This window comes from Vicugna pacos, unplaced genomic scaffold, assembly GCF_048564905.1.
Source record: "Vicugna pacos unplaced genomic scaffold, VicPac4 scaffold_19, whole genome shotgun sequence".
NCBI lineage: Eukaryota > Metazoa > Chordata > Mammalia > Artiodactyla > Camelidae > Vicugna > Vicugna pacos.
The window spans coordinates 20,317,327-20,389,033 of record NW_027328740.1 but is presented as its reverse complement, the minus strand read 5'-3'; positions in this window follow the sequence as shown (position 1 = coordinate 20,389,033).

Genomic DNA, 71,707 nt, shown 5'->3' with positions numbered 1-71,707 from the left:
CCCTAAAGGGAACACCTTTTCCTGCATTCATCTGGGTGCAGTGGGGCTGCACATCTCTCCCACACCTAAGAATGTGTTCTGGAATTCTGAGTGCAGGGAAGTTCATCCAACTGACAGCAGCGCCTGGGTTCTAATTAAATCCCTTTGCTTGTCTTCCCTGATGGAAAGCCTAGGCGGGAGTGCGGGGGAAAGTGTGGTTTGGGCTCCAAAACCAAGTATTTGCGATGACCTCTCTATGGTTTGTGGAGGTGTTTAAACTACATCCCTAACCTGGGAACACCTGTGCCCCCATAAAGATCCGTGGAGTCTGTTTCCACACCTCCAGCACACACACGAACACTTGCACAGGTATCCTGAGAGTGGGCAGCCTCCTCCAACTGAGAGCAGGGCCTTGGTTCTTATAAAATCGCTTAACCTGTCTACCCTGTTTGGTTGCCTGATACGGAGTGCTGGGGAAAGGGTGGGTTGGGCTCTAAATCCAAGTATTAGCGAGTGCTTCTCCATGGGATTTGGAGGTTATTAACCAAAAGCCCACAACATGGGAATACCTGTGCTCCTTGAAAAAAGCGTGGACTCTGTATCCCCACCACCAGAACACACATGAAGAAGTTTTCTGCTATCCTGAGTGTGGGCTGGCAATTTCAGGTGACAGAAGCGGCTGGGTTCTAATAGAATCCCTTAGCTTGTAATCCCTGAGTGTTTCCCTAGGACTGACTCTGAGAGAAACCTGGGGGTTGGGCTTTGAGGCCAAATAGTAGCGAGTGTCCCCGATGGACTGAGGAAGTATTTAGATGAATTCTCCATAAAGGGAAACACCTGAGCACCCATTCATCTGCGTGGAGTGGGGCTTCAAATCTCCCCAGCACACAAGGTTGGGTTCCAGTATCCTGAGGGTGGGGTAGTTCCTCCAACTGACATCAGCGTCTTGGTTTGAATAGAATCCCTTTGCTTGTCTTCCCTGATGGTTTGCCTAGGCCAGTGTGTGGTTGAAAGTGGGATTTGGGATCTAAAACTAAGTATTAGCGTGTGCCTCTCCATGGGTAGTGGAGATGTTTAAACTACAACTCACAACTTGGGAATTACTGTGACCCCTGAAAAATGCGTGTGCTATGTTTCCCCACGTCCAGCACACACAGGAAAAAGTGTTCTGGGGTTCTGAGTCTGGGGAGGTTCCTCCAACAGACAGCAGCACCTGGGTTGTAATAGAATCCCTTAGCTTGACTTCCCTAAGTGTTTTCCTAGGCCTAGCAGTAAGCGATGGTGGGGGATGGGCTCTAATGCCAAGTATTAGCGAGTGCATCTCTGTGGGTAGTGGAGGGTTTTAAACTACTTCCCCAACCTTGGAACACCTGTGCCCCATAAAGATGCGTGGAATCTGTTTCCCCACCTCCAGCACACACACGGAGACGTGCTCAGGTATCCTGATTGTGGGGAGGCTCCTCCAAATGACAGCAGCGCCTGGGTTCTAAAAGAATCCCTTAGCTTGTCTTCCCTGATGGCATGACTAGGCTGGAGAGTGGGGGAAAGTGGGGGTTGGGCTCTAAACCAAGTATAAGCGAGAGCCTATCCATGGGATGTGGGTTTTTAACCTACAACCCACAACCATGGAATAAATGTGCCCCCTGAAAGATGCTTTGACTGTTTCCCTACATCCAGCACACACACGAAGATGTGTTCTTGTATTCTGAGTGTGGGGAAGTTCCTCAAACTGACAGCAGCACCAGGATTCTATTAGTATCCCTTACCTTCTGTTCCCTGAGTGTTCTTTTAGGCCAGGCCATGAGGGAAAGCTGGGGGTTGGGCTTGGAGGCCACGTAGCAGTGAGTGCCCCCTGATCCATTGAGGAAGTACTTAGAGGACTTCCCCCTAAAGGGAACACCTTTTCCTGCATTCATCTGGGTGCAGTGGGGCTGCACATCTCTCCCACACCTAAGAATGTGTTCTGGAATTCTGAGTGCAGGGAAGTTCCTCCAACTGACAGCAGCGCCTGGGTTCTTATTGAATCCCTTTGCTTGTCTTCCCTGATGGAAAGCCTAGGCGGGAGTGCGGGGGAAAGTGTGGTTTGGGCTCCAAAACCAAGTAATTGCGATGACCTCTCTATGGTTTGTGGAGGTGTTTAAACTACATCCCTAACCTGGGAACACCTGTGCCCCCATAAAGACCCGTGGAGTCTGTTTCCACACCTCCAGCACACACACGAACACTTGCACAGTTATCCTGAGAGTGGGCAGCCTCCTCCAATTGAGAGCAGGGCCTTGGTTTTATAAAATCGCTTAACTTGTCTACCCTGTTTGGTTGCCTGATACGGAGTGCTGGGGAAAGGGTGGGTTGGGCTCTAAATCCAAGTATTAGCGAGTGCTTCTCCATGGGATTTGGAGGTTATTAACCAAAAGACCACAACATGGGAATACCTGTGCTCCTTGAAAAAATCATGGGCTCTGTATCCCCACCACCAGAACACACATGACGGGAGTTTACTGCTATCCTGAGTGTGGGCTGGCAATTTCAGGTGACAGAAGCGGCTGGGTTCTAATAGAATCCCTTAGCTTGTAATCCCTGAGTGTTTCCCTAGGACTGACTCTGAGAGAAACCTGGGGGTTGGGCTTAGAGGCCAAATAGTAGCGAGTGTCCCCGATGGACTGAGGAAGTATTTAGATGAATTCTCCATAAAGGGAAACACCTGAGCACCCATTCATCTGCGTGGAGTGGGGCTTCAAATCTCCCCACCACACAAGGTTGGGTTCCAGTATCCTGAGGGTGGGGTAGTTCCTCCAACTGACATCAGCGTCTTGGTTTGAATAGAATCCCTTTGCTTGTCTTCCCTGATGGTTTGCCTAGGCCAGTGTGTGGTTGAAAGTGGGATTTGGGATCTAAAACTAAGTATTAGCGTGTGCTTCTCCATGGGTAGTGGAGATATTTAAACTACAACCCACAACTTGGGAATTACTGTGACCCCTGAAAAATGCGTGTGCTATGTTTCCCCACGTCCAGCACACACAGGAAGAAGTGTTCTGGGATTCTGAGTGTGGGGAGGATCCTCCAACAGACAGCAGCACCTGGGTTGTAATAGAATCCCTTAGCTTGACTTCCCTAAGTGTTTTCCTAGGCCTAGCAGTAAGCGATGGTGGGGGATGGGCTCTAAAGCCAAGTATTAGCGAGTGCATCTCTGTGTGTAGTGGAGGGTTTTAAACTACTTCCCCAAACTTGGAACACCTGTGCCCCATAAAGATGCGTGGAATCTGTTTCCCCACCTCCAGCACACACACGGAGACGTGCTCAGGTATCCTGATTGTGGGGAGGCTCCTCCAAATGACAGCAGCGCCTGGGTTCTAAAAGAATCCCTTAGCTTGTCTTCCCTGATTGCATGCCTAGGCTGGAGAGTGGGGGAAAGTGGGGGTTGGGCTCTAAACCAAGTATAAGCGAGAGCCTATCCATGGGATGTGGGTTTTTAACCTACAACCCACAACCATGGAATAAATGTGCCCCCTGAAAGATGCTTTGACTGTTTCCCTACATCCAGCACACACACGAAGATGTGTTCTTGTATTCTGAGTGTGGGGAAGTTCCTCCAACTGACAGCAGCGCCTGGGATCTTATATAATCCCTATGTTTCCCATGCTTCAGTGTTTTCCTAGGCCGGGCTCTGAGCCTAGGTGGGGGTTGGGCTCTAAAGCCAAGTATTTGCGTGTGCCTCTCTATGTTCAGTGGAGGTGTTTAAACTACATCCAAACCTGGGAACTCCTGTGCCCTCATGAAGATGCGTGGACACTCTTTCACCACCTCCAGCACACACACGAAAGTGTGTTCAGGAATCCTGAGATTTTGGATGATCTCCCAAATGACAGCAGTGCCTGGGTTCCAATAAAACCCATTAGCTTGTATTTCCTGTGTGTTTCCATACACCGGACTGCGAGGGAAAGTTGGGGTTTGGGATTGGAGGCCAAGTAGCATCGAGTGTCTCCAATGGACTGAGGAAATATTTTGAGGAATTCTCCCTAATGTGGAACACCTCTGCCCCCATTCTTCTGCGTGGGGTGGGTCTCCGCACATCCCCCACACTAAAGTCTGGATTCCGGATCCTGAGTGTGGGGAAGATTCTCCAGCTGACAACACCGACTGGGTTCTAATACAATCCCTAAGTTTGCCTTCCCTTATTACTTGTCTATGCCAGAGTGCGGGGGAATGTGGGGTTCAGCCTCGACAAACAAGTACAATCGAGTGCCTCTCCACGGGATGTGGAGGTCTTTAAACTGCAATCCAACCTGTGAATACCTGTGCCCCTTGCAAGATGTGTAGATCTGTTTCCCCAACTCCAGCACACACACAAAAAACTATTCGACTATCCTAAATTTGGGGAGGCTCCTCAAACTGATGGCAGCAACTGGGATCTAATAGAATCTCTTGCATTGATATCCCTGATTGTTTCCTTTGGCCGCGATGTGAGTTAAGGTGGTGTTGGACACTAAACCAAAGTAATAGCGAGTGCCTCTCTATGAGCAGTGGAAGTGATTACCTACATCCCCAACCTGGGAACACCTGTGATCCAATAAATAAACGTGGACTTTGTTTCCCCACCTCCAGGACACACATGAAGAAATTTTCTGGTATCCTGAGTGTGGGGAGGCTCCTCCAACTGACAGCAGCACCTGAGATCTAATAGAATCACTTGGCTTGACTTCCCTGAGTGTTTCCATAGGCCGGGCTGTGAGCGAAAGTGTGGTTGGACACTAAACCAAAGTAATAACGAGTGCCTATCTATGAGCAGTGGAAGTGTTTAACTACATCCCCAACCTGGGAACACCTGTGCCCCCAGAAAGATGCGTGGACTCTGCTTCCCTCCTCCAGCACACACACGGCATTGGGTTCAGTTGTCTTGAGTGTGGGGAGGTTCTTCCCGCTAACAGCAGCGCCTGGGTTCTAATACAAGACCTTAACTTGTCTTCCATGATTGATTGAAAAGGCCGGTGTGCGGGAGAAAGTTGGGATTTGGCTCTAAACCAACTACTAGCGAGAGCCTATCCATGGGATGTGGGTGTTTGACCTACAACCCACAACCATGGAATGACTGTGCCCCCTGAAAGATGCTTTGACTGTTTCCCTACATCCAGCACACACAAGAAGACGTGTTCTTGTATTCTGAGTGTGGGGAAGTTCCTCAAACTGACAGCAGCACCTGGATTCTATTAGTATCCCTTAGCTTCTGTTCCCTGAGTGTTCTTTTAGGCCAGGCCATGAGGGAAAGCTGGGGGTTGGGCTTGGAGGCCACGTAGCAGTGAGTGCCCCCTGATCCATTGAGGAAGTACTTAGAGGACTTCTCCCTAAAGGGAACACCTTTTCCTGCATTCATCTGGGTGCAGTGGGGCTGCACATCTCTCCCACACCTAAGAATGTGTTCTGGAATTCTGAGTGCAGGGAAGTTCATCCAACTGACATCAGCGCCTGGGTTCTAATTAAATCCCTTTGCTTGTCTTCCCTGATGGAAAGCCTAGGCGGGAGTGCGGGGGAAAGTGTGGTTTGGGCTCCAAAACCAAGTATTTGCGATGACCTCTCTATGGTTTGTGGAGGTGTTTATACTACATCCCTAACCTGGGAACACCTGTGCCCCCATAAAGATCCGTGGAGTCTGTTTCCACACCTCCAGCACACACACGAACACTTGCACAGGTATCCTGAGAGTGGGCAGCCTCCTCCAACTGAGAGCAGGGCCTTGGTTCTTATAAAATCGCTTAACCTGTCTACCCTGTTTGGTTGCCTGATACGGAGTGCTGGGGAAAGGGTGGGTTGGGCTCTAAATCCAAGTATTAGCGAGTGCTTCTCCATGGGATTTGGAGGTTATTAACCAAAAGCCCACAACATGGGAATACCTGTGCTCCTTGAAAAAAGCGTGGACTCTGTATCCCCACCACCAGAACACACATGAAGAAGTTTTCTGCTATCCTGAGTGTGGGCTGGCAATTTCAGGTGACAGAAGCGGCTGGGTTCTAATAGAATCCCTTAGCTTGTAATCCCTGAGTGTTTCCCTAGGACTGACTCTGAGAGAAACCTGGGGGTTGGGCTTTGAGGCCAAATAGTAGCGAGTGTCCCCGATGGACTGAGGAAGTATTTAGATGAATTCTCCATAAAGGGAAACACCTGAGCACCCATTCATCTGCGTGGAGTGGGGCTTCAAATCTCCCCAGCACACAAGGTTGGGTTCCAGTATCCTGAGGGTGGGGTAGTTCCTCCAACTGACATCAGCGTCTTGGTTTGAATAGAATCCCTTTGCTTGTCTTCCCTGATGGTTTGCCTAGGCCAGTGTGTGGTTGAAAGTGGGATTTGGGCTCTAAAACTAAGTATTAGCGTGTGCCTCTCCATGGGTAGTGGAGATGTTTAAACTACAACTCACAACTTGGGAATTACTGTGACCCCTGAAAAATGCGTGTGCTATGTTTCCCCACGTCCAGCACACACAGGAAAAAGTGTTCTGGGGTTCTGAGTCTGGGGAGGTTCCTCCAACAGACAGCAGCACCTGGGTTGTAATAGAATCCCTTAGCTTGACTTCCCTAAGTGTTTTCCTAGGCCTAGCAGTAAGCGATGGTGGGGGATGGGCTCTAATGCCAAGTATTAGCGAGTGCATCTCTGTGGGTAGTGGAGGGTTTTAAACTACTTCCCCAACCTTGGAACACCTGTACCCCATAAAGATGCGTGGAATCTGTTTCCCCACCTCCAGCACACACACGGAGACGTGCTCAGGTATCCTGATTGTGGGGAGGCTCCTCCAAATGACAGCAGCGCCTGGGTTCTAAAAGAATCCCTTAGCTTGTCTTCCCTGATGGCATGACTAGGCTGGAGAGTGGGGGAAAGTGGGGGTTGGGCTCTAAACCAAGTATAAGCGAGAGCCTATCCATGGGATGTGGGTTTTTAACCTACAACCCACAACCATGGAATAAATGTGCCCCCTGAAAGATGCTTTGACTGTTTCCCTACATCCAGCACACACACGAAGATGTGTTCTTGTATTCTGAGTGTGGGGAAGTTCCTCAAACTGACAGCAGCACCAGGATTCTATTAGTATCCCTTACCTTCTGTTCCCTGAGTGTTCTTTTAGGCCAGGCCATGAGGGAAAGCTGGGGGTTGGGCTTGGAGGCCACGTAGCAGTGAGTGCCCCCTGATCCATTGAGGAAGTACTTAGAGGACTTCTCCCTAAAGGGAACACCTTTTCCTGCATTCATCTGGGTGCAGTGGGGCTGCACATCTCTCCCACACCTAAGAATGTGTTCTGGAATTCTGAGTGCAGGGAAGTTCCTCCAACTGACAGCAGCGCCTGGGTTCTTATTGAATCCCTTTGCTTGTCTTCCCTGATGGAAAGCCTAGGCGGGAGTGCGGGGGAAAGTGTGGTTTGGGCTCCAAAACCAAGTAATTGCGATGACCTCTCTATGGTTTGTGGAGGTGTTTAAACTACATCCCTAACCTGGGAACACCTGTGCCCCCATAAAGACCCGTGGAGTCTGTTTCCACACCTCCAGCACACACACGAACACTTGCACAGTTATCCTGAGAGTGGGCAGCCTCCTCCAATTGAGAGCAGGGCCTTGGTTTTATAAAATCGCTTAACTTGTCTACCCTGTTTGGTTGCCTGATACGGAGTGCTGGGGAAAGGGTGGGTTGGGCTCTAAATCCAAGTATTAGCGAGTGCTTCTCCATGGGATTTGGAGGTTATTAACCAAAAGACCACAACATGGGAATACCTGTGCTCCTTGAAAAAATCATGGGCTCTGTATCCCCACCACCAGAACACACATGACGGGAGTTTACTGCTATCCTGAGTGTGGGCTGGCAATTTCAGGTGACAGAAGCGGCTGGGTTCTAATAGAATCCCTTAGCTTGTAATCCCTGAGTGTTTCCCTAGGACTGACTCTGAGAGAAACCTGGGGGTTGGGCTTAGAGGCCAAATAGTAGCGAGTGTCCCCGATGGACTGAGGAAGTATTTAGATGAATTCTCCATAAAGGGAAACACCTGAGCACCCATTCATCTGCGTGGAGTGGGGCTTCAAATCTCCCCACCACACAAGGTTGGGTTCCAGTATCCTGAGGGTGGGGTAGTTCCTCCAACTGACATCAGCGTCTTGGTTTGAATAGAATCCCTTTGCTTGTCTTCCCTGATGGTTTGCCTAGGCCAGTGTGTGGTTGAAAGTGGGATTTGGGATCTAAAACTAAGTATTAGCGTGTGCTTCTCCATGGGTAGTGGAGATATTTAAACTACAACCCACAACTTGGGAATTACTGTGACCCCTGAAAAATGCGTGTGCTATGTTTCCCCACGTCCAGCACACACAGGAAGAAGTGTTCTGGGGTTCTGAGTGTGGGGAGGATCCTCCAACAGACAGCAGCACCTGGGTTGTAATAGAATCCCTTAGCTTGACTTCCCTAAGTGTTTTCCTAGGCCTAGCAGTAAGCGATGGTGGGGGATGGGCTCTAAAGCCAAGTATTAGCGAGTGCATCTCTGTGTGTAGTGGAGGGTTTTAAACTACTTCCCCAACATTGGAACACCTGTGCCCCATAAAGATTCGTGGAATCTGTTTCCCCACCTCCAGCACACACACGGAGACGTGCTCAGGTATCCTGATTGTGGGGAGGCTCCTCCAAATGACAGCAGCGCCTGGGTTCTAAAAGAATCCCTTAGCTTGTCTTCCCTGATTGCATGCCTAGGCTGGAGAGTGGGGGAAAGTGGGGGTTGGGCTCTAAACCAAGTATAAGCGAGAGCCTATCCATGGGATGTGGGTTTTTAACCTACAACCCACAACCATGGAATAAATGTGCCCCCTGAAAGATGCTTTGACTGTTTCCCTACATCCAGCACACACACGAAGATGTGTTCTTGTATTCTGAGTGTGGGGATGTTCCTCCAACTGACAGCAGCGCCTGGGATCTAATATAATCCCTATGTTTCCCATTCTTCAGTGTTTTCCTAGGCCGGGCTCTGAGCCTAGGTGGGGGTTGGGCTCTAAAGCCAAGTATTAGCGTGTGCCTCTCTATGTTCAGTGGAGGTGTTTAAACTACATCCAAACCTGGGAACTCCTGTGCCCTCATGAAGATGCGTGGACACTCTTTCACCACCTCCAGCACACACACGAAAGTGTGTTCAGGAATCCTGAGATTTTGGATGATCTCCCAAATGACAGCAGTGCCTGGGTTCCAATAAAACCCATTAGCTTGTATTTCCTGTGTGTTTCCGTACACCGGACTGCGAGGGAAAGTTGGGGTTTGGGATTGGAGGCCAAGTAGCATCGAGTGTCTCCAATGGACTGAGGAAATATTTTGAGGAATTCTCCCTAATGTGGAACACCTGTGCCCCCATTCTTCTGCGTGGGCTGGGTCTCCGCACATCCCCCACACTAAAGTCTGGATTCCGGATCCTGAGTGTGGGGAAGATTCTCCAGCTGACAACACCGACTGGGTTCTAATACAATCCCTAAGTTTGCCTTCCCTTATTACTTGTCTATGCCAGAGTGCGGGGGAATGTGGGGTTCAGCCTCGACAAACAAGTACAATCGAGTGCCTCTCCACGGGATGTGGAGGTCTTTAAACTGCAATCCAACCTGTGAATACCTGTGCCCCTTGCAAGATGTGTAGATCTGTTTCCCCAACTCCAGCACACACACAAAAAACTATTCGACTATCCTAAATTTGGGGAGGCTCCTCAAACTGATGGCAGCAACTGGGATCTAATAGAATCTCTTGCATTGATATCCCTGATTGTTTCCTTTGGCCGCGATGTGAGTTAAGGTGGTGTTGGACACTAAACCAAAGTAATAGCGAGTGCCTCTCTATGAGCAGTGGAAGTGATTACCTACATCCCCAACCTGGGAACACCTGTGATCCAATAAATAAACGTGGACTTTGTTTCCCCACCTCCAGGACACACATGAAGAAATTTTCTGGTATCCTGAGTGTGGGGAGGCTCCTCCAACTGACAGCAGCACCTGAGATCTAATAGAATCACTTGGCTTGACTTCCCTGAGTGTTTCCATAGGCCGGGCTGTGAGCGAAAGTGTGGTTGGACACTAAACCAAAGTAATAACGAGTGCCTATCTATGAGCAGTGGAAGTGTTTAACTACATCCCCAACCTGGGAACACCTGTGCCCCCAGAAAGATGCGTGGACTCTGCTTCCCTCCTCCAGCACACACACGGCATTGGGTTCAGTTGTCTTGAGTGTGGGGAGGTTCTTCCCGCTAACAGCAGCGCCTGGGTTCTAATACAAGACCTTAACTTGTCTTCCATGATTGATTGAAAAGGCCGGTGTGCGGGAGAAAGTTGGGATTTGGCTCTAAACCAACTACTAGCGAGAGCCTATCCATGGGATGTGGGTGTTTGACCTACAACCCACAACCATGGAATGACTGTGCCCCCTGAAAGATGCTTTGACTGTTTCCCTACATCCAGCACACACAAGAAGACGTGTTCTTGTATTCTGAGTGTGGGGAAGTTCCTCAAACTGACAGCAGCACCTGGATTCTATTAGTATCACATAGCTTCTGTTCCCTGAGTGTTCTTTTAGGCCAGGCCATGAGGGAAAGCTGGGGGTTGGGCTTGGAGGCCACGTAGCAGTGAGTGCCCCCTGATCCATTGAGGAAGTACGTAGAGGACTTCTCCCTAAAGGGAACACCTTTTCCTGCATTCATCTGGGTGCAGTGGGGCTGCACATCTCTCCCACACCTAAGAATGTGTTCTGGAATTCTGAGTGCAGGGAAGTTCATCCAACTGACAGCAGCGCCTGGGTTCTAATTAAATCCCTTTGCTTGTCTTCCCTGATGGAAAGCCTAGGCGGGAGTGCGGGGGAAAGTGTGGTTTGGGCTCCAAAACCAAGTATTTGCGATGACCTCTCTATGGTTTGTGGAGGTGTTTAAACTACATCCCTAACCTGGGAACACCTGTGCCCCCATAAAGATCCGTGGAGTCTGTTTCCACACCTCCAGCACACACACGAACACTTGCACAGGTATCCTGAGAGTGGGCAGCCTCCTCCAACTGAGAGCAGGGCCTTGGTTCTTATAAAATCGCTTAACCTGTCTACCCTGTTTGGTTGCCTGATACGGAGTGCTGGGGAAAGGGTGGGTTGGGCTCTAAATCCAAGTATTAGCGAGTGCTTCTCCATGGGATTTGGAGGTTATTAACCAAAAGCCCACAACATGGGAATACCTGTGCTCCTTGAAAAAAGCGTGGACTCTGTATCCCCACCACCAGAACACACATGAAGAAGTTTTCTGCTATCCTGAGTGTGGGCTGGCAATTTCAGGTGACAGAAGCGGCTGGGTTCTAATAGAATCCCTTAGCTTGTAATCCCTGAGTGTTTCCCTAGGACTGACTCTGAGAGAAACCTGGGGGTTGGGCTTTGAGGCCAAATAGTAGCGAGTGTCCCCGATGGACTGAGGAAGTATTTAGATGAATTCTCCATAAAGGGAAACACCTGAGCACCCATTCATCTGCGTGGAGTGGGGCTTCAAATGTCCCCAGCACACAAGGTTGGGTTCCAGTATCCTGAGGGTGGGGTAGTTCCTCCAACTGACATCAGCGTCTTGGTTTGAATAGAATCCCTTTGCTTGTCTTCCCTGATGGTTTGCCTAGGCCAGTGTGTGGTTGAAAGTGGAATTTGGGATCTAAAACTAAGTATTAGCGTGTGCTTCTCCATGGGTAGTGGAGATGTTTAAACTACAAACCACAACTTGGGAATTACTGTGACCCCTGAAAAATGCGTGTGCTATGTTTCCCCACGTCCAGCACACACAGGAAGAAGTGTTCTGGGGTTCTGAGTGTGGGGAGGATCCTCCAACAGACAGCAGCACCTGGGTTGTAATAGAATCCCTTAGCTTGACTTCCCTAAGTGTTTTCCTAGGCCTAGCAGTAAGCGATGGTGGGGGATGGGCTCTAAAGCCAAGTATTAGCGAGTGCATCTCTGTGTGTAGTGGAGGGTTTTAAACAACTTCCCCAACCTTGGAACACCTGTGCCCCATAAAGATGCGTGGAATCTGTTTCCCCACCTCCAGCACACACAGGGAGACGTGCTCAGGTATCCTGATTGTGGGGAGGCTCCTCCAAATGACAGCAGCGCCTGGGTTCTAAAAGAATCCCTTTGCTTGTCTTCCCTGATGGCATGCCTAGGCTGGAGAGTGGGGGATAGTGGGTGTTGGGCTCTTAACCAAGTATTAGCGAAAGCCTATCCATGGGATGTGGGTTTTTAACCTACAACCCACAACCATGGAATAAATGTGCCCCCTGAAAGATGCTTTGACTGTTTCCCTACATGCAGCACACACACGAAGATGTGTTCTGGTATTCTGAGTTTGTGGAAGTTCCTCAAAATGACAGCAGCACCTGGATTCTATTAGTATCCCTTAGCTTCTGTTCCCTGAGTGTTCTTTTCGGCCAGGCCATGAGGGAAAGCTGGGGGTTGGGCTTGGAGGCCACGTAGCAGTGAGTGCCCCCTGATCCATTGAGGAAGTACGTAGAGGACTTCTCCCTAAAGGGAACACCTTTTCCTGCATTCATCTGGGTGCAGTGGGGCTGCACATCTCTCCCACACCTAAGAATGTGTTCTGGAATTCTGAGTGCAGGGAAGTTCCTCCAACTGACAGCAGCGCCTGGGTTCTAATTAAATCCCTTTGCTTGTCTTCCCTGATGGAAAGCCTAGGCGGGAGTGCGGGGGAAAGTGTGGTTTGGGCTCCAAAACCAAGTATTTGCGATGACCTCTCTATGGTTTGTGGAGGTGTTTAAACTACATCCCTAACCTGGGAACACCTGTGCCCCCATAAAGATCCGTGGAGTCTGTTTCCACACCTCCAGCACACACACGAACACTTGCACAGGTATCCTGAGAGTGGGCAGCCTCCTCCAACTGAGAGCAGGGCCTTGGTTCTTATAAAATCGCTTAACCTGTCTACCCTGTTTGGTTGCCTGATACGGAGTGCTGGGGAAAGGGTGGGTTGGGCTCTAAATCCAAGTATTAGCGAGTGCTTCTCCATGGGATTTGGAGGTTATTAACCAAAAGCCCACAACATGGGAATACCTGTGCTCCTTGAAAAAAGCGTGGACTCTGTATCCCCACCACCAGAACACACATGAAGAAGTTTTCTGCTATCCTGAGTGTGGGCTGGCAATTTCAGGTGACAGAAGCGGCTGGGTTCTAATAGAATCCCTTAGCTTGTAATCCCTGAGTGTTTCCCTAGGACTGACTCTGAGAGAAACCTGGGGGTTGGGCTTTGAGGCCAAATAGTAGCGAGTGTCCCCGATGGACTGAGGAAGTATTTAGATGAATTCTCCATAAAGGGAAACACCTGAGCACCCATTCATCTGCGTGGAGTGGGGCTTCAAATCTCCCCACCACACAAGGTTGGGTTCCAGTATCCTGAGGGTGGGGTAGTTCCTCCAACTGACATCAGCGTCTTGGTTTGAATAGAATCCCTTTGCTTGTCTTCCCTGATGGTTTGCCTAGGCCAGTGTGTGGTTGAAAGTGGGATTTGGGATCTAAAACTAAGTATTAGCGTGTGCTTCTCCATGGGTAGTGGAGATGTTTAAACTACAAACCACAACTTGGGAATTACTGTGACCCCTGAAAAATGCGTGTGCTATGTTTCCCCACGTCCAGCACACACAGGAAGAAGTGTTCTGGGGTTCTGAGTGTGGGGAGGATCCTCCAACAGACAGCAGCACCTGGGTTGTAATAGAATCCCTTAGCTTGACTTCCCTAAGTGTTTTCCTAGGCCTAGCAGTAAGCGATGGTGGGGGATGGGCTCTAAAGCCAAGTATTAGCGAGTGCATCTCTGTGTATAGTGGAGGGTTTTAAACAACTTCCCCAACCTTGGAACACCTGTGCCCCATAAAGATGCGTGGAATCTGTTTCCCCACCTCCAGCACACACACGGAGACGTGCTCAGGTATCCTGATTGTGGGGAGGCTCCTCCAAATGACAGCAGCGCCTGGGTTCTAAAAGAATCCCTTAGCTTGACTTCCCTGATGGAATGCCTAGGCTGGAGAGTGGGGGAAAGTGGGGGTTGGGCTCTAAACCAAGTACAAGCGAGAGCCTATCCATGGGATGTGGGTTTTTAACCTACAACCCACAACCATGGAATAAATGTGCCCCCTGAAAGATGCTTTAACTGTTTCCCTACATCCAGCACACACACGAAGATGTGTTCTTGTATTCTGAGTGTGGGGAATTTCCTCAAACTGACAGCAGCACCTGGATTCTAATAGTATCCTTTAGCTTCTGTTCCCTGAGTGTTCTTCTAGGCCAGGCCATGAGGGAAAGCTGGGGGTTGGGCTTGGAGGCCACGTAGCAGTGAGTGCCCCCTGATCCATTGAGGAAGTACTTAGAGGACTTCTCCCTAAAGGGAACACCTTTTCCTGCATTCATCTGGGTGCAGTGGGGCTGCACATCTCTCCCACACCTAAGAATGTGTTCTGGAATTCTGAGTGCAGGGAAGTTCCTCCAACTGACAGCAGCGCCTGGGTTCTAATTGAATCCCTTTGCTTGTCTTCCCTGATGGAAAGCCTAGGCGGGAGTGCGGGGGAAAGTGTGGTTTGGGCTCCAAAACCAAGTATTTGCGATGACCTCTCTATGGTTTGTGGAGGTGTTTAAACTACATCCCTAACCTGGGAACACCTGTGCCCCCATAAAGATCCGTGGAGTCTGTTTCCACACCTCCAGCACACACACGAACACTTGCACAGGTATCCTGAGAGTGGGCAGCCTCCTCCAACTGAGAGCAGGGCCTTGGTTCTTATAAAATCGCTTAACCTGTCTACCCTGTTTGGTTGCCTGATACGGAGTGCTGGGGAAAGGGTGGGTTGGGCTCTAAATCCAAGTATTAGCGAGTGCTTCTCCATGGGATTTGGAGGTTATTAACCAAAAGCCCACAACATGGGAATACCTGTGCTCCTTGAAAAAAGCGTGGACTCTGTATCCCCACCACCAGAACACACATGAAGAAGTTTTCTGCTATCCTGAGTGTGGGCTGGCAATTTCAGGTGACAGAAGCGGCTGGGTTCTAATAGAATCCCTTAGCTTGTAATCCCTGAGTGTTTCCCTAGGACTGACTCTGAGAGAAACCTGGGGGTTGGGCTTTGAGGCCAAATAGTAGCGAGTGTCCCCGATGGACTGAGGAAGTATTTAGATGAATTCTCCATAAAGGGAAACACCTGAGCACCCATTCATCTGCGTGGAGTGGGGCTTCAAATCTCCCCAGCACACAAGGTTGGGTTCCAGTATCCTGAGGGTGGGGTAGTTCCTCCAACTGACATCAGCGTCTTGGTTTGAATAGAATCCCTTTGCTTGTCTTCCCTGATGGTTTGCCTAGGCCAGTGTGTGGTTGAAAGTGGGATTTGGGCTCTAAAACTAAGTATTAGCGTGTGCCTCTCCATGGGTAGTGGAGATGTTTAAACTACAACTCACAACTTGGGAATTACTGTGACCCCTGAAAAATGCGTGTGCTATGTTTCCCCACGTCCAGCACACACAGGAAAAAGTGTTCTGGGGTTCTGAGTCTGGGGAGGTTCCTCCAACAGACAGCAGCACCTGGGTTGTAATAGAATCCCTTAGCTTGACTTCCCTAAGTGTTTTCCTAGGCCTAGCAGTAAGCGATGGTGGGGGATGGGCTCTAATGCCAAGTATTAGCGAGTGCATCTCTGTGGGTAGTGGAGGGTTTTAAACTACTTCCCCAACCTTGGAACACCTGTACCCCATAAAGATGCGTGGAATCTGTTTCCCCACCTCCAGCACACACACGGAGACGTGCTCAGGTATCCTGATTGTGGGGAGGCTCCTCCAAATGACAGCAGCGCCTGGGTTCTAAAAGAATCCCTTAGCTTGTCTTCCCTGATGGCATGACTAGGCTGGAGAGTGGGGGAAAGTGGGGGTTGGGCTCTAAACCAAGTATAAGCGAGAGCCTATCCATGGGATGTGGGTTTTTAACCTACAACCCACAACCATGGAATAAATGTGCCCCCTGAAAGATGCTTTGACTGTTTCCCTACATCCAGCACACACACGAAGATGTGTTCTTGTATTCTGAGTGTGGGGAAGTTCCTCAAACTGACAGCAGCACCAGGATTCTATTAGTATCCCTTACCTTCTGTTCCCTGAGTGTTCTTTTAGGCCAGGCCATGAGGGAAAGCTGGGGGTTGGGCTTGGAGGCCACGTAGCAGTGAGTGCCCCCTGATCCATTGAGGAAGTACTTAGAGGACTTCTCCCTAAAGGGAACACCTTTTCCTGCATTCATCTGGGTGCAGTGGGGCTGCACATCTCTCCCACACCTAAGAATGTGTTCTGGAATTCTGAGTGCAGGGAAGTTCCTCCAACTGACAGCAGCGCCTGGGTTCTTATTGAATCCCTTTGCTTGTCTTCCCTGATGGAAAGCCTAGGCGGGAGTGCGGGGGAAAGTGTGGTTTGGGCTCCAAAACCAAGTAATTGCGATGACCTCTCTATGGTTTGTGGAGGTGTTTAAACTACATCCCTAACCTGGGAACACCTGTGCCCCCATAAAGACCCGTGGAGTCTGTTTCCACACCTCCAGCACACACACGAACACTTGCACAGTTATCCTGAGAGTGGGCAGCCTCCTCCAATTGAGAGCAGGGCCTTGGTTTTATAAAATCGCTTAACTTGTCTACCCTGTTTGGTTGCCTGATACGGAGTGCTGGGGAAAGGGTGGGTTGGGCTCTAAATCCAAGTATTAGCGAGTGCTTCTCCATGGGATTTGGAGGTTATTAACCAAAAGACCACAACATGGGAATACCTGTGCTCCTTGAAAAAATCATGGGCTCTGTATCCCCACCACCAGAACACACATGACGGGAGTTTACTGCTATCCTGAGTGTGGGCTGGCAATTTCAGGTGACAGAAGCGGCTGGGTTCTAATAGAATCCCTTAGCTTGTAATCCCTGAGTGTTTCCCTAGGACTGACTCTGAGAGAAACCTGGGGGTTGGGCTTAGAGGCCAAATAGTAGCGAGTGTCCCCGATGGACTGAGGAAGTATTTAGATCAATTCTCCATAAAGGGAAACACCTGAGCACCCATTCATCTGCGTGGAGTGGGGCTTCAAATCTCCCCACCACACAAGGTTGGGTTCCAGTATCCTGAGGGTGGGGTAGTTCCTCCAACTGACATCAGCGTCTTGGTTTGAATAGAATCCCTTTGCTTGTCTTCCCTGATGGTTTGCCTAGGCCAGTGTGTGGTTGAAAGTGGGATTTGGGATCTAAAACTAAGTATTAGCGTGTGCTTCTCCATGGGTAGTGGAGATATTTAAACTACAACCCACAACTTGGGAATTACTGTGACCCCTGAAAAATGCGTGTGCTATGTTTCCCCACGTCCAGCACACACAGGAAGAATTGTTCTGGGGTTCTGAGTGTGGGGAGGATCCTCCAACAGACAGCAGCACCTGGGTTGTAATAGAATCCCTTAGCTTGACTTCCCTAAGTGTTTTCCTAGGCCTAGCAGTAAGCGATGGTGGGGGATGGGCTCTAAAGCCAAGTATTAGCGAGTGCATCTCTGTGTGTAGTGGAGGGTTTTAAACTACTTCCCCAACATTGGAACACCTGTGCCCCATAAAGATGCGTGGAATCTGTTTCCCCACCTCCAGCACACACACGGAGACGTGCTCAGGTATCCTGATTGTGGGGAGGCTCCTCCAAATGACAGCAGCGCCTGGGTTCTAAAAGAATCCCTTAGCTTGTCTTCCCTGATTGCATGCCTAGGCTGGAGAGTGGGGGAAAGTGGGGGTTGGGCTCTAAACCAAGTATAAGCGAGAGCCTATCCATGGGATGTGGGTTTTTAACCTACAACCCACAACCATGGAATAAATGTGCCCCCTGAAAGATGCTTTGACTGTTTCCCTACATCCAGCACACACACGAAGATGTGTTCTTGTATTCTGAGTGTGGGGAAGTTCCTCCAACTGACAGCAGCGCCTGGGATCTAATATAATCCCTATGTTTCCCATTCTTCAGTGTTTTCCTAGGCCGGGCTCTGAGCCTAGGTGGGGGTTGGGCTCTAAAGCCAAGTATTAGCGTGTGCCTCTCTATGTTCAGTGGAGGTGTTTAAACTACATCCAAACCTGGGAACTCCTGTGCCCTCATGAAGATGCGTGGACACTCTTTCACCACCTCCAGCACACACACGAAAGTGTGTTCAGGAATCCTGAGATTTTGGATGATCTCCCAAATGACAGCAGTGCCTGGGTTCCAATAAAACCCATTAGCTTGTATTTCCTGTGTGTTTCCGTACACCGGACTGCGAGGGAAAGTTGGGGTTTGGGATTGGAGGCCAAGTAGCATCGAGTGTCTCCAATGGACTGAGGAAATATTTTGAGGAATTCTCCCTAATGTGGAACACCTGTGCCCCCATTCTTCTGCGTGGGGTGGGTCTCCGCACATCCCCCACACTAAAGTCTGGATTCCGGATCCTGAGTGTGGGGAAGATTCTCCAGCTGACAACACCGACTGGGTTCTAATACAATCCCTAAGTTTGCCTTCCCTTATTACTTGTCTATGCCAGAGTGCGGGGGAATGTGGGGTTCAGCCTCGACAAACAAGTACAATCGAGTGCCTCTCCACGGGATGTGGAGGTCTTTAAACTGCAATCCAACCTGTGAATACCTGTGCCCCTTGCAAGATGTGTAGATCTGTTTCCCCAACTCCAGCACACACACAAAAAACTATTCGACTATCCTAAATTTGGGGAGGCTCCTCAAACTGATGGCAGCAACTGGGATCTAATAGAATCTCTTGCATTGATATCCCTGATTGTTTCCTTTGGCCGCGATGTGAGTTAAGGTGGTGTTGGACACTAAACCAAAGTAATAGCGAGTGCCTCTCTATGAGCAGTGGAAGTGATTACCTACATCCCCAACCTGGGAACACCTGTGATCCAATAAATAAACGTGGACTTTGTTTCCCCACCTCCAGGACACACATGAAGAAATTTTCTGGTATCCTGAGTGTGGGGAGGCTCCTCCAACTGACAGCAGCACCTGAGATCTAATAGAATCACTTGGCTTGACTTCCCTGAGTGTTTCCATAGGCCGGGCTGTGAGCGAAAGTGTGGTTGGACACTAAACCAAAGTAATAACGAGTGCCTATCTATGAGCAGTGGAAGTGTTTAACTACATCCCCAACCTGGGAACACCTGTGCCCCCAGAAAGATGCGTGGACTCTGCTTCCCTCCTCCAGCACACACACGGCATTGGGTTCAGTTGTCTTGAGTGTGGGGAGGTTCTTCCCGCTAACAGCAGCGCCTGGGTTCTAATACAAGACCTTAACTTGTCTTCCATGATTGATTGAAAAGGCCGGTGTGCGGGAGAAAGTTGGGATTTGGCTCTAAACCAACTACTAGCGAGAGCCTATCCATGGGATGTGGGTGTTTGACCTAAAACCCACAACCATGGAATGACTGTGCCCCCTGAAAGATGCTTTGACTGTTTCCCTACATCCAGCACACACAAGAAGACGTGTTCTTGTATTCTGAGTGTGGGGAAGTTCCTCAAACTGACAGCAGCACCTGGATTCTATTAGTATCACATAGCTTCTGTTCCCTGAGTGTTCTTTTAGGCCAGGCCATGAGGGAAAGCTGGGGGTTGGGCTTGGAGGCCACGTAGCAGTGAGTGCCCCCTGATCCATTGAGGAAGTACGTAGAGGACTTCTCCCTAAAGGGAACACCTTTTCCTGCATTCATCTGGGTGCAGTGGGGCTGCACATCTCTCCCACACCTAAGAATGTGTTCTGGAATTCTGAGTGCAGGGAAGTTCATCCAACTGACAGCAGCGCCTGGGTTCTAATTAAATCCCTTTGCTTGTCTTCCCTGATGGAAAGCCTAGGCGGGAGTGCAGGGGAAAGTGTGGTTTGGGCTCCAAAACCAAGTATTTGCGATGACCTCTCTATGGTTTGTGGAGGTGTTTAAACTACATCCCTAACCTGGGAACACCTGTGCCCCCATAAAGATCCGTGGAGTCTGTTTCCACACCTCCAGCACACACACGAACACTTGCACAGGTATCCTGAGAGTGGGCAGCCTCCTCCAACTGAGAGCAGGGCCTTGGTTCTTATAAAATCGCTTAACCTGTCTACCCTGTTTGGTTGCCTGATACGGAGTGCTGGGGAAAGGGTGGGTTGGGCTCTAAATCCAAGTATTAGCGAGTGCTTCTCCATGGGATTTGGAGGTTATTAACCAAAAGCCCACAACATGGGAATACCTGTGCTCCTTGAAAAAAGCGTGGACTCTGTATCCCCACCACCAGAACACACATGAAGAAGTTTTCTGCTATCCTGAGTGTGGGCTGGCAATTTCAGGTGACAGAAGCGGCTGGGTTCTAATAGAATCCCTTAGCTTGTAATCCCTGAGTGTTTCCCTAGGACTGACTCTGAGAGAAACCTGGGGGTTGGGCTTTGAGGCCAAATAGTAGCGAGTGTCCCCGATGGACTGAGGAAGTATTTAGATGAATTCTCCATAAAGGGAAACACCTGAGCACCCATTCATCTGCGTGGAGTGGGGCTTCAAATGTCCCCAGCACACAAGGTTGGGTTCCAGTATCCTGAGGGTGGGGTAGTTCCTCCAACTGACATCAGCGTCTTGGTTTGAATAGAATCCCTTTGCTTGTCTTCCCTGATGGTTTGCCTAGGCCAGTGTGTGGTTGAAAGTGGAATTTGGGATCTAAAACTAAGTATTAGCGTGTGCTTCTCCATGGGTAGTGGAGATGTTTAAACTACAAACCACAACTTGGGAATTACTGTGACCCCTGAAAAATGCGTGTGCTATGTTTCCCCACGTCCAGCACACACAGGAAGAAGTGTTCTGGGGTTCTGAGTGTGGGGAGGATCCTCCAACAGACAGCAGCACCTGGGTTGTAATAGAATCCCTTAGCTTGACTTCCCTAAGTGTTTTCCTAGGCCTAGCAGTAAGCGATGGTGGGGGATGGGCTCTAAAGCCAAGTATTAGCGAGTGCATCTCTGTGTGTAGTGGAGGGTTTTAAACAACTTCCCCAACCTTGGAACACCTGTGCCCCATAAAGATGCGTGGAATCTGTTTCCCCACCTCCAGCACACACAGGGAGACGTGCTCAGGTATCCTGATTGTGGGGAGGCTCCTCCAAATGACAGCAGCGCCTGGGTTCTAAAAGAATCCCTTTGCTTGTCTTCCCTGATGGCATGCCTAGGCTGGAGAGTGGGGGATAGTGGGTGTTGGGCTCTTAACCAAGTATTAGCGAAAGCCTATCCATGGGATGTGGGTTTTTAACCTACAACCCACAACCATGGAATAAATGTGCCCCCTGAAAGATGCTTTGACTGTTTCCCTACATGCAGCACACACACGAAGATGTGTTCTGGTATTCTGAGTTTGTGGAAGTTCCTCAAACTGACAGCAGCACCTGGATTCTATTAGTATCCCTTAGCTTCTGTTCCCTGAGTGTTCTTTTCGGCCAGGCCATGAGGGAAAGCTGGGGGTTGGGCTTGGAGGCCACGTAGCAGTGAGTGCCCCCTGATCCATTGAGGAAGTACGTAGAGGACTTCTCCCTAAAGGGAACACCTTTTCCTGCATTCATCTGGGTGCAGTGGGGCTGCACATCTCTCCCACACCTAAGAATGTGTTCTGGAATTCTGAGTGCAGGGAAGTTCCTCCAACTGACAGCAGCGCCTGGGTTCTAATTAAATCCCTTTGCTTGTCTTCCCTGATGGAAAGCCTAGGCGGGAGTGCGGGGGAAAGTGTGGTTTGGGCTCCAAAACCAAGTATTTGCGATGACCTCTCTATGGTTTGTGGAGGTGTTTAAACTACATCCCTAACCTGGGAACACCTGTGCCCCCATAAAGATCCGTGGAGTCTGTTTCCACACCTCCAGCACACACACGAACACTTGCACAGGTATCCTGAGAGTGGGCAGCCTCCTCCAACTGAGAGCAGGGCCTTGGTTCTTATAAAATCGCTTAACCTGTCTACCCTGTTTGGTTGCCTGATACGGAGTGCTGGGGAAAGGGTGGGTTGGGCTCTAAATCCAAGTATTAGCGAGTGCTTCTCCATGGGATTTGGAGGTTATTAACCAAAAGCCCACAACATGGGAATACCTGTGCTCCTTGAAAAAAGCGTGGACTCTGTATCCCCACCACCAGAACACACATGAAGAAGTTTTCTGCTATCCTGAGTGTGGGCTGGCAATTTCAGGTGACAGAAGCGGCTGGGTTCTAATAGAATCCCTTAGCTTGTAATCCCTGAGTGTTTCCCTAGGACTGACTCTGAGAGAAACCTGGGGGTTGGGCTTTGAGGCCAAATAGTAGCGAGTGTCCCCGATGGACTGAGGAAGTATTTAGATGAATTCTCCATAAAGGGAAACACCTGAGCACCCATTCATCTGCGTGGAGTGGGGCTTCAAATGTCCCCAGCACACAAGGTTGGGTTCCAGTATCCTGAGGGTGGGGTAGTTCCTCCAACTGACATCAGCGTCTTGGTTTGAATAGAATCCCTTTGCTTGTCTTCCCTGATGGTTTGCCTAGGCCAGTGTGTGGTTGAAAGTGGGATTTGGGATCTAAAACTAAGTATTAGCGTGTGCTTCTCCATGGGTAGTGGAGATGTTTAAACTACAAACCACAACTTGGGAATTACTGTGACCCCTGAAAAATGCGTGTGCTATGTTTCCCCACGTCCAGCACACACAGGAAGAAGTGTTCTGGGGTTCTGAGTGTGGGGAGGATCCTCCAACAGACAGCAGCACCTGGGTTGTAATAGAATCCCTTAGCTTGACTTCCCTAAGTGTTTTCCTAGGCCTAGCAGTAAGCGATGGTGGGGGATGGGCTCTAAAGCCAAGTATTAGCGAGTGCATCTCTGTGTATAGTGGAGGGTTTTAAACAACTTCCCCAACCTTGGAACACCTGTGCCCCATAAAGATGCGTGGAATCTGTTTCCCCACCTCCAGCACACACACGGAGACGTGCTCAGGTATCCTGATTGTGGGGAGGCTCCTCCAAATGACAGCAGCGCCTGGGTTCTAAAAGAATCCCTTAGCTTGACTTCCCTGATGGAATGCCTAGGCTGGAGAGTGGGGGAAAGTGGGGGTTGGGCTCTAAACCAAGTACAAGCGAGAGCCTATCCATGGGATGTGGGTTTTTAACCTACAACCCACAACCATGGAATAAATGTGCCCCCTGAAAGATGCTTTAACAGTTTCCCTACATCCAGCACACACACGAAGATGTGTTCTTGTATTCTGAGTGTGGGGAATTTCCTCAAACTGACAGCAGCACCTGGATTCTAATAGTATCCTTTAGCTTCTGTTCCCTGAGTGTTCTTCTAGGCCAGGCCATGAGGGAAAGCTGGGGGTTGGGCTTGGAGGCCACGTAGCAGTGAGTGCCCCCTGATCCATTGAGGAAGTACTTAGAGGACTTCTCCCTAAAGGGAACACCTTTTCCTGCATTCATCTGGGTGCAGTGGGGCTGCACATCTCTCCCACACCTAAGAATGTGTTCTGGAATTCTGAGTGCAGGGAAGTTCCTCCAACTGACAGCAGCGCCTGGGTTCTAATTGAATCCCTTTGCTTGTCTTCCCTGATGGAAAGCCTAGGCGGGAGTGCGGGGGAAAGTGTGGTTTGGGCTCCAAAACCAAGTATTTGCGATGACCTCTCTATGGTTTGTGGAGGTGTTTAAACTACATCCCTAACCTGGGAACACCTGTGCCCCCATAAAGATCCGCGGAGTCTGTTTCCACACCTCCAGCACACACAGGAACACTTGCACAGTTATCCTGAGAGTGGGCAGCCTCCTCCAACTGAGAGCAGGGCCTTGGTTCTTATAAAATCGCTTAACTTGTCTACCCTGTTTGGTTGCCTGATACGGAGTGCTGGGGAAAGGGTGGGTTGGGCTCTAAATCCAAGTATTAGCGAGTGCTTCTCCATGGGATTTGGAGGTTATTAACCAAAAGCCCACAACATGGGAATACCTGTGCTCCTTGAAAAAAGCGTGGACTCTGTATCCCCACCACCAGAACACACATGAAGAAGTTTTCTGCTATCCTGAGTGTGGGCTGGCAATTTCAGGTGACAGAAGCGGCTGGGTTCTAATAGAATCCCTTAGCTTGTAATCCCTGAGTGTTTCCCTAGGACTGACTCTGAGAGAAACCTGGGGGTTGGGCTTTGAGGCCAAATAGTAGCGAGTGTCCCCGATGGACTGAGGAAGTATTTAGATGAATTCTCCATAAAGGGAAACACCTGAGCACCCATTCATCTGCGTGGAGTGGGGCTTCAAATCTCCCCACCACACAAGGTTGGGTTCCAGTATCCTGAGGGTGGGGTAGTTCCTCCAACTGACATCAGCGTCTTGGTTTGAATAGAATCCCTTTGCTTGTCTTCCCTGATGGTTTGCCTAGGCCAGTGTGTGGTTGAAAGTGGGATTTGGGATCTAAAACTAAGTATTAGCGTGTGCCTCTCCATGGGTAGTGGAGATGTTTAAACTACAACCCACAACTTGGGAATTACTGTGACCCCTGAAAAATGCGTGTGCTATGTTTCCCCACGTCCAGCACACACAGGAAGAAGTGTTCTGGGGTTCTGAGTGTGGGGAGGTTCCTCCAACAGACAGCAGCACCTGGGTTGTAATAGAATCCCTTAGCTTGACTTCCCTAAGTGTTTTCCTAGGCCTAGCAGTAAGCGATGGTGGGGGATGGGCTCTAAAGCCAAGTATTAGCGAGTGCATCTCTGTGGGTAGTGGAGGGTTTTAAACTACTTCCCCAACCTTGGAACACCTGTGCCCCATAAAGATGCGTGGAATCTGTTTCCCCACCTCCAGCACACACACGGAGACGTGCTCAGGTATCCTGATTGTGGGGAGGCTCCTCCAAATGACAGCAGCGCCTGGGTTCTAAAAGAATCCCTTAGCTTGTCTTCCCTGATGGCATGCCTAGGCTGGAGAGTGGGGGAAAGTGGGGGTTGGGCTCTAAACCAAGTATAAGCGAGAGCCTATCCATGGGATGTGGGTTTTTAACCTACAACCCACAACCATGGAATAAATGTGCCCCCTGAAAGATGCTTTGACTGTTTCCCTACATCCAGCACACACACGAAGATGTGTTCTGGTATTCTGAGTGTGGGGAAGTTCCTCAAACTGACAGCAGCACCTGGATTCTATTAGTATCCCTTAGCTTCTGTTCCCTGAGTGTTCTTTTAGGCCAGGCCATGAGGGAAAGCTGGGGGTTGGGCTTGGAGGCCACGTAGCAGTGAGTGCCCCCTGATCCATTGAGGAATTACTTTGAGGACTTCTCCCTAAAGGGAACACCTTTTCCTGCATTCATCTGGGTGCAGTGGGGCTGCACATCTCTCCCACACCTAAGAATGTGTTCTGGAATTCTGAGTGCAGGGAAGTTCCTCCAACTGACAGCAGCGCCTGGGTTCTAATTAAATCCCTTTGCTTGTCTTCCCTGATGGAAAGCCTAGGCGGGAGTGCGGGGGAAAGTGTGGTTTGGGCTCCAAAACCAAGTATTTGCGATGACCTCTCTATGGTTTGTGGAGGTGTTTAAACTACATCCCTAACCTGGGAACACCTGTGCCCCCATAAAGATCCGTGGAGTCTGTTTCCACACCTCCAGCACACACACGAACACTTGCACAGGTATCCTGAGAGTGGGCAGCCTCCTCCAACTGAGAGCAGGGCCTTGGTTCTTATAAAATCGCTTAACCTGTCTACCCTGTTTGGTTGCCTGATACGGAGTGCTGGGGAAAGGGTGGGTTGGGCTCTAAATCCAAGTATTAGCGAGTGCTTCTCCATGGGATTTGGAGGTTATTAACCAAAAGCCCACAACATGGGAATACCTGTGCTCCTTGAAAAAAGCGTGGACTCTGTATCCCCACCACCAGAACACACATGAAGAAGTTTTCTGCTATCCTGAGTGTGGGCTGGCAATTTCAGGTGACAGAAGCGGCTGGGTTCTAATAGAATCCCTTAGCTTGTAATCCCTGAGTGTTTCCCTAGGACTGACTCTGAGAGAAACCTGGGGGTTGGGCTTTGAGGCCAAATAGTAGCGAGTGTCCCCGATGGACTGAGGAAGTATTTAGATGAATTCTCCATAAAGGGAAACACCTGAGCACCCATTCATCTGCGTGGAGTGGGGCTTCAAATGTCCCCAGCACACAAGGTTGGGTTCCAGTATCCTGAGGGTGGGGTAGTTCCTCCAACTGACATCAGCGTCTTGGTTTGAATAGAATCCCTTTGCTTGTCTTCCCTGATGGTTTGCCTAGGCCAGTGTGTGGTTGAAAGTGGGATTTGGGATCTAAAACTAAGTATTAGCGTGTGCTTCTCCATGGGTAGTGGAGATGTTTAAACTACAAACCACAACTTGGGAATTACTGTGACCCCTGAAAAATGCGTGTGCTATGTTTCCCCACGTCCAGCACACACAGGAAGAAGTGTTCTGGGGTTCTGAGTGTGGGGAGGATCCTCCAACAGACAGCAGCACCTGGGTTGTAATAGAATCCCTTAGCTTGACTTCCCTAAGTGTTTTCCTAGGCCTAGCAGTAAGCGATGGTGGGGGATGGGCTCTAAAGCCAAGTATTAGCGAGTGCATCTCTGTGTATAGTGGAGGGTTTTAAACAACTTCCCCAACCTTGGAACACCTGTGCCCCATAAAGATGCGTGGAATCTGTTTCCCCACCTCCAGCACACACACGGAGACGTGCTCAGGTATCCTGATTGTGGGGAGGCTCCTCCAAATGACAGCAGCGCCTGGGTTCTAAAAGAATCCCTTAGCTTGACTTCCCTGATGGAATGCCTAGGCTGGAGAGTGGGGGAAAGTGGGGGTTGGGCTCTAAACCAAGTACAAGCGAGAGCCTATCCATGGGATGTGGGTTTTTAACCTACAACCCACAACCATGGAATAAATGTGCCCCCTGAAAGATGCTTTAACTGTTTCCCTACATCCAGCACACACACGAAGATGTGTTCTTGTATTCTGAGTGTGGGGAATTTCCTCAAACTGACAGCAGCACCTGGATTCTAATAGTATCCTTTAGCTTCTGTTCCCTGAGTGTTCTTCTAGGCCAGGCCATGAGGGAAAGCTGGGGGTTGGGCTTGGAGGCCACGTAGCAGTGAGTGCCCCCTGATCCATTGAGGAAGTACTTAGAGGACTTCTCCCTAAAGGGAACACCTTTTCCTGCATTCATCTGGGTGCAGTGGGGCTGCACATCTCTCCCACACCTAAGAATGTGTTCTGGAATTCTGAGTGCAGGGAAGTTCCTCCAACTGACAGCAGCGCCTGGGTTCTAATTGAATCCCTTTGCTTGTCTTCCCTGATGGAAAGCCTAGGCGGGAGTGCGGGGGAAAGTGTGGTTTGGGCTCCAAAACCAAGTATTTGCGATGACCTCTCTATGGTTTGTGGAGGTGTTTAAACTACATCCCTAACCTGGGAACACCTGTGCCCCCATAAAGATCCGCGGAGTCTGTTTCCACACCTCCAGCACACACACGAACACTTGCACAGTTATCCTGAGAGTGGGCAGCCTCCTCCAACTGAGAGCAGGGCCTTGGTTCTTATAAAATCGCTTAACTTGTCTACCCTGTTTGGTTGCCTGATACGGAGTGCTGGGGAAAGGGTGGGTTGGGCTCTAAATCCAAGTATTAGCGAGTGCTTCTCCATGGGATTTGGAGGTTATTAACCAAAAGCCCACAACATGGGAATACCTGTGCTCCTTGAAAAAAGCGTGGACTCTGTATCCCCACCACCAGAACACACATGAAGAAGTTTTCTGCTATCCTGAGTGTGGGCTGGCAATTTCAGGTGACAGAAGCGGCTGGGTTCTAATAGAATCCCTTAGCTTGTAATCCCTGAGTGTTTCCCTAGGACTGACTCTGAGAGAAACCTGGGGGTTGGGCTTTGAGGCCAAATAGTAGCGAGTGTCCCCGATGGACTGAGGAAGTATTTAGATGAATTCTCCATAAAGGGAAACACCTGAGCACCCATTCATCTGCGTGGAGTGGGGCTTCAAATCTCCCCACCACACAAGGTTGGGTTCCAGTATCCTGAGGGTGGGGTAGTTCCTCCAACTGACATCAGCGTCTTGGTTTGAATAGAATCCCTTTGCTTGTCTTCCCTGATGGTTTGCCTAGGCCAGTGTGTGGTTGAAAGTGGGATTTGGGATCTAAAACTAAGTATTAGCGTGTGCTTCTCCATGGGTAGTGGAGATGTTTAAACTACAAACCACAACTTGGGAATTACTGTGACCCCTGAAAAATGCGTGTGCTATGTTTCCCCACGTCCAGCACACACAGGAAGAAGTGTTCTGGGGTTCTGAGTGTGGGGAGGATCCTCCAACAGACAGCAGCACCTGGGTTGTAATAGAATCCCTTAGCTTGACTTCCCTAAGTGTTTTCCTAGGCCTAGCAGTAAGCGATGGTGGGGGATGGGCTCTAAAGCCAAGTATTAGCGAGTGCATCTCTGTGTATAGTGGAGGGTTTTAAACAACTTCCCCAACCTTGGAACACCTGTGCCCCATAAAGATGCGTGGAATCTGTTTCCCCACCTCCAGCACACACACGGAGACGTGCTCAGGTATCCTGATTGTGGGGAGGCTCCTCCAAATGACAGCAGCGCCTGGGTTCTAAAAGAATCCCTTAGCTTGACTTCCCTGATGGAATGCCTAGGCTGGAGAGTGGGGGAAAGTGGGGGTTGGGCTCTAAACCAAGTACAAGCGAGAGCCTATCCATGGGATGTGGGTTTTTAACCTACAACCCACAACCATGGAATAAATGTGCCCCCTGAAAGATGCTTTAACTGTTTCCCTACATCCAGCACACACACGAAGATGTGTTCTTGTATTCTGAGTGTGGGGAATTTCCTCAAACTGACAGCAGCACCTGGATTCTAATAGTATCCTTTAGCTTCTGTTCCCTGAGTGTTCTTCTAGGCCAGGCCATGAGGGAAAGCTGGGGGTTGGGCTTGGAGGCCACGTAGCAGTGAGTGCCCCCTGATCCATTGAGGAAGTACTTAGAGGACTTCTCCCTAAAGGGAACACCTTTTCCTGCATTCATCTGGGTGCAGTGGGGCTGCACATCTCTCCCACACCTAAGAATGTGTTCTGGAATTCTGAGTGCAGGGAAGTTCCTCCAACTGACAGCAGCGCCTGGGTTCTAATTGAATCCCTTTGCTTGTCTTCCCTGATGGAAAGCCTAGGCGGGAGTGCGGGGGAAAGTGTGGTTTGGGCTCCAAAACCAAGTATTTGCGATGACCTCTCTATGGTTTGTGGAGGTGTTTAAACTACATCCCTAACCTGGGAACACCTGTGCCCCCATAAAGATCCGCGGAGTCTGTTTCCACACCTCCAGCACACACACGAACACTTGCACAGTTATCCTGAGAGTGGGCAGCCTCCTCCAACTGAGAGCAGGGCCTTGGTTCTTATAAAATCGCTTAACTTGTCTACCCTGTTTGGTTGCCTGATACGGAGTGCTGGGGAAAGGGTGGGTTGGGCTCTAAATCCAAGTATTAGCGAGTGCTTCTCCATGGGATTTGGAGGTTATTAACCAAAAGCCCACAACATGGGAATACCTGTGCTCCTTGAAAAAAGCGTGGACTCTGTATCCCCACCACCAGAACACACATGAAGAAGTTTTCTGCTATCCTGAGTGTGGGCTGGCAATTTCAGGTGACAGAAGCGGCTGGGTTCTAATAGAATCCCTTAGCTTGTAATCCCTGAGTGTTTCCCTAGGACTGACTCTGAGAGAAACCTGGGGGTTGGGCTTTGAGGCCAAATAGTAGCGAGTGTCCCCGATGGACTGAGGAAGTATTTAGATGAATTCTCCATAAAGGGAAACACCTGAGCACCCATTCATCTGCGTGGAGTGGGGCTTCAAATGTCCCCAGCACACAAGGTTGGGTTCCAGTATCCTGAGGGTGGGGTAGTTCCTCCAACTGACATCAGCGTCTTGGTTTGAATAGAATCCCTTTGCTTGTCTTCCCTGATGGTTTGCCTAGGCCAGTGTGTGGTTGAAAGTGGGATTTGGGATCTAAAACTAAGTATTAGCGTGTGCCTCTCCATGGGTAGTGGAGATGTTTAAACTACAACCCACAACTTGGGAATTACTGTGACCCCTGAAAAATGCGTGTGCTATGTTTCCCCACGTCCAGCACACACAGGAAGAAGTGTTCTGGGGTTCTGAGTGTGGGGAGGTTCCTCCAACAGACAGCAGCACCTGGGTTGTAATAGAATCCCTTAGCTTGACTTCCCTAAGTGTTTTCCTAGGCCTAGCAGTAAGCGATGGTGGGGGATGGGCTCTAAAGCCAAGTATTAGCGAGTGCATCTCTGTGGGTAGTGGAGGGTTTTAAACTACTTCCCCAACCTTGGAACACCTGTGCCCCATAAAGATGCGTGGAATCTGTTTCCCCACCTCCAGCACACACACGGAGACGTGCTCAGGTATCCTGATTGTGGGGAGGCTCCTCCAAATGACAGCAGCGCCTGGGTTCTAAAAGAATCCCTTAGCTTGTCTTCCCTGATGGCATGCCTAGGCTGGAGAGTGGGGGAAAGTGGGGGTTGGGCTCTAAACCAAGTATAAGCGAGAGCCTATCCATGGGATGTGGGTTTTTAACCTACAACCCACAACCATGGAATAAATGTGCCCCCTGAAAGATGCTTTGACTGTTTCCCTACATCCAGCACACACACGAAGATGTGTTCTGGTATTCTGAGTGTGGGGAAGTTCCTCAAACTGACAGCAGCACCTGGATTCTATTAGTATCCCTTAGCTTCTGTTCCCTGAGTGTTCTTTTAGGCCAGGCCATGAGGGAAAGCTGGGGGTTGGGCTTGGAGGCCACGTAGCAGTGAGTGCCCCCTGATCCATTGAGGAATTACTTTGAGGACTTCTCCCTAAAGGGAACACCTTTTCCTGCATTCATCTGGGTGCAGTGGGGCTGCACATCTCTCCCACACCTAAGAATGTGTTCTGGAATTCTGAGTGCAGGGAAGTTCCTCCAACTGACAGCAGCGCCTGGGTTCTAATTGAATCCCTTTGCTTGTCTTCCCTGATGGAAAGCCTAGGCGGGAGTGCGGGGGAAAGTGTGGTTTGGGCTCCAAAACCAAGTATTTGCGATGACCTCTCTATGGTTTGTGGAGGTGTTTAAACTACATCCCTAACCTGGGAACACCTGTGCCCCCATAAAGATCCGTGGAGTCTGTTTCCACACCTCCAGCACACACACGAACACTTGCACAGTTATCCTGAGAGTGGGCAGCCTCCTCCAACTGAGAGCAGGGCCTTGGTTCTTATAAAATCGCTTAACTTGTCTACCCTGTTTGGTTGCCTGATACGGAGTGCTGGGGAAAGGGTGGGTTGGGCTCTAAATCCAAGTATTAGCGAGTGCTTCTCCATGGGATTTGGAGGTTATTAACCAAAAGCCCACAACATGGGAATACCTGTGCTCCTTGAAAAAAGCGTGGACTCTGTATCCCCACCACCAGAACACACATGAAGAAGTTTTCTGCTATCCTGAGTGTGGGCTGGCAATTTCAGGTGACAGAAGCGGCTGGGTTCTAATAGAATCCCTTAGCTTGTAATCCCTGAGTGTTTCCCTAGGACTGACTCTGAGAGAAACCTGGGGGTTGGGCTTTGAGGCCAAATAGTAGCGAGTGTCCCCGATGGACTGAGGAAGTATTTAGATGAATTCTCCATAAAGGGAAACACCTGAGCACCCATTCATCTGCGTGGAGTGGGGCTTCAAATCTCCCCACCACACAAGGTTGGGTTCCAGTATCCTGAGGGTGGGGTAGTTCCTCCAACTGACATCAGCGTCTTGGTTTGAATAGAATCCCTTTGCTTGTCTTCCCTGATGGTTTGCCTAGGCCAGTGTGTGGTTGAAAGTGGGATTTGGGATCTAAAACTAAGTATTAGCGTGTGCTTCTCCATGGGTAGTGGAGATGTTTAAACTACAAACCACAACTTGGGAATTACTGTGACCCCTGAAAAATGCGTGTGCTATGTTTCCCCACGTCCAGCACACACAGGAAGAAGTGTTCTGGGGTTCTGAGTGTGGGGAGGATCCTCCAACAGACAGCAGCACCTGGGTTGTAATAGAATCCCTTAGCTTGACTTCCCTAAGTGTTTTCCTAGGCCTAGCAGTAAGCGATGGTGGGGGATGGGCTCTAAAGCCAAGTATTAGCGAGTGCATCTCTGTGTATAGTGGAGGGTTTTAAACAACTTCCCCAACCTTGGAACACCTGTGCCCCATAAAGATGCGTGGAATCTGTTTCCCCACCTCCAGCACACACACGGAGACGTGCTCAGGTATCCTGATTGTGGGGAGGCTCCTCCAAATGACAGCAGCGCCTGGGTTCTAAAAGAATCCCTTAGCTTGACTTCCCTGATGGAATGCCTAGGCTGGAGAGTGGGGGAAAGTGGGGGTTGGGCTCTAAACCAAGTACAAGCGAGAGCCTATCCATGGGATGTGGGTTTTTAACCTACAACCCACAACCATGGAATAAATGTGCCCCCTGAAAGATGCTTTAACTGTTTCCCTACATCCAGCACACACACGAAGATGTGTTCTTGTATTCTGAGTGTGGGGAATTTCCTCAAACTGACAGCAGCACCTGGATTCTAATAGTATCCTTTAGCTTCTGTTCCCTGAGTGTTCTTCTAGGCCAGGCCATGAGGGAAAGCTGGGGGTTGGGCTTGGAGGCCACGTAGCAGTGAGTGCCCCCTGATCCATTGAGGAAGTACTTAGAGGACTTCTCCCTAAAGGGAACACCTTTTCCTGCATTCATCTGGGTGCAGTGGGGCTGCACATCTCTCCCACACCTAAGAATGTGTTCTGGAATTCTGAGTGCAGGGAAGTTCCTCCAACTGACAGCAGCGCCTGGGTTCTAATTGAATCCCTTTGCTTGTCTTCCCTGATGGAAAGCCTAGGCGGGAGTGCGGGGGAAAGTGTGGTTTGGGCTCCAAAACCAAGTATTTGCGATGACCTCTCTATGGTTTGTGGAGGTGTTTAAACTACATCCCTAACCTGGGAACACCTGTGCCCCCATAAAGATCCGCGGAGTCTGTTTCCACACCTCCAGCACACACACGAACACTTGCACAGTTATCCTGAGAGTGGGCAGCCTCCTCCAACTGAGAGCAGGGCCTTGGTTCTTATAAAATCGCTTAACTTGTCTACCCTGTTTGGTTGCCTGATACGGAGTGCTGGGGAAAGGGTGGGTTGGGCTCTAAATCCAAGTATTAGCGAGTGCTTCTCCATGGGATTTGGAGGTTATTAACCAAAAGCCCACAACATGGGAATACCTGTGCTCCTTGAAAAAAGCGTGGACTCTGTATCCCCACCACCAGAACACACATGAAGAAGTTTTCTGCTATCCTGAGTGTGGGCTGGCAATTTCAGGTGACAGAAGCGGCTGGGTTCTAATAGAATCCCTTAGCTTGTAATCCCTGAGTGTTTCCCTAGGACTGACTCTGAGAGAAACCTGGGGGTTGGGCTTTGAGGCCAAATAGTAGCGAGTGTCCCCGATGGACTGAGGAAGTATTTAGATGAATTCTCCATAAAGGGAAACACCTGAGCACCCATTCATCTGCGTGGAGTGGGGCTTCAAATCTCCCCACCACACAAGGTTGGGTTCCAGTATCCTGAGGGTGGGGTAGTTCCTCCAACTGACATCAGCGTCTTGGTTTGAATAGAATCCCTTTGCTTGTCTTCCCTGATGGTTTGCCTAGGCCAGTGTGTGGTTGAAAGTGGGATTTGGGATCTAAAACTAAGTATTAGCGTGTGCTTCTCCATGGGTAGTGGAGATGTTTAAACTACAAACCACAACTTGGGAATTACTGTGACCCCTGAAAAATGCGTGTGCTATGTTTCCCCACGTCCAGCACACACAGGAAGAAGTGTTCTGGGGTTCTGAGTGTGGGGAGGATCCTCCAACAGACAGCAGCACCTGGGTTGTAATAGAATCCCTTAGCTTGACTTCCCTAAGTGTTTTCCTAGGCCTAGCAGTAAGCGATGGTGGGGGATGGGCTCTAAAGCCAAGTATTAGCGAGTGCATCTCTGTGTATAGTGGAGGGTTTTAAACAACTTCCCCAACCTTGGAACACCTGTGCCCCATAAAGATGCGTGGAATCTGTTTCCCCACCTCCAGCACACACACGGAGACGTGCTCAGGTATCCTGATTGTGGGGAGGCTCCTCCAAATGACAGCAGCGCCTGGGTTCTAAAAGAATCCCTTAGCTTGACTTCCCTGATGGAATGCCTAGGCTGGAGAGTGGGGGAAAGTGGGGGTTGGGCTCTAAACCAAGTACAAGCGAGAGCCTATCCATGGGATGTGGGTTTTTAACCTACAACCCACAACCATGGAATAAATGTGCCCCCTGAAAGATGCTTTAACTGTTTCCCTACATCCAGCACACACACGAAGATGTGTTCTTGTATTCTGAGTGTGGGGAATTTCCTCAAACTGACAGCAGCACCTGGATTCTAATAGTATCCTTTAGCTTCTGTTCCCTGAGTGTTCTTCTAGGCCAGGCCATGAGGGAAAGCTGGGGGTTGGGCTTGGAGGCCACGTAGCAGTGAGTGCCCCCTGATCCATTGAGGAAGTACTTAGAGGACTTCTCCCTAAAGGGAACACCTTTTCCTGCATTCATCTGGGTGCAGTGGGGCTGCACATCTCTCCCACACCTAAGAATGTGTTCTGGAATTCTGAGTGCAGGGAAGTTCCTCCAACTGACAGCAGCGCCTGGGTTCTAATTGAATCCCTTTGCTTGTCTTCCCTGATGGAAAGCCTAGGCGGGAGTGCGGGGGAAAGTGTGGTTTGGGCTCCAAAACTAAGTATTTGCGATGACCTCTCTATGGTTTGTGGAGGTGTTTAAACTACATCCCTAACCTGGGAACACCTGTGCCCCCATAAAGATCCGCGGAGTCTGTTTCCACACCTCCAGCACACACACGAACACTTGCACAGTTATCCTGAGAGTGGGCAGCCTCCTCCAACTGAGAGCAGGGCCTTAGTTCTTATAAAATCGCTTAACTTGTCTACCCTGTTTGGTTGCCTGATACGGAGTGCTGGGGAAAGGGTGGGTTGGGCTCTAAATCCAAGTATTAGCGAGTGCTTCTCCATGGGATTTGGAGGTTATTAACCAAAAGCCCACAACATGGGAATACCTGTGCTCCTTGAAAAAAGCGTGGACTCTGTATCCCCACCACCAGAACACACATGAAGAAGTTTTCTGCTATCCTGAGTGTGGGCTGGCAATTTCAGGTGACAGAAGCGGCTGGGTTCTAATAGAATCCCTTAGCTTGTAATCCCTGAGTGTTTCCCTAGGACTGACTCTGAGAGAAACCTGGGGGTTGGGCTTTGAGGCCAAATAGTAGCGAGTGTCCCCGATGGACTGAGGAAGTATTTAGATGAATTCTCCATAAAGGGAAACACCTGAGCACCCATTCATCTGCGTGGAGTGGGGCTTCAAATCTCCCCACCACACAAGGTTTGGTTCCAGTATCCTGAGGGTGGGGTAGTTCCTCCAACTGACATCAGCGTCTTGGTTTGAATAGAATCCCTTTGCTTGTCTTCCCTGATGGTTTGCCTAGGCCAGTGTGTGGTTGAAAGTGGGATTTGGGATCTAAAACTAAGTATTAGCGTGTGCCTCTCCATGGGTAGTGGAGATGTTTAAACTACAACCCACAACTTGGGAATTACTGTGACCCCTGAAAAATGCGTGTGCTATGTTTCCCCACGTCCAGCACACACAGGAAGAAGTGTTCTGGGGTTCTGAGTGTGGGGAGGTTCCTCCAACAGACAGCAGCACCTGGGTTGTAATAGAATCCCTTAGCTTGACTTCCCTAAGTGTTTTCCTAGGCCTAGCAGTAAGCGATGGTGGGGGATGGGCTCTAAAGCCAAGTATTAGCGAGTGCATCTCTGTGGGTAGTGGAGGGTTTTAAACTACTTCCCCAACCTTGGAACACCTGTGCCCCATAAAGATGCGTGGAATCTGTTTCCCCACCTCCAGCACACACACGGAGACGTGCTCAGGTATCCTGATTGTGGGGAGGCTCCTCCAAATGACAGCAGCGCCTGGGTTCTAAAAGAATCCCTTAGCTTGTCTTCCCTGATGGCATGCCTAGGCTGGAGAGTGGGGGAAAGTGGGGGTTGGGCTCTAAACCAAGTATAAGCGAGAGCCTATCCATGGGATGTGGGTTTTTAACCTACAACCCACAACCATGGAATAAATGTGCCCCCTGAAAGATGCTTTGACTGTTTCCCTACATCCAGCACACACACGAAGATGTGTTCTTGTATTCTGAGTGTGGGGAAGTTCCTCAAACTGACAGCAGCACCTGGATTCTATTAGTATCCCTTAGCTTCTGTTCCCTGAGTGTTCTTTTAGGCCAGGCCATGAGGGAAAGCTGGGGGTTGGGCTTGGAGGCCACGTAGCAGTGAGTGCCCCCTGATCCATTGAGGAATTACTTTGAGGACTTCTCCCTAAAGGGAACACCTTTTCCTGCATTCATCTGGGTGCAGTGGGGCTGCACATCTCTCCCACACCTAAGAATGTGTTCTGGAATTCTGAGTGCAGGGAAGTTCCTCCAACTGACAGCAGCGCCTGGGTTCTAATTGAATCCCTTTGCTTGTCTTCCCTGATGGAAAGCCTAGGCGGGAGTGCGGGGGAAAGTGTGGTTTGGGCTCCAAAACCAAGTATTTGCGATGACCTCTCTATGGTTTGTGGAGGTGTTTAAACTACATCCCTAACCTGGGAACACCTGTGCCCCCATAAAGATCCGTGGAGTCTGTTTCCACACCTCCAGCACACACACGAACACTTGCACAGTTATCCTGAGAGTGGGCAGCCTCCTCCAACTGAGAGCAGGGCCTTGGTTCTTATAAAATCGCTTAACTTGTCTACCCTGTTTGGTTGCCTGATACGGAGTGCTGGGGAAAGGGTGGGTTGGGCTCTAAATCCAAGTATTAGCGAGTGCTTCTCCATGGGATTTGGAGGTTATTAACCAAAAGCCCACAACATGGGAATACCTGTGCTCCTTGAAAAAAGCGTGGACTCTGTATCCCCACCACCAGAACACACATGAAGAAGTTTTCTGCTATCCTGAGTGTGGGCTGGCAATTTCAGGTGACAGAAGCGGCTGGGTTCTAATAGAATCCCTTAGCTTGTAATCCCTGAGTGTTTCCCTAGGACTGACTCTGAGAGAAACCTGGGGGTTGGGCTTTGAGGCCAAATAGTAGCGAGTGTCCCCGATGGACTGAGGAAGTATTTAGATGAATTCTCCATAAAGGGAAACACCTGAGCACCCATTCATCTGCGTGGAGTGGGGCTTCAAATCTCCCCACCACACAAGGTTGTGTTCCAGTATCCTGAGGGTGGGGAAGTTCCTCCAACTGACATCAGCTTCTTGGTTTTAATAGAATCCCTTTGCTTGTCTTCCCTGATGGTTTGCCTAGGCCAGTGTGTGGTTGAAAGTGGGATTTGGGATCTAAAACTAAGTATTAGCGTGTGCCTCTCCATGGGTAGTGGAGATGTTTAAACTACAACCCACAACTTGGGAATAACTGTGACCCCTGAAAAATGCGTGTGCTATGTTTCCCCACGTCCATCACACACAGGAAGAAGTGTTCTGGGGTTCTGAGTGTGGGGAGGTTCCTCCAACAGACAGCAGCACCTGGGTGGTAATAGAATCCCTTAGCTTGACTTCCCTAAGTGTTTTCCTAGGCCTAGCAGTAAGCGATGGTGGGGGATGGGCTCTAAAACCAAGTATTAGCGAGTGCATCTCTGTGGGTAGTGGAGGGTTTTAAAATACTTCCCCAACCTTGGAACACCTGTGCCCCATAAAGATGCGTGGAATCTGTTTCCCCACCTCCAGCACACACACGGAGACGTGCTCAGGTATCCTGATTGTGGGGAGGCTCCTCCAAATGACAGCAGCGCCTGGGTTCTAAAAGAATCCCTTTGCTTGTCTTCCCTGATGGCATGCCTAGGCTGGAGAGTGGGGGATAGTGGGTGTTGGGCTCTTAACCAAGTATTTGCGAAAGCCTATCCATGGGATGTGGGATTTTAACCTACAACCCACAACCATGGAATAAATGTGCCCCCTGAAAGATGCTTTGACTGTTTCCCTACATCCAGCACACACACGAAGATGTGTTCTGGTATTCTGAGTGTGGGGAAGTTCCTCAAACTGACAGCAGCACCTGGATTCTATTAGTATCCCTTAGCTTCTGTTCCCTGAGTGTTTTCTTAGACCAGGCCATGAGGGAAAGCTGGGAGTTGGGCTTGGAGGCCACGTAGCAGTGAGTGCCCCCTGATCCATTGAGGAAGTTCTTAGAGGACTTCTCCCTAAAGGGAACACCTTTTCCTGCATTCATCTGGGTGCAGTGGGGCTGCACATCTCTCCCACACCTAAGAATGTGTTCTGGAATTCTGAGTGCAGGGAAGTTTCTCCAACTGACAGCAGCGCCTGGGTTCTAATTAAATCCCTTTGCTTGTCTTCCCTGATGGAAAGCCTAGGCGGGAGTGCGGGGGAAAGTGTGGTTTGGGCTCCAAAACCAAGTATTTGCGATGACCTCTCTATGGTTTGTGGAGGTGTTTAAACTACATCCCTAACCTGGGAACACCTGTGCCCCCATAAAGATCCGTGGAGTCTCTTTCCACACCTCCAGCACACACACGAACACTTGCACAGGAATCCTGAGAGTGGGCAGCCTCCTACAACTGAGAGCAGGGCCTTGGTTCTTATAAAATCACTTAACCTGTCTACCCTGTTTGGTTGCCTGATACGGAGTGCTGGGGAAAGGGTGGGTTGGGCTCTAAATCCAAGTATTAGCGAGTGCTTCTCCATGGGATTTGGAGGTTATTAACCAAAAGCCCACAACATGGGAATACCTGTGCTCCTTGAAAAAAGCGTGGACTCTGTATCCCCACCACCAGAACACACATGAAGAAGTTTTCTGCTATCCTGAGTGTGGGCTGGCAATTTCAGGTGACAGAAGCGGCTGGGTTCTAATAGAATCCCTTAGCTTGTAATCCCTGAGTGTTTCCCTAGGACTGACTCTGAGAGAAACCTGGGGGTTGGGCTTTGAGGCCAAATAGTAGCGAGTGTCCCCGATGGACTGAGGAAGTATTTAGATGAATTCTCCATAAAGGGAAACACCTGAGCACCCATTCATCTGCGTGGAGTGGGGCTTCAAATCTCCCCACCACACAAGGTTGGGTTCCAGTATCCTGAGGGTGGGGTAGTTCCTCCAAGTGACATCAGCGTCTTGGTTTGAATAGAATCCCTTTGCTTGTCTTCCCTGATGGTTTGCCTAGGCCAGTGTGTGGTTGAAAGTGGGATTTGGGATCTAAAACTAAGTATTAGCGTGTGCCTCTCCATGGGTAGTGGAGATGTTTAAACTACAACCTACAACTTGGGAATTACTGTGACCCCTGAAAAATGCGTGTGCTATGTTTCCCCACGTCCAGCACACACAGGAAGAAGTGTTCTGGGGTTCTGAGTGTGGGGAGGTTCCTCCAACAGACAGCAGCACCTGGGTTGTAATAGAATCCCTTAGCTTGACTTCCCTAAGTGTTTTCCTAGGCCTAGCAGTAAGCGATGGTGGGGGATGGGCTCTAAAACCAAGTATTAGCGAGTGCATCTCTGTGGGTAGTGGAGGGTTTTAAACTACTTCCCCAACCTTGGAACACCTGTGCCCCATAAAGATGCGTGGAATCTGTTTCCCCACCTCCAGCACACACACGGAGACGTGCTCAGGTATCCTGATTGTGGGGAGGCTCCTCCAAATGACAACAGCGCCTGGGTTCTAAAAGAATCCCTTAGCTTGTCTTCCCTGATGGCATGCCTAGGCTGGAGAGTGGGGGAAAGTGGGGGTTGGGCTCTAAACCAAGTATAAGCGAGAGCCTATCCATGGGATGTGGGTTTTTAACCTACAACCCACAACCATGGAATAAATGTGCCCCCTGAATGATGCTTTGACTGTTTCCCTACATCCAGCACACACACGAAGATGTGTTCTGGTATTCTGAGTGTGGGGAAGTGCCTCAAACTGACAGCAGCACCTGGATTCTATTAGTATCCCTTAGCTTCTGTTCCCTGAGTGTTCTTTTAGGCCAGGCCATGAGGGAAAGCTGGGGGTTGGGCTTGGAGGCCACGTAGCAGTGAGTGCCCCCTGATCCATTGAGGAAGTACTTTGAGGACTTCTCCCTAAAGGGAACACCATTTCCTGCATTCATCTGGGTGCAGTGGGGCTGCACATCTCTCCCACACCTAAGAATGTGTTCTGGAATTCTGAGTGCAGGGAAGTTCCTCCAACTGACAGCAGCACCTGGGTTCTAATTGAGTCCCTTTGCTTGTCTTCCCTGATGGAAAGACTAGGCGGGAGTGCGGGGGAAAGTGTGGTTTGGGCTCCAAAACCAAGTATTTGCGATGACCTCTCTATGGTTTGTGGAGGTGTTTAAACTACATCCCTAACCTGGGAACACCTGTGCCCCCATTAAGATAAACGGAGTCTGTTTCCACACCTCCAGCACACACACGAACACTTGCACAGTTATCCTGAGAGTGGGCAGCCTCCTCCAACTGAGAGCAGGGCCTTGGTTCTTATAAAATCGCTTAACTTGTCTACCCTGTTTGGTTGCCTGATACGGAGTGCTGGGGAAAGGGTGGGTTGGGCTCTAAATCCAAGTATTAGCGAGTGCTTCTCCATGGGATTTGGAGGTTATTAACCAAAAGCCCACAACATGGGAATACCTGTGCTCCTTGAAAAAAGCGTGGACTCTGTATCCCCACCACCAGAACACACATGAAGAAGTTTTCTGCTATCCTGAGTGTGGGCTGGCAATTTCAGGTGACAGAAGCGGCTGGGTTCTAATAGAATCCCTTAGCTTGTAATCCCTGAGTGTTTCCCTAGGGCTGACTCTGAGAGAAACCTGGGGGTTGGGCTTTGAGGCCAAATAGTAGCGAGTGTCCCCGATGGACTGAGGAAGTATTTAGATGAATTCTCCATAAAGGGAAACACCTGAGCACCCATTCATCTGCGTGGAGTGGGGCTTCAAATCTCCCCAGCACACAAGGTTGGGTTCCAGTATCCTGAGGGTGGGGTAGTTCCTCCAACTGACATCAGCGTCTTGGTTTGAATAGAATCCCTTTGCTTGTCTTCCCTGATGGTTTGCCTAGGCCAGTGTGTGGTTGAAAGTGGGATTTGGGCTCTAAAACTAAGTATTAGCGTCTGCCTCTCCATGGGTAGTGGAGATGTTTAAACTACAACCCACAACTTGGGAATTACTGTGACCCCTGAAAAATGCGAGTGCTATGTTTCCCCACGTCCAGCACACACAGGAAGAAGTGTTCTGGGGTTCTGAGAGTGGGGAGGTTCCTCCAACAGACAGCAGCACCTGGGTTGTAATAGAATCCCTTAGCTTGACTTCCCTAAGTGTTTTCCTAGGCCTAGCAGTAAGCGATGGTGGGGGATGGGCTCTAAAGCCAAGTATTAGCGAGTGCATCTCTGTGGGTAGTGGAGGGTTTTAAACTACTTCCCCAACCTTGGAACACCTGTGCCCCATAAAGATGCGTGGAATCTGTTTCCCCACCTCCAGCACACACACGGAGACGTGCTCAGGTATCCTGATTGTGGGGAGGCTCCTCCAAATGACAGCAGCGCCTGGGTTCTAAAAGAATCCCTTAGCTTGTCTTCCCTGATGGCATGCCTAGGCTGGAGAGTGGGGGAAAGTGGGGGTTGGGCTCTAAACCAAGTATAAGCGAGAGCCTATCCATGGGATGTGGGTTTTTAACCTACAACCCACAACCATGGAATAAATGTGCCCCCTGAAAGATGCTTTGACTGTTTCCCTACATCCAGCACACACACGAAGATGTGTTCTGGTATTCTGAGTGTGGGGAAGTTCCTCAAACTGACAGCAGCACCTGGATTCTATTAGTACCCCTTAGCTTCTGTTCCCTGAGTGTTCTCTTAGACCAGGATATGAGGGAAAGCTGGGGGTTGGGCTTGGAGGCCACGTAGCAGTGAGTGCCCCCTGATCCATTGAGGAAGTACTTAGAGGACTTCTCCCTAAACGGAACACCTTTTCCTGCATTCATCTGGGTGCAGTGGGGCTGCACATCTCTCCCACACCTAAGAATGTGTTCTGGAATTCTGAGTGCAGGGAAGTTCCTCCAACTGACAGCAGCACCTGGGTTCTAATTGAGTCCCTTTGCTTGTCTTCCCTGATGGAAAGACTAGGCGGGAGTGCGGGGGAAAGTGTGGTTTGGGCTCCAAAACCAAGTATTTGCGATGACCTCTCTATGGTTTGTGGAGGTGTTTAAACTACATCCCTAACCTGGGAACACCTGTGCCCCCATTAAGATAAACGGAGTCTGTTTCCACACCTCCAGCACACACACGAACACTTGCACAGTTATCCTGAGAGTGGGCAGCCTCCTCCAACTGAGAGCAGGGCCTTGGTTCTTATAAAATCGCTTAACTTGTCTACCCTGTTTGGTTGCCTGATACGGAGTGCTGGGGAAAGGGTGGGTTGGGCTCTAAATCCAAGTATTAGCGAGTGCTTCTCCATGGGATTTGGAGGTTATTAACCAAAAGCCCACAACATGGGAATACCTGTGCTCCTTGAAAAAAGCGTGGACTCTGTATCCCCACCACCAGAACACACATGAAGAAGTTTTCTGCTATCCTGAGTGTGGGCTGGCAATTTCAGGTGACAGAAGCGGCTGGGTTCTAATAGAATCCCTTAGCTTGTAATCCCTGAGTGTTTCCCTAGGGCTGACTCTGAGAGAAACCTGGGGGTTGGGCTTTGAGGCCAAATAGTAGCGAGTGTCCCCGATGGACTGAGGAAGTATTTAGATGAATTCTCCATAAAGGGAAACACCTGAGCACCCATTCATCTGCGTGGAGTGGGGCTTCAAATCTCCCCACCACACAAGGTTGGGTTCCAGTATCCTGAGGGTGGGGTAGTTCCTCCAACTGACATCAGCGTCTTGGTTTGAATAGAATCCCTTTGCTTGTCTTCCCTGATGGTTTGCCTAGGCCAGTGTGTGGTTGAAAGTGGGATTTGGGCTCTAAAACTAAGTATTAGCGTCTGCCTCTCCATGGGTAGTGGAGATGTTTAAACTACAACCCACAACTTGGGAATTACTGTGACCCCTGAAAAATGCGAGTGCTATGTTTCCCCACGTCCAGCACACACAGGAAGAAGTGTTCTGGGGTTCTGAGAGTGGGGAGGTTCCTCCAACAGACAGCAGCACCTGGGTTGTAATAGAATCCCTTAGCTTGACTTCCCTAAGTGTTTTCCTAGGCCTAGCAGTAAGCGATGGTGGGGGATGGGCTCTAAAGCCAAGTATTAGCGAGTGCATCTCTGTGGGTAGTGGAGGGTTTTAAACTACTTCCCCAACCTTGGAACACCTGTGCCCCATAAAGATGCGTGGAATCTGTTTCCCCACCTCCAGCACACACACGGAGACGTGCTCAGGTATCCTGATTGTGGGGAGGCTCCTCCAAATGACAGCAGCGCCTGGGTTCTAAAAGAATCCCTTAGCTTGTCTTCCCTGATGGCATGCCTAGGCTGGAGAGTGGGGGAAAGTGGGGGTTGGGCTCTAAACCAAGTATAAGCGAGAGCCTATCCATGGGATGTGGGTTTTTAACCTACAACCCACAACCATGGAATAAATGTGCCCCCTGAAAGATGCTTTGACTGTTTCCCTACATCCAGCACACACACGAAGATGTGTTCTGGTATTCTGAGTGTGGGGAAGTTCCTCAAACTGACAGCAGCACCTGGATTCTATTAGTACCCCTTAGCTTCTGTTCCCTGAGTGTTCTCTTAGACCAGGATATGAGGGAAAGCTGGGGGTTGGGCTTGGAGGCCACGTAGCAGTGAGTGCCCCCTGATCCATTGAGGAAGTACTTAGAGGACTTCTCCCTAAACGGAACACCTTTTCCTGCATTCATCTGGGTGCAGTGGGGCTGCACATCTCTCCCACACCTAAGAATGTGTTCTGGAATTCTGAGTGCAGGGAAGTTCCTCCAACTGACAGCAGCGCCTGGGTTCTAATTGAATTCCTTTGCTTGTCTTCCCTGATGGATAGCCTAGGCGGGAGTGCGGGGAAAAGTGTGGTTTGGGCTCCAAAACCCAGTAATTGCGATGACCTCTCTATGGTTTGTGGAGGTGTTTAAACTACATCCCTAACCTGGGAACAGCTGTGCAACCATAAAGATCCGTGGAGTCTGTTTCCACACCTCCAGCACACACACGAACACTTGCACAGTTATCCTGAGAGTGGGCAGCCTCCTCCAACTGAGAGCAGGGCCTTGGTTCTTATAAAATCTCTTAACTTGTCTAGCCTGTTTGGTTGCCTGATACGGAGTGCTGGGGAAAGGGTGGGTTGGGCTCTAAATCCAAGTATTAGCGAGTGCTTCTCCATGGGATTTGGAGGTTATTAACCAAAAGCCCACAACATGGGAATACCTGTGCTCCTTGAAAGAAGCATGGGCTCTGTATCCCCACCACCAGAACACACATGAAGAAGTTTTCTGCTATCCTGAGTGTGGGCTGGCAATTTCAGGTGACAGAAGCGGCTGGGTTCTAATAGAATCCCTTAGGTTGTAATCCCTGAGTGTTTCCCTAGGACTGACTCTGAGAGAAACCTGGGGGTTGGGCTTTGAAGCCAAATAGTAGCGAGTGTCCCCGATGGACTGAGGAAGTATTTAGATGAATTCTCCATAAAGGGAAACACCTGAGCACCCATTCATCTGCGTGGAGTGGGGCTTCAAATCTCCCCACCACACAAGGTTGGGTTCCAGTATCCTGAGGGTGGGGTAGTTCCTCCAACTGACATCAGCGTCTTGGTTTGAATAGAATCCCTTTGCTTGTCTTCCCTGATGGTTTGCCTAGGCCAGTGTGTGGTCGAAAGTGGGATTTGGGCTCTAAAACTAAGTATTAGCGTCTGCCTCTCCATGGGTAGTGGAGATGTTTAAACTACAACCCACAACTTGGGAATTACTGTGACCCCTGAAAAATGCGTGTGCTATGTTTCCCCACGTCCAGCACACACAGGAAGAAGTGTTCTGGGGTTCTGAGAGTGGGGAGGTTCCTCCAACAGACAGCAGCACCTGGGTTGTAATAGAATCCCTTCGCTTGACTTCCCTGAGTGTTTTCCTAGGCCTAGCAGTAAGCGATGGTGGGGGATGGGCTCTAAAGCCAAGTATTAGCGAGTGCATCTCTGTGGGTAGTGGAGGGTTTTAAACTACTTCCCCAACCTTGGAACACCTGTGCCCCATAAAGATGCGTGGAATCTGTTTCCCCACCTCCAGCACACACACGGAGACGTGCTCAGGTATCCTGATTGTGGGGAGGCTCCTCCAAATGACAGCAGCGCCTGGGTTCTAAAAGAATCCCTTAGCTTGTCTTCCCTGATGGCATGCCTAGGCTGGAGAGTGGGGAAAGTGGGGGTTGGGCTCTAAACCAAGTATTAGCGAGAGCCTATCTATGGGATGTGGGTTTTTAACCTACAACCCACAACCATGGAATAAATGTGCCCCCTGAAAGATGCTTTGACTGTTTCCCTACATCCAGCACACACACGAAGATGTGTTCTGGTATTCTGAGTGTGGGGAAGTTCCTCAAACTGACAGCAGCACCTGGATTCTATTAGTACCCCTTAGCTTCTGTTCCCTGAGTGTTCTCTTAGACCAGGATATGAGGGAAAGCTGGGGGTTGGGCTTGGAGGCCACGTAGCAGTGAGTGCCCCCTGATCCATTGAGGAAGTACTTAGAGGACTTCTCCCTAAACGGAACACCTTTTCCTGCATTCATCTGGGTGCAGTGGGGCTGCACATCTCTCCCACACCTAAGAATGTGTTCTGGAATTCTGAGTGCAGGGAAGTTCCTCCAACTGACAGCAGCGCCTGGGTTCTTATTGAATTCCTTTGCTTGTCTTCCCTGATGGATAGCCTAGGCGGGAGTGCGGGGAAAAGTGTGGTTTGGGCTCCAAAACCCAGTAATTGCGATGACCTCTCTATGGTTTGTGGAGGTGTTTAAACTACATCCCTAACCTGGGAACAGCTGTGCAACCATAAAGATACGTGGAGTCTGTTTCCACACCTCCAGCACACACACGAACACTTGCACAGTTATCCTGAGAGTGGGCAGCCTCCTCCAACTGAGAGCAGGGCCTTGGTTCTTATAAAATCTCTTAACTTGTCTACCCTGTTTGGTTGCCTGATACGGAGTGCTGGGGAAAGGGTGGGTTGGGCTCTAAATCCAAGTATTAGCGAGTGCTTCTCCATGGGATTTGGAGGTTATTAACCAAAAGCCCACAACATGGGAATACCTGTGCTCCTTGAAAGAAGCATGGGCTCTGTATCCCCACCACCAGAACACACATGAAGAAGTTTTCTGCTATCCTGACTGTGGGCTGGCAATTTCAGGTGACAGAAGCGGCTGGGTTCTAATAGAATCCCTTAGCTTGTAATCCCTGAGTGTTTCCCTAGGACTGACTCTGAGAGAAACCTGGGGGTTGGGCTTTGAGGCCAAATAGTAGCGAGTGTCCGCGATGGAGTGAGGAAGTATTTAGATGAATTCTCCATAAAGGGAAACACCTGAGCACCCATTCATCTGCGTGGAGTGGGGCTTCAAATCTCCCCACCACACAAGGTTGTGTTCCAGTATCCTGAGGGTGGGGTAGTTCCTCCAACTGACATCAGCGTCTTGGTTTTAATAGAATCCCTTTGCTTGTCTTCCCTGATGGTTTGCCTAGGCCAGTGTGTGGTTGAAAGTGGGATTTGGGCTCTAAAACTAAGTATTAGCGTGTGCATCTCCATGGGTAGTGGAGATGTTTAAACTACAACCCACAACTTGGGAATTACTGTGACCCCTGAAAAATGCGTGTGCTATGTTTCCCCACGTCCAGCACACACAGGAAGAAGTGTTCTGGGGTTCTGAGAGTGGGGAGGTTCCTCCAACAGACAGCAGCACCTGGGTTGTAATAGAATCCCTTCGCTTGACTTCCCTGAGTGTTTTCCTAGGCCTAGCAGTAAGCGATGGTGGGGGATGGGCTCTAAAGCCAAGTATTAGCGAGTGCATCTCTGTGGGTAGTGGAGGGTTTTAAACTACTTCCCCAACCTTGGAACACCTGTGCCCCATAAAGATGCGTGGAATCTGTTTCCCCACCTCCAGCACACACACGGAGACGTGCTCAGGTATCCTGATTGTGGGGAGGCTCCTCCAAATGACAGCAGCGCCTGGGTTCTAAAAGAATCCCTTAGCTTGTCTTCCCTGATGGCATGCCTAGGCTGGAGAGTGGGGGAAAGTGGGGGTTGGGCTCTAAACCAAGTATAAGCGAGAGCCTATCCATGGGATGTGGGTTTTTAACCTACAACCCACAACCATGGAATAAATGTGCCCCCTGAAAGATGCTTTGACTGTTTCCCTACATCCAGCACACACACGAAGATGTGTTCTTGTATTCTGAGTGTGGGGAAGTTCCTCAAACTGACAGCAGCACCTGGATTCTATTAGTATCCCTTAGCTTCTGTTCCCTGAGTGTTTTCTTAGACCAGGCCATGAGGGAAAGCTGGGGGTTGGGCTTGGAGGCCACGTAGCAGTGAGTGCCCCCTGATCCATTGAGGAAGTACTTAGAGGACTTCTCCCTAAAGGGAACACCTTTTCCTGCATTCATCTGGGTGAAGTGGGGCTGCACATCTCTCCCACACCTAAAAATGTGTTCTGGAATTCTGAGTGCAGGGATGTTACTCCAACTGACAGCAGCGCCTGGGTTCTAATTGAATCCCTTTGCTTGTCTTCCCTGATGGAAAGCCTAGGCGGGAGTGCGGGGGAAAGTGTGGTTTGGGCTCCAAAACCAAGTATTTGCGATGACCTCTCTATGGTTTGTGGAGGTTTTTAAACTACATCCCTAACCTGGGAACACCTGTGCCCCCATAAAGATCCGTGGAGTCTGTTTCCACACCTCCAGCACACACACGAACACTTGCACAGTTATCCTGAGAGTGGGCAGCCTCCTCCAACTGAGAGCAGGGCCTTAGTTCTTATAAAATCGCTTAACATGTCTACCCTGTTTGGTTGCCTGATACGGAGTGCTGGGGAAAGGGTGGGTTGGGCTCTAAATCCAAGTATTAGCGAGTGCTTCTCCATGGGATTTGGAGGTTATTAACCAAAAGCCCACAACATGGGAATTCCTGTGCTCCTTGAAAAAAGTGTGGACTCTATCCCCACCACCAGAACACACATGAAGAAGTTTTCTGCTATCCTGAGTGTGGGCTGGCAATTTCAGGTGACAGAAGCGGCTGGGTTCTAATAGAATCCCTTAGCTTGTAATCCCTGAGTGTTTCCCTAGGGCTGACTCTGAGAGAAACCTGGGGGTTGGGCTTTGAGGCCAAATAGTAGCGAGTGTCCCCGATGGACTGAGGAAGTATTTAGATGAATTCTCCATAAAGGGAAACACCTGAGCACCCATTCATCTGCGTGGAGTGGGGCTTCAAATCTCCCCACCACACAAGGTTGTGTTCCAGTATCCTGAGGGTGGGGTAGTTCCTCCAACTGACATCAGCGTCTTGGTTTGAATAGAATCCCTTTGCTTGTCTTCCCTGATGGTTTGCCTAGGCCAGTGTGTGGTTGAAAGTGGGATTTGGGATCTAAAACTAAGTATTAGCGTGTGCCTCTCCATGGGTAGTGGAGATGTTTAAACTACAACCCACAACTTGGGAATTACTGTGACCCCTGAAAAATGCGTGTGCTATGTTTCCCCACGTCCAGCACACACAGGAAGAAGTGTTCTGGGGTTCTGAGTGTGGGGAGGTTCCTCCAACAGACAGCAGCACCTGGGTTGTAATAGAATCCCTTAGCTTGACTTCCCTAAGTGTTTTCCTAGGCCTAGCAGTAAGCGATGGTGGGGGATGGGCTCTAAAGCCAAGTATTAGCGAGTGCATCTCTGTGGGTAGTGGAGGGTTTTAAACTACTTCCCCAACCTTGGAACACCTGTGCCCCATAAAGATGCGTGGAATCTGTTTCCCCACCTCCAGCACACACACGGAGACGTGCTCAGGTATCCTGATTGTGGGGAGGCTCCTCCAAATGACAGCAGCGCCTGGGTTCTAAAAGAATCCCTTAGCTTGTCTTCCCTGATGGCATGCCTAGGCTGGAGAGTGGGGGAAAGTGGGGGTTGGGCTCTAAACCAAGTATAAGCGAGAGCCTATCCATGGGATGTGGGTTTTTAACCTACAACCCACAACCATGGAATAAATGTGCCCCCTGAAAGATGCTTTGACTGTTTCCCTACATCCAGCACACACACGAAGATGTGTTCTGGTATTCTGAGTGTGGGGAAGTTCCTCAAACTGACATCAGCACCTGGATTCTATTAGTATCCCTTAGCTTCTGTTCCCTGTGTGTTTTCTTAGACCAGGCCATGAGGGAAAGCTGGGGGTTGGGCTTGGAGGCCACGTAGCAGTGAGTGCCCCCTGATCCATTGAGGAAGTACTTAGAGGACTTCTCCCTAAAGGGAACACCTTTTCCTGCATTCATCTGGGTGCAGTGGGGCTGCACATCTCTCCCACACCTAAAAATGTGTTCTGGAATTCTGAGTGCAGGGATGTTCCTCCAACTGACAGCAGCGCCTGGGTTCTAATTGAATCCCTTTGCTTGTCTTCCCTGATGGAAAGCCTAGGCGGGAGTGCGGGGGAAAGTGTGGTTTGGGCTCCAAACCAAGTATTTGCGATGACCTCTCTATGGTTTGTGGAGGTGTTTAAACTTCATCCCTAACCTGGGAACACCTGTGCCCCGATAAAGATCCGTGGAGTCTGTTTCCACACCTCCAGCACACACACGAACACTTGCACAGTTATCCTGAGAGTGGGCAGCCTCCTCCAACTGAGAGCAGGGCCTTGGTTCTTATAAAATCGCTTAACTTGTCTACCCTGTTTGGTTGCCTGATACGGAGTGCTGGGGAAAGGGTGGGTTGGGCTCTAAATCCAAGTATTAGCGAGTGCTTCTCCATGGGATTTGGAGGTTATTAACCAAAAGCCCACAACATGGGAATACCTGTGCTCCTTGAAAAAAGTGTGGACTCTATCCCCACCACCAGAACACACATGAAGAAGTTTTCTGCTATCCTGAGTGTGGGCTGGCAATTTCAGGTGACAGAAGCGGCTGGGTTCTAATAGAATCCCTTAGCTTGTAATCCCTGAGTGTTTCCCTAGGACTGACTCTGAGAGAAACCTGGGGGTTGGGCTTTGAGGCCAAATAGTAGCGAGTGTCCCCGATGGACTGAGGAAGTATTTAGATGAATTCTCCATAAAGGGAAACACCTGAGCACCCATTCATCTGCGTGGAGTGGGGCTTCAAATCTCCCCACCACACAAGGTTGGGTTCCAGTATCCTGAGGGTGGGGTAGTTCCTCCAACTGACATCAGCGTCTTGGTTTGAATAGAATCCCTTTGCTTGTCTTCCCTGATGGTTTGCCTAGGCCAGTGTGTGGTTGAAAGTGGGATTTGGGATCTAAAACTAAGTATTAGCGTGTGCCTCTCCATGGGTAGTGGAGATGTTTAAACTACAACCCACAACTTGGGAATTACTGTGACCCCTGAAAAATGCGTGTGCTATGTTTCCCCACGTCCAGCACACACAGGAAGAAGTGTTCTGGGGTTCTGAGTGTGGGGAGGTTCCTCCAACAGACAGCAGCACCTGGGTTGTAATAGAATCCCTTAGCTTGACTTCCCTAAGTGTTTTCCTAGGCCTAGCAGTAAGCGATGGTGGGGGATGGGCTCTAAAGCCAAGTATTAGCGAGTGCATCTCTGTGGGTAGTGGAGGGTTTTAAACTACTTCCCCAACCTTGGAACACCTGTGCCCCATAAAGATGCGTGGAATCTGTTTCCCCACCTCCAGCACACACACGGAGACGTGCTCAGGTATCCTGATTGTGGGGAGGCTCCTCCAAATGAAAGCAGCGCCTGGGTTCTAAAAGAATCCCTTAGCTTGTCTTCCCTGATGGCATGCCTAGGCTGGAGAGTGGGGGAAAGTGGGGGTTGGGCTCTAAACCAAGTATAAGCGAGAGCCTATCCATGGGATGTGGGTTTTTAACCTACAACCCACAACCATGGAATAAATGTGCCCCCTGAAAGATGCTTTGACTGTTTCCCTACATCCAGCACACACACGAAGATGTGTTCTGGTATTCTGAGTGTGGGGAAGTTCCTCAAACTGACATCAGCACCTGGATTCTATTAGTATCCCTTAGCTTCTGTTCCCTGTGTGTTTTCTTAGACCAGGCCATGAGGGAAAGCTGGGGGTTGGGCTTGGAGGCCACGTAGCAGTGAGTGCCCCCTGATCCATTGAGGAAGTACTTAGAGGACTTCTCCCTAAAGGGAACACCTTTTCCTGCATTCATCTGGGTGCAGTGGGGCTGCACATCTCTCCCACACCTAAAAATGTGTTCTGGAATTCTGAGTGCAGGGATGTTCCTCCAACTGACAGCAGCGCCTGGGTTCTAATTGAATCCCTTTGCTTGTCTTCCCTGATGGAAAGCCTAGGCGGGAGTGCGGGGGAAAGTGTGGTTTGGGCTCCAAACCAAGTATTTGCGATGACCTCTCTATGGTTTGTGGAGGTGTTTAAACTTCATCCCTAACCTGGGAACACCTGTGCCCCCATAAAGATCCGTGGAGTCTGTTTCCACACCTCCAGCACACACACGAACACTTGCACAGTTATCCTGAGAGTGGGCAGCCTCCTCCAACTGAGAGCAGGGCCTTGGTTCTTATAAAATCGCTTAACTTGTCTACCCTGTTTGGTTGCCTGATACGGAGTGCTGGGGAAAGGGTGGGTTGGGCTCTAAATCCAAGTATTAGCGAGTGCTTCTCCATGGGATTTGGAGGTTATTAACCAAAAGCCCACAACATGGGAATACCTGTGCTCCTTGAAAAAAGTGTGGACTCTATCCCCACCACCAGAACACACATGAAGGAGTTTTCTGCTATCCTGAGTGTGGGCTGGCAATTTCAGGTGACAGAAGTGGCTGGGTTCTAATAGAATCCCTTAGCTTGTAATCCCTGAGTGTTTCCCTAGGACTGAATCTGAGAGAAACCTGGGGGTTGGGCTTTGAGGCCAAATAGTAGCGAGTGTCCCCGATGGACTGAGGAAGTATTTAGATGAATTCTCCATAAAGGGAAACACCTGAGCACCCATTCATCTGCGTGGAGTGGGGCTTCAAATCTCCCCACCACACAAGGTTGGGTTCCAGTATCCTGAGGGTGGGGTAGTTCCTCCAACTGACATCAGCGTCTTGGTTTTAATAGAATCCCTTTGCTTGTCTTCCCTGATGGTTTGCCTAGGCCAGTGTGTGGTTGAAAGTGGGATTTGCGATCTAAAACTAAGTATTAGCGTGTGCCTCTCCATGGGTAGTGGAGATGTTTAAACTACATCCCACAACTTGGGAATTACGGTGACCCCTGAAAAATGCGTGTGCTATGTTTCCCCACGTCCAGCACACACAGGAAGAAGTGTTCTGGGGTTCTGAGTGTGGGGAGGTTCCTCCAACAGACAGCAGCACCTGGGTTGTAATAGAATCCCTTAGCTTGACTTCCCTAAGTGTTTTCCTAGGCCTAGCAGTAAGCGATGGTGGGGGATGGGCTCTAAAGCCAAGTATTAGCGAGTGCATCTCTGTGGGTAGTGGAGGGTTTTAAACTACTTCCCCAACCTTGGAACACCTGTGCCCCATAAAGATGCGTGGAATCTGTTTCTCCACCTCCAGCACACACACGGAGACGTGCTCAGGAATCCTGATTGTGGGAAGGCTCCTCCAAATGACAGCAGTGCCTGGGTTCTAAAAGAATCCCTTAGCTTGTCTTCCCTGATGGCATGCCTAGGCTGGAGAGTGGGGGAAAGTGGGGGTTGGGCTCTAAACCAAGTATAAGCGAGAGCCTATCCATGGGATGTGGGTTTTAACCTACAACCCACAACCATGGAATAAATGTGCCCCCTGAAAGATGCTTTGACTGTTTCCCTACATCCAGCACACACACGAAGATGTGTTCTTGTATTCTGAGTGTGGGGAAGTTCCTCAAACTGACAGCAGCACCTGGATTCTATTAGTATCCCTTAGCTTCTGTTCCCTGAGTGTTCTTTTAGGCCAGGCCATGAGGGAAAGCTGGGGGTTGGGCTTGGAGGCCACGTAGCAGTGAGTGCCCCCTGATCCATTGAGGAAGTACTTAGAGGACTTCTCCCTAAAGGGAACACATTTCCTGCATTCATCTGGGTGCAGTGGGGCTGCACATCTCTCCCACACCTAAGAATGTGTTCTGGAATTCTGAGTGCAGGGAAGTTCCTCCAACTGACAGCAGCGCCTGGGTTCTAATTGAATCCCTTTGCTTGTCTTCCCTGATGGAAAGCCTAGGCGGGAGTGCGGGGGAAAGTGTGGTTTGGGCTCCAAAACCAAGTATTTGCGATGACCTCTCTATGGTTTGTGGAGGTGTTTAAACTACATCCCTAACCTGGGAACACCTGTGCCCCCATAAAGATCCGTGGAGTCTGTTTCCACACCTCCAGCACACACACGAACACTTGCACAGTTATCCTGAGAGTGGGCAGCCACCTCCAACTGAGAGCAGGGCCTTGGTTCTTATAAAATCGCTTAACTTGTCTACCCTGTTTGGTTGCCTGATACGGAGTGCTGGAGAAAGGGTGGGTTGGGCTCTAAATCCAAGTATTAGCGAGTGCTTCTCCATGGGATTTGGAGGTTATTAACCAAAAGCCCACAACATGGGAATACCTGTGCTCCTTGAAAAAAGTGTGGACTCTGTATCCCCACCACCAGAACACACATGAAGAAGTTTTCTGCTATCCTGAGTGTGGGCTGGCAATTTCAGGTGACAGAAGCGGCTGGGTTCTAATAGAATCCCTTAGCTTGTAATCCCTGAGTGTTTCCCTAGGACTGACTCTGAGAGAAACCTGGGGGTTGGGCTTTGAGGCCAAATAGTAGCGAGTGTCCCCGATGGAGTGAGGAAGTATTTAGATGAATTCTCCATAAAGGGAAACACCTGAGCACCCATTCATCTGCGTGGAGTGGGGCTTCAAATCTCCCCACCACACAAGGTTGGGTTCCAGTATCCTGAGGGTGGGGTAGTTCCTCCAACTGACATCAGCGTCTTGGTTTGAATAGAATCCCTTTGCTTGTCTTCCCTGATGGTTTGCCTAGGCCAGTGTGTGGTTGAAAGTGGGATTTGGGATCTAAAACTAAGTATTAGCGTGTGCCTCTCAATGGGTAGTGGAGATGTTTAAACTACAACCCACAACTTGGGAATTACTGTGACCCCTGAAAAATGCGTGTGCTATGTTTCCCCACGTCCAGCACACACAGGAAGAAGTGTTCTGGGGTTGTGAGTGTGGGGAGGTTCCTCCAACAGACAGCAGCACCTGGGTTGTAATAGAATCCCTTAGCTTGACTTCCCTAAGTGTTTTCCTAGGCCTAGCAGTAAGCGATGGTGGGGGATGGGCTCTAAAGCCAAGTATTAGCGAGTGCATCTCTGTGGGTAGTGGAGGGTTTTAAACTACTTCCCCAACCTTGGAACACCTGTGCCCCATAAAGATGCGTGGAATCTGTTTCCCCACCTCCAGCACACACACGGAGACGTGCTCAGGTATCCTGATTGTGGGGAGGCTCCTCCTAATGACAGCAGCGCCTGGGTTCTAAAAGAATCCCTTAGCTTGTTTTACCTGATGGCATGCCTAGGCTGGAGAGTGGGGGAAAGTGGGGGTTGGGCTCTAAACCAAGTATAAGCGAGAGCCTATCCATGGGATGTGGGTTTTTAACCTACAACCCACAACCATGGAATAAATGTGCCCCCTGAAAGATGCTTTGACTGTTTCCCTACATCCAGCACACACACGAAGATGTGTTCTGGTATTCTGAGTGTGGGGAAGTTCCTCAAACTGACAGCAGCACCTGGATTCTATTAGTACCCCTTAGCTTCTGTTCCCTGAGTGTTCTCTTTGACCAGGATATGAGGGAAAGCTGGGGGTTGGGCTTGGAGGCCACGTAGCAGTGGGTGCCCCCTGATCCATTGAGGAAGTACTTAGAGGACTTCTCCCTAAACAGAACACCTTTTCCTGCATTCATCTGGGTGCAGTGGGGCTGCACATCTCTCCCACACCTAAGAATGTGTTCTGGAATTCTGAGTGCAGGGAAGTTCCTCCAACTGACAGCAGCGCCTGGGTTCTAATTGAATTCCTTTGCTTGTCTTCCCTGATGGAAAGCCTAGGCGGGAGTGCGGGGAAATGTGTGGTTTGGGCTCCAAAACCCAGCAATTGCGATGAACTCTCTGTGGTTTGTGGAGGTGTTTAAACTACATCCCTAACCTGGGAACACCTGTGCCCCCATAAAGATCCGTGGAGTCTGTTTCCACACCTCCAGCACACACACGAACACTTGCACAGTTATCCTGAGAGTGGGCAGCCTCCTCCAACTGAGAGCAGGGCCTTGGTTCTTATAAAATCGCTTAACTTGTCTACACTGTTTGGTTGCCTGATACGGAGTGCTGGGGAAAGGGTGGGTTGGGCTCTAAATCCAAGTATTAGCGAGTGTTTCTCCATGGGATTTGGAGGTTATTAACCAAAAGCCCACAACATGGGAATACCTGTGCTCCTTGAAAAAAGCGTGGACTCTGTATCCCCAACACCAGAACACACATGAAGAAATTTTCTGCTATCCTGAGTGTGGGCTGGCAATTTCAGGTGACAGAAGCGGCTGGGTTCTAATAGAATCCCTTAACTTGTAATCCCTGAGTGTTTCCCTAGGACTGACTCTGAGAGAAACCTGGGGGTTGGGCTTTGAGGCCAAATAGTAGCGAGTGTCCCCGATGGACTGAGGAAGTATTTAGATGAATTCTCCATAAAGGGAAACACCTGAGCACCCATTCATCTGCGTGGAGTGGGGCTTCAAATCTCCCCACCACACAAGGTTGGGTTCCAGTATCCTGAGGGTATGGTAGTTCCTCCAACTGACATCAGCGTCTTGGTTTGAATAGAATCCCTTTGCTTGTCTTCCCTGATGGTTTGCCTAGGCCAGTGTGTGGTTGAAAGTGGGATTTGGGCTCTAAAACTAAGTATTAGCGTCTGCCTCTCCATGGGTAGTGGAGATGTTTAAACTACAACCCACAACTTGGGAATTACTGTGACCCCTGAAAAATGCGTGTGCTATGTTTCCCCACGTCCAGCACACACAGGAAGAAGTGTTCTGGGGTTCTGAGAGTGGGGAGGTTCCTCCAACAGACAGCAGCACCTGGGTTGTAATAGAATCCCTTCGCTTGACTTCCCTGAGTGTTTTCCTAGGCCTAGCAGTAAGCGATGGTGGGGGATGGGCTCTAAAGCCAAGTATTAGCGAGTGCATCTCTGTGGGTAGTGGAGGGTTTTAAACTACTTCCCCAACCTTGGAACACCTGTGCCCCATAAAGATGCGTGGAATCTGTTTCCCCACCTCCAGCACACACACGGAGACGTGCTCAGGTATCCTGATTGTGGGGAGGCTCCTCCAAATGACAGCAGCGCCTGGGTTCTAAAAGAATCCCTTAGCTTGTCTTCCCTGATGGCATGCCTAGGCTGGAGAGTGGGGGAAAGTGGGGGTTGGGCTCTAAACCAAGTATAAGCGAGAGCCTATCCATGGGATGTGGGTTTTTAACCTACAACCCACAACCATGGAATAAATGTGCCCCCTGAAAGATGCTTTGACTGTTTCCCTACATCCAGCACACACACGAAGATGTGTTCTTGTATTCTGAGTGTGGGGAAGTTCCTCAAACTGACAGCAGCACCTGGATTCTATTAGTATCCCTTAGCTTCTGTTCCCTGAGTGTTTTCTTAGACCAGGCCATGAGGGAAAGCTGGGGGTTGGGCTTGGAGGCCACGTAGCAGTGAGTGCCCCCTGATCCATTGAGGAAGTACTTAGAGGACTTCTCCCTAAAGGGAACACCTTTTCCTGCATTCATCTGGGTGCAGTGGGGCTGCACAACTCTCCCACACCTAAAAATGTGTTCTGGAATTCTGAGTGCAGGGATGTTCCTCCAACTGACAGCAGCGCCTGGGTTCTAATTGAATCCCTTTGCTTGTCTTCCCTGATGGAAAGCCTAGGCGGGAGTGCGGGGGAAAGTGTGGTTTGGGCTCCAAAACCAAGTATTTGCGATGACCTCTCTATGGTTTGTGGAGGTGTTTAAACTACATCCCTAACCTGGGAACACCTGTGCCCCCATAAAGATCCGTGGAGTCTGTTTCCACACCTCCAGCACACACACGAACACTTGCACAGTTATCCTGAGAGTGGGCAGCCTCCACCAACTGAGAGCAGGGCCTTAGTTCTTATAAAATCGCTTAACTTGTCTACCCTGTTTGGTTGCCTGATACGGAGTGCTGGGGAAAGGGTGGGTTGGGCTCTAAATCCAAGTATTAGCGAGTGCTTCTCCATGGGATTTGGAGGTTATTAACCAAAAGCCCACAACATGGGAATACCTGTGCTCCTTGAAAAAAGTGTGGACTCTATCCCCACCACCAGAACACACATGAAGAAGTTTTCTGCTATCCTGAGTGTGGGCTGGCAATTTCAGGTGACAGAAGCGGCTGGGTTCTAATAGAATCCCTTAGCTTGTAATCCCTGAGTGTTTCCCTAGGACTGACTCTGAGAGAAACCTGGGGGTTGGGCTTTGAGGCCAAATAGTAGCGAGTGTCCCCGATGGACTGAGGAAGTATTTAGATGAATTCTCCATAAAGGGAAACACCTGAGCACCCATTCATCTGCGTGGAGTGGGGCTTCAAATCTCCCCACCACACAAGGTTGTGTTCCAGTATCCTGAGGGTGGGGTAGTTCCTCCAACTGACATCAGCGTCTTGGTTTGAATAGAATCCCTTTGCTTGTCTTCCCTGATGGTTTGCCTAGGCCAGTGTGTGGTTGAAAGTGGGATTTGGGATCTAAAACTAAGTATTAGCGTGTGCCTCTCCATGGGTAGTGGAGATGTTTAAACTACAACCCACAACTTGGGAATTACTGTGACCCCTGAAAAATGCGTGTGCTATGTTTCCCCACGTCCAGCACACACAGGAAGAAGTGTTCTGGGGTTCTGAGTGTGGGGAGGTTCCTCCAACAGACAGCAGCACCTGGGTTGTAATAGAATCCCTTAGCTTGACTTCCCTAAGTGTTTTCCTAGGCCTAGCAGTAAGCGATGGTGGGGGATGGGCTCTAAAGCCAAGTATTAGCGAGTGCATCTCTGTGGGTAGTGGAGGGTTTTAAACTACTTCCCCAACCTTGGAACACCTGTGCCCCATAAAGATGCGTGGAATCTGTTTCCCCACCTCCAGCACACACACGGAGACGTGCTCAGGTATCCTGATTGTGGGGAGGCTCCTCCAAATGACAGCAGCGCCTGGGTTCTAAAAGAATCCCTTAGCTTGTCTTCCCTGATGGCATGCCTAGGCTGGAGAGTGGGGGAAAGTGGGGGTTGGGCTCTAAACCAAGTATAAGCGAGAGCCTATCCATGGGATGTGGGTTTTTAACCTACAACCCACAACCATGGAATAAATGTGCCCCCTGAAAGATGCTTTGACTGTTTCCCTACATCCAGCACACACACGAAGATGTTTTCTGGTATTCTGAGTGTGGGGAAGTTCCTCAAACTGACATCAGCACCTGGATTCTATTAGTATCCCTTAGCTTCTGTTCCCTGTGTGTTTTCTTAGACCAGGCCATGAGGGAAAGCTGGGGGTTGGGCTTGGAGGCCACGTAGCAGTGAGTGCCCCCTGATCCATTGAGGAAGTACTTAGAGGACTTCTCCCTAAACAGAACACCTTTTCCTGCATTCATCTGGGTGCAGTGGGGCTGCACATCTCTCCCACACCTAAGAATGTGTTCTGGAATTCTGAGTGCAGGGAAGTTCCTCCAACTGACAGCAGCGCCTGGGTTCTAATTGAATTCCTTTGCTTGTCTTCCCTGATGGAAAGCCTAGGCGGGAGTGCGGGGAAAAGTGTGGTTTGGGCTCCAAAACCCAGTAATTGCGATGAACTCTCTATGGTTTGTGGAGGTGTTTAAACTACATCCCTAACCTGGGAACACCTGTGCCCCCATAAAGATCCGTGGAGTCTGTTTCCACACCTCCAGCACACACACGAACACTTGCACAGTTATCCTGAGAGTGGGCAGCCTCCTCCAACTGAGAGCAGGGCCTTGGTTCTTATAAAATCGCTTAACTTGTCTACACTGTTTGGTTGCCTGATACGGAGTGCTGGGGAAAGGGTGGGTTGGGCTCTAAATCCAAGTATTAGCGAGTGTTTCTCCATGGGATTTGGAGGTTATTAACCAAAAGCCCACAACATGGGAATACCTGTGCTCCTTGAAAAAAGCGTGGACTCTGTATCCCCAACACCAGAACACACATGAAGAAATTTTCTGCTATCCTGAGTGTGGGCTGGCAATTTCAGGTGACAGAAGCGGCTGGGTTCTAATAGAATCCCTTAACTTGTAATCCCTGAGTGTTTCCCTAGGACTGACTCTGAGAGAAACCTGGGGGTTGGGCTTTGAGGCCAAATAGTAGCGAGTGTCCCCGATGGACTGAGGAAGTATTTAGATGAATTCTCCATAAAGGGAAACACCTGAGCACCCATTCATCTGCGTGGAGTGGGGCTTCAAATCTCCCCACCACACAAGGTTGGGTTCCAGTATCCTGAGGGTGGGGTAGTTCCTCCAACTGACATCAGCGTCTTGGTTTGAATAGAATCCCTTTGCTTGTCTTCCCTGATGGTTTGCCTAGGCCAGTGTGTGGTTGAAAGTGGCATTTGGGATCTAAAACTAAGTATTAGCGTGTGACTCTCCATGGGTAGTGGAGATGTTTAAACTACAACCCACAACTTGGGAATTACTGTGACCCCTGAAAAATGCGTGTGCTATGTTTCCCCACGTCCAACACACACAGGAAGAAGTGTTCTGGGGTTCTGAGTGTGGGGAGGTTCCTCCAACAGACAGCAGCACCTGGGTTGTAATAGAATCCCTTAGCTTGAGTTCCCTAAGTGTTTTCCTAGGCCTAGCAGTAAGCGATGGTGGGGCATGGGCTCTAAAGCCAAGTATTAGTGAGTGCATCTCTGTGGGTAGTGGAGGGTTTTAAACTACTTCCCCAACCTTGGAACACCTGTGCCCCATAAAGATGCGTGGAATCTGTTTCCCCACCTCCAGCACACACACGGAGACGTGCTCAGGTATCCTGATTGTGGGGAGGCTCCTCCAAATAACAGCAGCGCCTGGGTTCTAAAAGAATCCCTAAGCTTGTCTTCCCTGATGGAATGCCTACGCTGGAGAGTGGGGGAAAGTGGGGGTTGGGCTCTAAACCAAGTATAAGCTAGAGCCTATCCATGGGATGTGGGTTTTTAACCTACAACCCACAACCATGGAATAAATGTGTCCCCTGAAAGATGCTTTGACTGTTTCCCTACATCCAGCACACACACGAAGATGTGTTCTTGTATTCTGAGTGTGGGGAAGTTCCTCAAACTGACAGCAGCACCTGGATTCTATTAGTATCCCTTAGCTTCTATTCCCTGAGTGTTTTTTAGACCAGGCCATGAGGGAAAGCTGGGGGTTGGGCTTGGAGGCCACGTAGCAGTGAGTGCCCCGTGATCCATTGAGGAAGTACTTAGAGGACTTCTCCCTAAAGGGAACACCTTTTCCTGCATTCATCTGGGTGCAGTGGGGCTGCACATCTCTCCCACACCTAAGAATGTGTTCTGGAATTCTGAGTGCAGGGAAGTTCCTCCAACTGACAGCAGCGCCTGGGATTTAATTAAATCCCTTTTCTTGTTTTCCATGATGGAAAGCCCAGGCGGGAGTGCGGGGGAAAGTGTGGTTTGGGCTCCAAAACCAAGTATTTGCGATGACCTCTCTATGGTTTGTGGAGGTGTTTAAACTACATCCCTAACCTGGGAACACCTGTGCCCCCATAAAGATCCGTGGAGTCTGTTTCCACACCTACAGCACACACACGAACACTTGCACAATTTTCCTGAGAGTGGGCAGCCTCCTCCAACTGAGAGCAGGGCCTTGGTTCTTATAAAATCGCTTAACTTGTCTACCCTGTTTGGTTGCCTGATACGGAGTGCTGGGGAAAGGGTGGGTTGGGCTCTAAATCCAAGTATTAGCGAGTGCTTCTCCATGGGATTTGGAGGTTATTAACCAAAAGCCCACAACATGGGAATACCTGTGCTCCTTGAAAAAAGCGTGGACTCTGTATCCCCACCACCAGAACACACAAGAAGAAGTTTTCTGCTATCCTGAGTGTGGGCTGGCAATTTCAGGTGACAGGAGCGGCTGGGTTCTAATAGAATCCCTTAGCTTGTAATCCCTGAGTGTTTCCCTAGGACTGACTCTGAGAGAAACCTGGGGGTTGGGCTTTGAGGCCAAATAGTAGCGAGTGTCCCCGATGGACTGAGGAAGTATTTAGATGAATTCTCCATAAAGGGAAACACCTGAGCACCCATTCATCTGCGTGGAGTGGGGCTTCAAATCTCCCCACCACACAATGTTGGGTTCCAGTATCCTGAGGGTGGGGTAGTTCCTCCAACTGACATCAGCGTCTTGGTTTGAATAGAATCCCTTTGCTTGTCTTCCCTGATGGTTTGCCTAGGCCAGTGTGTGGTTGAAAGTGGGATTTGGGATGTAAAACTAAGTATTAACGTGTGCCTCTCCATGGGTAGTGGAGATGTTTAAACTACAACCCACAATTTGGGAATTACTGTGACCCCTGAAAAATGCGTGTGCTATGTTTCCCCACGCCCAGCACACACAGGAAGAAGTTTTCTGGGGTTCTGAGAGTGGGGAGGTTCCTCCAACAGACAGCAGCACCTGGGTTGTAATAGAATCCCTTAGCTTGACTTCCCTAAGTGTTTTCCTAGGCCTAGCAGTAAGCGATGGTGGGGGATGGGCTCTAAAGCCAAGTATTAGCGAGTGCATCTCTGTGGGTAGTGGAGGGTTTTAAACTACTTCCCCAACCTTGGAACACCTGTGCCCCATAAAGATGCGTGGAATATGTTTCCCCACCTCCAGCACAAACATGGAGACGTGCTCAGGTATCCTGATTGTGGGGAGGCTCCTCCAAATGACAGCAGCGCCTGGGTTCTAAAAGAATCCCTTAGCTTGTCTTCCCTGATGGCATGCCTAGGCTGGAGAGTGGGGGAAAGTGGGGGTTGGGCTCTAAACCAAGTATAAGCGAGAGCCTATCCATGGGATGTGGGTTTTTAACCTACAACCCACAACCATGGAATAAATGTGCCCCCTGAAAGATGCTTTGACTGTTTCCCTACATCCAGCACACACACGAAGATGTGTTCTGGTATTCTGAGTGTGGGGAATTTCCTCAAACTGACAGCAGCACCTGGATTCTTTTAGTATCCCTTAGCTTCTGTTCCCTGAGTGTTTTCTTAGACCAGGCCATGAGGGAATGCTGGGGGTTGGGCTTGGAGGCCACGTAGCAGTGAGTGCCCCCTGATCCATTGAGGAAGTACTTAGAGGACTTCTCCCTAAACGGAACACTTTTCCTCCATTCATCTGGGTGCAGTCGGGCTGCACATCTCTCCCACACCTAAGAATGTGTTCTGGAATTCTGAGTGCAGGGAATTTCCTCCAACTGACAGCAGCGCCTGGGTTCTAATTGAATCCCTTTGCTTGTCTTCCATGATGGAAAGCCTAGGCGGGAGTGCGGGGGAAAGTGTGGTTTGGGCTCCAAAACCAAGTATTTCCGATTACCTCTCTATGGTTTGTGGAGGTGTTTAAACTACATCCCTAACCTGGGAACACCTGTGCCCCCATAAAGATCCGTGGAGTCTGTTTCCACACCTCCAGCACACACACGAACACTTGCACAATTATCCTGAAAGTGGGCAGCCTCCTCCAACTGATAGCAGGGCCTTGGTTCTTATAAAATCGCTTAACTTGTCTACCCTGTTTGGTTGCCTGATACGGAGTGCTGGGGAAAGGGTGGGTTGGGCTCTAAATCCAAGTATTAGCGAGTGCTTCTCCATGGGATTTGGAGGTTATTAACCAAAAGCCCACAACATGGGAATACCTGTGCTCCTTGAAAAAAGCGTGGACTCTGTATCCCCACCACCAGAACACACATGAAGAAGTTTTCTGCTATCCTGAGTGTGGGCTGGCAATTTCAGGTGACAGAAGCAGCTGGGTTCTAATAGAATCCCTTAGCTTGTAATCCCTGAGTGTTTCCCTAGGACTGACTCTGAGAGAAACCTGGGGGTTGGGCTTTGAGGCCAAATAGTAGCGAGTGTCCCCGATGGACTGAGGAAGTATTTAGATGAATTCTCCATAAAGGGAAACACCTGAGCACACATTCATCTGCGTGGAGTGGGGCTTCAAATCTCCCCACCACACAAGGTTGGGTTCCAGTATCCTGAGGGTGGGGTAGTTCCTCCAACTGACATCAGCGTCTTGGTTTGAATAGAATCCCTTTGCTTGTCTTCCCTGATGGTTTGCCTAGGCCAGTGTGTGGTTGAAAGTGGGATTTGGGATCTAAACTAAGTATTAGCGTGTGCCTCTCCATGGGTAGTGGAGATGTTTAAACTACAACCCACAACTTGGGAATTACTGTGACCCCTGAAAAATGCGTGTGCTATGTTTCCCCACGTCCAGCACACACAGGAAGAAGTGTTCTGGGGTTCTGAGTGTGGGGAGGTTCCTCCAACAGACAGCAGCACCTGGGTTGTAATAGAATCCCTTAGCTTGACTTCCCTAAGTGTTTTCCTAGGCCTAGCAATAAGCGATGGTGGGGGATGGGCTCTAAAGCCAAGTATTAGCGAGTGCATCTCTGTGGGTAGTGGAGGGTTTTAAACTACTTCCCCAACCTTGGAACACCTGTGCCCCATAAAGATGCGTGGAATCTGTTTCCCCACCTCCAGCACACACACGGAGACGTGCTCAGGTATCCTGATTGTGGGGAGGCTCCTCCAAATGACAGCAGCGCCTGGGTTCTAAAAGAATCCCTTAGCTTGTCTTCCCTGATGGCATGCCTAGGCTGGAGAGTGGGGGAAAGTGGGGGTTGGGCTCTAAACCAAGTATAAGCGAGAGCCTATCCATGGGATGTGGGTTTTTAACCTACAACCCACAACCATGGAATAAATGTGCCCCCTGAAAGATGCTTTGACTGTTTCCCTACATCCAGCACACACACGAAATGTGTTCTTGTATTCTGAGTGTGGGGAAGTTCCTCAAACTGACAGCAGCACCTGGATTCTATTAGTATCCCTTAGCTTCTGTTCCCTGAGTGTTCTTTTAGGCCAGGCCATGAGGGAAAGCTGGGGGTTGGGCTTGGAGGCCACGTAGCAGTGAGTGGCCCCTGATCCATTGAGGAAGTACTTAGAGGACTTCTCCCTAAAGGGAACACCTTTTCCTGCATTCATCTGGGTGCAGTGGGGCTGCACATCTCTCCCACCCCTAAGAATGTGTTCTGGAATTCTGAGTGCAGGGAAGTTCCTCCAACTGACTGCAGCGCCTGGGTTCTAATTGAATCCCTTTGCTTGTCTTCCCTGATGGAAAGCCTAGGCGGGAGTGCGGGGGAAAGTGTGGTTTGGGCTCCAAAACCAAGTATTTGCGATGAACTCTCTATGGTTTGTGGAGGTGTTTATACTACATCCCAAACCTGGGAACACCTGTGCCCCCATAAAGATCCGTGGAGTCTGTTTCCACACCTCCAGCACACACACGAACACTTGCACAGTTATCCTGAGAGTGGGCAGCCTCCTCCAACTGAGAGCAGGGCCTTGGTTCTTATAAAATCGCTTAATTTGTCTACCCTGTTTGGTTGCCTGATACGGAGTGCTGGGGAAAGGGTGGGTTGGGCTCTAAATCCAAGTATTAGCGAGTGCTTCTCCATGGGATTTGGAGGTTATTAACCAAAAGCCCACAACATGGGAATACCTGTGCTCCTTGAAAAAAGCGTGGACTCTGTATCCCCACAACCAGAACACACATGAAGAAGTTTTCTGCTATCCTGAGTGTGGGCTGGCAATTTCAGGTGACAAAAGTGGCTGGGTTCTAATAGAATCCCTTAGCTTTTAATCCCTGAGTGTTTCCCTAGGACTGACTCTGAGAGAAACCTGGGGGTTGGGCTTTGAGGCCAAATAGTAGAGAGTGTCCCCGATGGACTGAGGAAGTATTTAGATGAATTCTCCATAAAGGGAAACACCTGAGCACCCATTCATCTGCGTGGATTGGGGCTTCAAATCTCCCCACCACACAAGGTTGGGTTCCAGTATCCTGAGGGTGTGGTAGTTCCTCCAACTGACATCAGCGTCTTGGTTTTAATAGAATCCCTTTGCTTGTCTTCCCTGATGGTTTGCCAAGGCCAGTGTGTGGTTGAATGTGGGATTTGGGATCTTAAACTAAGTATTAGCGTGTGCCTCTCCATGGGTATTGGAGATGTTTAAACTACAACCCACAACTTGGGAATAACTGTGACCCCTGAAAAATGCGTGTGCTATGTTTCCCCACGTCCAGCACACACAGGAAGAATTGTTCTGGGGTTCTGAGTGTGGGGAGGTTCCTCCAACAGACAGCAGCACCTGGGTTGTAATAGAATCCCTTAGCTTGACTTCCCTAAGTGTTTTCCTAGGCCTAGCAGTAAGCGATGGTGGGGGATGGGCTCTAAAGCCAAGTATTAGCGAGTGCATCTCTGTGGGTAGTGGAGGGTTTTAAACTACTTCCCCAACCTTGGAACACCTGTGCCCCATAAAGATGCGTGGAATCTGTTTCCCCACCTCCAGCACACACACGGAGACGTGCTCAGGTATCCTGATTGTGGGGAGGCTCCTCCAAATGACAGCAGCGCCTGGGTTCTAAAAGAATCCCTTAGCTTGTCTTCCCTGATGGCATGCCTAGGCTGGAGAGTGGGGGAAATTGGGGGTTGGGCTCTTAACGAAGTATTAGCGAAAGCCTATCCATGGGACGTGGGTTTTTAACCTACAACCCACAACCATGGAATAAATGTGCCCCCTGAATGATGCTTTGACTGTTTCCCTACATCCAGCACACACACGAAGATGTGTTCTTGTATTCTGAGTGTGGGGAAGTTCCTCAAACTGACATCAGCACCTGGATTCTATTATTATCCCTTAGCTTCTGTTCCCTGAGTGTTTTCTTAGACCAGGTCATGAGGGAAAGCTGGGGGTTGGGCTTGGAGGCCACGTAGCAGTGAGTGCCCCCTGATCCATTGAGGAAGTACTTAGAGGACTTCTCCCTAAAGGGAACACCTTTTCCTGCATTCATCTGGGTGCAGTGGGGCTGCACATCTCTCCCACACCTAAGAATGTGTTCTGGAATTCTGAGTGCAGGGAAATTCCTCCAACTGACAGCAGCGCCTGGGTTCTAATTAAATCCCTTTGCTTGTCTTCCCTGATGGAAAGCCTAGGCGGGAGTGCGGGGGAAAGTCTGGTTTGGGCTCCAAAACCAAGTATTTCCGAAGACCTCTCTATGGTTTGTGGAGGTGTTTAAACTACATCCCTAACCTGGGAACACCTGTGCCCCCATAAAGATCCGTGGAGTCTGTTTCCACACCTCCAGCACACACACGAACACTTGCACAGTTATCCTGAGAGTGGGCAGCCTCCTCCAACTGAGAGCAGGGCCTTGGTTCTTATAAAGTCGCTTAACTTGTCTACCCTGTTTGGTTGCCTGATACGGAGTGCTGGGGAAAGGGTGGGTTGGGCTCTAAATCCAAGTATTAGCGAGTGCTTCTCCATGGGATTTGGAGGTTATTAACCAAAAGCCCACAACATGGGAATACCTGTGCTCCTTGAAAAAAGCGTGGACTCTGTATCCCCACCACCAGAACACACATGAAGAAGTTTTCTGCTATCCTGAGTGTGGGCTGGCAATTTCAGGTGACAGAAGCGGCTGGGTTCTAATAGAATCCCTTAGCTTGTAATCCCTGAGTGTTTCCCTAGGACTGACTCTGAGAGAAACCTGGGGGTTGGGCTTTGAGGCCAAATAGTAGCGAGTGTCCCCGATGGACTGAGGAAGTATTTAGATGAATTCTCCATAAAGGGAAACACCTGAGCACCCATTCATCTGCGTGGAGTGGGGCTTCAAATCTCCCCACCACACAAGGTTGGGTTCCAGTATCCTGAGGGTGGGGTAGTTCCTCCAACTGACATCAGCGTCTTGGTTTGAATAGAATCCCTTTGCTTGTCTTCCCTGATGGTTTGCCTAGGCCAGTGTGTGGTTGAAAGTGGGATTTGGGATCTAAACTAAGTATTAGCGTGTGCCTCTCCATGGGTAGTGGAGATGTTTAAACTACAACCCACAACTTGGGAATTACTGTGACCCCTGAAAAATGCGTGTGCTATGTTTCCCCACGTCCAGCACACACAGGAAGAAGTGTTCTGGGGTTCTGAGTGTGGGGAGGTTCCTCCAACAGACAGCAGCACCTGGGTTGTAATAGAATCCCTTAGCTTGACTTCCCTAAGTGTTTTCCTAGGCCTAGCAGTAAGCGATGGTGGGGGATGGGCTCTAAAGCCAAGTATTAGCGAGTGCATCTCTGTGGGTAGTGGAGGGTTTTAAACTACTTCCCCAACCTTGGAACACCTGTGCCCCATAAAGATGCGTGGAATCTGTTTCCCCACCTCCAGCACACACACGGAGACGTGCTCAGGTATCCTGATTGTGGGGAGGCTCCTCCAAATGACAGCAGCGCCTGGGTTCTAAAAGAATCCCTTAGCTTGTCTTCCCTGATGGCATGCCTAGGCTGGAGAGTGGGGGAAAGTGGGGGTTGGGCTCTAAACCAAGTATAAGCGAGAGCCTATCCATGGGATGTGGGTTTTTAACCTACAACCCACAACCATGGAATAAATGTGCCCCCTGAAAGATGCTTTGACTGTTTCCCTACATCCAGCACACACACGAAATGTGTTCTTGTATTCTGAGTGTGGGGAAGTTCCTCAAACTGACAGCAGCACCTGGATTCTATTAGTATCCCTTAGCTTCTGTTCCCTGAGTGTTCTTTTAGGCCAGGCCATGAGGGAAAGCTGGGGGTTGGGCTTGGAGGCCACGTAGCAGTGAGTGGCCCCTGATCCATTGAGGAAGTACTTAGAGGACTTCTCCCTAAAGGGAACACCTTTTCCTGCATTCATCTGGGTGCAGTGGGGCTGCACATCTCTCCCACCCCTAAGAATGTGTTCTGGAATTCTGAGTGCAAGGAAGTTCCTCCAACTGACAGCAGCGCCTGGGTTCTAATTGAATCCCTTTGCTTGTCTTCCCTGATGGAAAGCCTAGGCGGGAGTGCGGGGGAAAGTGTGGTTTGGGCTCCAAAACCAAGTATTTGCGATGAATTCTCTATGGTTTGTGGAGGTGTTTATACTACATCCCTAACCTGGGAACACCTGTGCCCCCATAAAGATCCGTGGAGTCTGTTTCCACACCTCCAGCACACACACGAACACTTGCACAGTTATCCTGAGAGTGGGCAGCCTCCTCCAACTGAGAGCAGGGCCTTGGTTCTTATAAAATCGCTTAATTTGTCTACCCTGTTTGGTTGCCTGATACGGACTGCTGGGGAAAGGGTGGGTTGGGCTCTAAATCCAAGTATTAGCGAGTGCTTCTCCATGGGATTTGGAGGTTATTAACCAAAAGCCCACAACATGGGAATACCTGTGCTCCTTGAAAAAAGCGTGGACTCTGTATCCCCACAACCAGAACACACATGAAGAAGTTTTCTGCTATCCTGAGTGTGGGCTGGCAATTTCAGGTGACAAAAGTGGCTGGGTTCTAATAGAATCCCTTAGCTTGTAATCACTGAGTGTTTCCCTAGGACTGACTCTGAGAGAAACCTGGGGGTTGGGCTTTGAGGCCAAATAGTAGAGAGTGTCCCCGATGGACTGAGGAAGTATTTAGATGAATTCTCCATAAAGGGAAACACCTGAGCACCCATTCATCTGCGTGGATTGGGGCTTCAAATCTCCCCACCACACAAGGTTGGGTTCCAGTATCCTGAGGGTGTGGTAGTTCCTCCAACTGACATCAGCGTCTTGGTTTTAATAGAATCCCTTTGCTTGTCTTCCCTGATGGTTTGCCAAGGCCAGTGTGTGGTTGAAAGTGGGATTTGGGATCTAAAACTAAGTATTAGCGTGTGCCTCTCCATGGGTATTGGAGATGTTTAAACTACAACCCACAACTTGGGAATAACTGTGACCCCTGAAAAATGCGTGTGCTATGTTTCCCCACGTCCAGCACACACAGGAAGAAGTGTTCTGGGGTTCTGAGTGTGGGGAGGTTCCTCCAACAGACAGCAGCACCTGGGTTGTAATAGAATCCCTTAGCTTGACTTCCCTAAGTGTTTTCCTAGGCCTAGCAGTAAGCGATGGTGGGGGATGGGCTCTAAAGCCAAGTATTAGCGAGTGCATCTCTGTGGGTAGTGGAGGGTTTTAAACTACTTCCCCAACCTTGGAACACCTGTGCCCCATAAAGATGCGTGGAATCTGTTTCCCCACCTCCAGCACACACACGGAGACGTGCTCAGGTATCCTGATTGTGGGGAGGCTCCTCCAAATGACAGCAGCGCCTGGGTTCTAAAAGAATCCCTTAGCTTGTCTTCCCTGATGGCATGCCTAGGCTGGAGAGTGGGGGAAATTGGGGGTTGGGCTCTTAACGAAGTATTAGCGAAAGCCTATCCATGGGACGTGGGTTTTTAACCTACAACCCACAACCATGGAATAAATGTGCCCCCTGAATGATGCTTTGACTGTTTCCCTACATCCAGCACACACACGAAGATGTGTTCTTGTATTCTGAGTGTGGGGAAGTTCCTCAAACTGACATCAGCACCTGGATTCTATTAGTATCCCTTAGCTTCTGTTCCCTGAGTGTTCTTTTAGGCCAGGCCATGAGGGAAAGCTGGGAGTTGGGCTTGGAGGCCACGTAGCAGTGAGTGGCCCCTGATCCATTGAGGAAGTACTTAGAGGACTTCTCCCTAAAGGGAACACCTTTTCCTGCATTCATCTGGGTGCAGTGGGGCTGCACATCTCTCCCACACCTAAGAATGTGTTCTGGAATTCTGAGTGCAGGGAAGTTCCTCCAACTGACAGCAGCGCCTGGGTTCTAATTGAATCCCTTTGCTTGTCTTCCCTGATGGAAAGCCTAGGCGGGAGTGCGGGGGAAAGTGTGGTTTGGGCTCCAAAACCAAGTATTTGCGATGAACTCTCTATGGTTTGTGGAGGTGTTTATACTACATCCCTAACCTGGGAACACCTGTGCCCCCATAAAGATCCGTGGAGTCTGTTTCCACACCTCCAGCACACACACGAACACTTGCACAGTTATCCTGAGAGTGGGCAGCCTCCTCCAACTGAGAGCAGGGCCTTGGTTCTTATAAAATCGCTTAATTTGTCTACCCTGTTTGGTTGCCTGATACGGAGTGCTGGGGAAAGGGTGGGTTGGGCTCTAAATCCAAGTATTAGCGAGTGCTTCTCCATGGGATTTGGAGGTTATTAACCAAAAGCCCACAACATGGGAATACCTGTGCTCCTTGAGAAAAGCGTGGACTCTGTATCCCCACCACCAGAACACACATGAAGAAGTTTTCTGCTATCCTGAGTGTGGGCTGGCAATTTCAGGTGACAGAAGTGGCTGGGTTCTAATAGAATCCCTTAGCTTGTAATCCCTGAGTGTTTCCCTAGGACTGACTCTGAGAGAAACCTGGGGGTTGGGCTTTGAGGCCAAATAGTAGCGAGTGTCCCCGATGGACTGAGGAAGTATTTAGATGAATTCTCCATAAAGGGAAACACCTGAGCACCCATTCATCTGCGTGGATTGGGGGATCAAATCTCCCCACCACACAAGGTTGGGTTCCAGTATCCTGAGGGTGGGGTAGTTCCTCCAACTGACATCAGCGTCTTGGTTTTAATAGAATCCCTTTGCTTGTCTTCCCTGATGGTTTGCCTAGGCCAGTGTGTGGTTGAAAGTGGGATTTGGGATCTAAACTAAGTATTAGCGTGTGCCTCTCCATGGGTAGTGGAGATGTTTAAACTACAACCCACAACTTGGGAATTACTGTGACCCCTGAAAAATGCGTGTGCTATGTTTCCCCACGTCCAGCACACACAGGAAGAAGTGTTCTGGGGTTCTGAGTGTGGGGAGGTTCCTCCAACAGACAGCAGCACCTGGGTTGTAATAGAATCCCTTAGCTTGACTTCCCTAAGTGTTTTCCTAGGCCTAGCAATAAGCGATGGTGGGGGATGGGCTCTAAAGCCAAGTATTAGCGAGTGCATCTCTGTGGGTAGTGGAGGGTTTTAAACTACTTCCCCAACCTTGGAACACCTGTGCCCCATAAAGATGCGTGGAATCTGTTTCCCCACCTCCAGCACACACACGGAGACGTGCTCAGGTATCCTGATTGTGGGGAGGCTCCTCCAAATGACAGCAGCGCCTGGGTTCTAAAAGAATCCCTTAGCTTGTCTTCCCTGATGGCATGCCTAGGCTGGAGAGTGGGGGAAAGTGGGGGTTGGGCTCTAAACCAAGTATAAGCGAGAGCCTATCCATGGGATGTGGGTTTTTAACCTACAACCCACAACCATGGAATAAATGTGCCCCCTGAAAGATGCTTTGACTGTTTCCCTACATCCAGCACACACACGAAATGTGTTCTTGTATTCTGAGTGTGGGGAAGTTCCTCAAACTGACAGCAGCACCTG